The following is a 72,089-nucleotide window of genomic DNA, read 5'->3' on the forward strand; positions in this document are numbered from 1 at the left end:
ATGTAAACTGTCTCTCTGAGAGCTTCCTGATGACTAGACCAGAATTTCATAGATTTTTTTGTCATTGTGGCCCAGACAATTTCCTCTGGATTACTTTATAGATGTCATCACCACATGTGTTTTAAGGAAAAAATATCTTCCTTCCAATAATAAGCAAGTACTTGTAACTTAGTGTTTTCTTTTGTGATCACAAAAGGAGAGAGGCATTTAACTGGAGGTAAAACACCTAAACACAAAAGATTTTTTTTTGAGATTTTTCTATTATTGGTTTATTTCAGGGAGCAGCTTAAAGGAAGCAAGGAATGGCTGAGGTCAGGGAGGAAATGCATGGGAACATCTTAAACTGGCTTTACTGTCTGAAGACAAGACAATGAATCATGTAACTACACTCTAATACAGATGTTTGTATTCCTTTGAGGGAGGAGCTGGTGAAGTGCTTAAGTAGTTCTGCAGCACCTCTAAACTTTTTAGATGTGAAATAACAATTTATTGGCCTGTGGAGTGCTTCACAGTCCCTATCAGAATTATGTACTCTCAGCAGTACAAAAAAAAAAAAAAATTATTTAATACCTTTGCATGTAGTCCCAAATGTAAAGCTGCATATTTTCATAACCAGCAATCAATGTATTAAAATATAGGTAATATAGATAAAAACCCAAACAAACAAACAACCTCTACAAAACCCAAGTTTCATATAACCCAAGAGATAAGTATGTTGGATACAGTCTGTGGGTTACTTCTTTCTTTTTTTTCCCTCCAAGAACAGTTTTAAAACAAAAGCATAAATTTATCACCCTTGGCCAAAGAGTTCATATTCAGGGAAGACATTTTGTGGGGAATGAACTCTTCCCCTGCCACCATGCACTGGAATCTCAAATGCTTTTCTGACTTGGGACCTCTGTCAACACATAAATACAGAGGAAAACAAGCAAGATTAGCAAGAGAGTTGTAAATACTTGCTTAAATGAGATGGGAAAATGGGGAAAATTACTTAAGGAATATCATTTTATGATAGATACTTGCAGGTGGTGTGTATATTTGCTGTTCTTCTTGAGAAGTTTTTGCCAAGAGAGATTATATGCATCAACTACTTTCCCTGATTTAATTTAAATTTAAAGTGTTTTACTAATTTTGTCTCCATTCAGATGGCACAAACAATTAAAATGAAGTTGCCTTCATTTGCAAAGATCACACTTTATTCTGCTTTTCTCTGAACTGTTTCATGTTTTCTTTCTATTTTTCAACTTATTTTTTTTCAGTTGTCTTTTGAACACATGCTTACCTGCTTTAGAGGATCCAAAGCTGCTAATAAAAACACCCCATAATATATAACAGATGCAGAAGTGAATATAAGTGGAAACAGTTGAATAAGGGGAGCAGACCCAGAGCTGTCATCAAGCTCTTCATACTCACTAGATTTTTTTCACCTGCTCATGCAGTGCTTGCTCAAGACCTGTTGTCAGTGACTATATGTTTAATCTCTCACCATTTCCCCCCCTTCACCTCACAGGCTTTTTCTGAAAGTTTGGGAGTATATTAAATTCATCTTTAAATCCTGCTAAATGTGCTAAACAATGTAAAGTGGTTGCCATTAAAAAGACAAATATGTGTGCTGCCAATATTTTAAATAGGACCTCCTTCTAAAATCTGTCCTTGGAGACTTTCTGGAATCCTTCCAGCTTTAGAGAAACTGGTGTGGAAGGGTGTATGTCAGCTTGGTGAGGAGACCATTGGAGGGCTAGGAAATCTTTTGACTACTTTTCTTTATAAACAAAATGCATTTTGGGAAGAAATATGGAAATGCCATTTGACAACATTTTATGCGGTACTTTGAGTCTGTGGCTTAGTCATGGTAGACATACAAGACCTATTGAAAATGCCATGGTTCTGTGTGTAAAAGAAAATTTATCTTTCTTCAAAAATGTTTTTGAAAGCAATTGAAGTTTGCTGTTCTCTATTCACATGTGAAAGATGTGTTTACAGAATTTTTTTCTAGATGTGTGAAGAAGGTTTTGGGCTAGCTGTCTTTAAACAAGATACTGAGCAGCTTTGATTTGTATACAAAATTCAGCACTCCAGAAATTGTAATTTCATGTGCATTCATTTCCTTCCAGGAGTGTTTTCAGATTCCACACCAGGCTTTGTTGTCTTATGTTTGTGGATTAAAAAAAATAAAATATAAAGAGGCTATTAAAACAAGCTTAGAATCTAACAGCTGATATGTAATAATACAGTCAATCACATTTTTCATTGTGAACCTTATCTCCATTTGTTGGTTGTAGTAATGTGGTTGTACAGTAAACTTATGGAAGAAGGACCTTCTTGGTGGCACACCAGAATAATTCTCTTGTGTTAAACCAGAACACTTAAAAGATTGTCAATTTGATTTCATTTAAGTTTTGCTTACATTTCCTGTGGTACTTGGCAGTACAATGCTGGAGTGTGAAATAAGCTATAGAGACAAATATCTTTTTAGAGAACATGTGACCTGACTATCTCTTTTGGTAGCACAGAGAACACATCCCCAGTTCCCTACCAGCAAGTACAGAGAAAAATAGTTTTGGTCTCCTTCCCTTTCTCTCTCCTCTTTCCGTTATCCCACGTGAAATGAAATGCAGTGCGCCTAACAAAAAGTTATAGCTTTTTTTTTTTTTCACAGCTAAATTAAACAATGGCATTTCTGCAATTGATTGGTGCATGTTCAAAGGAGTTTTGTGTTTTGTGGTGTTTAGTGATTTGATCTATCTGTGTTCAATATGACTGTTTGATTTTCTTTCTAGAACTGAGCTACCAGGTCTTCTGCTGTCTGTTCCACAGACCTCTTGAAATTGCACATCTCTCTTTGTTTTGCAGTCTAGTGTCACTTGCCTGTTCAGAGGCAGAGCAGGACAGCTGTGAAAGTCAGTTTTTCATTTTGTGTTGTACTGTGTGCTTCATTTCCCCCTGCTCAGTATATGCCTTTAAATATAAAGTTCAAATGAACTCTGCTATAGAAAGACCTGTCGCTGTTTGTTCACAGATATTTGTACTGGGCATACAGACAAATTATAAGTGGAACTTTATTCTCTTTTGTTTGCAGCCTCTTTAGGTCTCTGTGGTTGATAGTTTTAAGTATGCATAGAAATAAGCACACACTAAAACATATGGATCCAAGTGCTGACCTCAGTTACATCACTGTAAATCTGGACAGGAACTGTTATCATTTGGTTTTATGCTGGTGCTATTAAGATAAAGAAAGGGAGTGATTTATTAGTGATGAAGGGAGTTTTTATAGCTGTCTCAGCCTTGCACAAGTTTATAGGGATGTTTAAGTACCAATACCCACAGATTTAACTCCTTCTTTTATTATGTGTAAAAAACTCTAAGACAGGTCATTCCTTGCATAGTAAGTGGATGGTATGTAAGGGTATATTAATTAAAAGTCCTGTTATTTGAGCAAATTACTTGGTGGATTTTCTTTAAAGTTTCAGAGCTCTTGTACAATCCTTAATTCAACTAGTTTATTTTTTATGCAATACTTTTGTCTGATATGTATCACTATTGCATGAGCCTATCCTTGGCTCAAAAGAGGACCATTAGCAAGACAGTGAATGTTTGTAATTTCTTTCAGGGATATGGACACATAAATGTGTTTTGACACATTTTCTGGACACCTCAAGAAATTTTACCCAACATTCAAAAGGGAGGGAGGATATTGATTGTGATTCAGAATTATCGCTGCTGCTTGGTCTTTTCCTGTCTTTTCATTCACAGCTCTCTGAATTTTTTCAGGCTGTACTGTAGAGAAGAGAGATAAATAGATAAATAAATTTGCATATGTAAAAAGAATAAAGAATAATATATTTGAAGAATAAACACTTCAGTCTAAAATCTTTTGTCCTGGTTATTTTAAATATTTAAGAGCACAAAATACTGTGATCATATGTCTTTTGAATGGTGTCTAAATAAATTAACATTGTGGAATATAGTTAATTATATTATTGATCAGTGTTATGAACATTTAAAGCATTTTTTTAATGTGCAAAAACGAAAGTTTTTGTGAGAAAACTGCCAATAAAATAATTTTAATTTAGAAGTCACAGAAAAGGCAGGAATGACTGCTGTTATAAGTCCTGGCACTGCAGCACTGGTGTCTGTGCTGATATTGTCTTGTTCACTAATCACTGACTCTGGATAAACTCTACAATTCCTCTTTAAAAGGGCACCACAGTCATTTAATATTTAAGAGATTTGGAAAGCTCAAGATTTATTTATCAACCTCATCAGAAAAAAAAGTAAACTTTTAGGAGGAATACTTAAAAAATAAATCTTTTAAAGAAGATTTCTGGTTTCTGCATTCTGAAAAACTGTTCAATGTCCAAGAGTATAGCATTGACAATATTGAATGTATAATTTTTCCATTAATATAAGCAACATGTAGGAATTTTCCTGAGATACATACATAAATAAATGCAAAACCAAGACCTTAAAACAGCCCAGAAATGCTTAGCTATCAATGTCTACAGCTTTTCAGAGCTGGCACTACTTTCACTTACCTGAAAGTGGTTTTTATCTTGACATGCATATATAAAAGTTTTATGAGTTCCCAAGAATCTGTGAGAAATTATGCAAGTATACTCTGGGGGAAAGGGGCACAAAATCCCCTAAAGGTGGATGTTTAAATAATACAGAGAAATTGTGAACTAACATCAAATCCTTATTGAACAGCTCATGGAGACGTGGTCCTTTCAAACACACTGAGTTGAGAGCTCTAAAATATTAAAGTGATTTCTGATGTTCAGCTTTAAGGCAATAAAAATAGATCTTCAAATATTTATGTATGAATACTGGGCTTATACAATAATAATGGCCATCAGGAGGATGCTGCAGATTTGCAGACCTACCATTTTCTGTGCTGGTATGCTACACATATGTTTCTTACTTACTTACATAGTGCCAAGTCCTGTGTTTGAAGTGGAAATTATTTGATGAAAATTTTTTTATGTACAATATTAAAGCATGCTATACATTGGTCAAGACAGAGAGCTGGCATGTTAAGGTACAGAAAGTATATTTGGTCTTAGACCAAATGTACAGATATACATTTATGGGTATGCATGGTTTCAAAAGATTGGATGTTTCTATTAATCAATTAATTATTTTCATGCTTTTTATCAATTATTGAAATTTAATAAACAGGTGGGTTCACAATTTCTCCAATTTCTACCTGGATTTATTCTATCTTCACTTGAAACTTACCCATAATCTAGTTCCACTTCACTTTACTCTCTTGTGCCAAAAATCCCAGGCTGTTTTGGGTATTGACCTATCCTGGAAAACAGTACATTCTCCAAAGTGTCTCTGAAAAAATATCTTCATGCTATACAATATTCACATATTATTAATTGAATAATATTTATTTAAACAAGTAAACCTATTGCATAAAACCTTCATATGATTTTGTTATAGTTTCTCACAACTGGATCTGCTGCAGGGGGGATGAAGATTTCTGACTTGGTGGATTTCAGAATGTGGTGCTGCAGCTGCCTTTGTAGAAGAGTCTGAGAACAGAGGAGGGAAGACGACCAGGATGTGTACAGACTAATTCACATCCTTAGATAAGTAACTATTTAGAGTTATTTCTTATAATAAAAAAATTTAAGCGGCTTTACAGTTTTAAAAAACTTCCATGTAGTACTTGTCCTTGGAAGCAGAAGTTTTACCTTTCCATTTGGTTTCAAAGCACATCAACTTCTCCATTTTAACAGGCATGCAAATTTAACAGGCAGGCCAACTTAATAGGCTATGCAGAAGATGATCTTATATTTGCAGGCTAAAACTAGCATATTTTTATAGAATTATGCTTATTGCTAATACAAGCTCCCGCTCAGCTTAGCAGCTGTAAAAGAAATTAATTCATTGAAGTTCCCTATTGAACCAGCCACTGTGGATAGATAACTACTTGGGTGTTTTTTGGGTTTTGTTTTTGGTTTTTAAATGTGTGTTTGAAATAAAAAAACAGCTGGATTTTTGTGATTGGGATTTTCATCTTTCTCCAGGCGTGTGGTCCTCCTATATGTCATAAGGATAATTCTAACTTTAATTTTACATTCAACTCTGACTGTAAAAGCCTTGACAGCTTTCAGTCAGAAAATTTATTGTTGTTTTTCTCATTCTGAAGTCTACCACACTGAGGTGGGCAGAATTTTATTAAGATTTTAACATCTCTTTATCACTGTTAATATAATAAAATACTATGTCATAGCAGCTAATTGTTATGCTACATACTTGAACTCTCTGTTTACTGACATAAATCTCTTTTCTCTTCCAGTAGTAAATATTATTTCTGATCTGGATAGGCCTATTAAATGACTCTCTTATGGTTCATCATAACTAAGGAGGGTTGTTGCATTGGTTATTGGTTATTGGTTGTTGCAGTTTTCCCTCAAGTAAAACCTCTTCCATGTCTCCCACTCTGCTTTGGGCAGTAATCTTCTCTGCCCTGTACATGATGGACGAAAGTTGGCTTGTTTGTGTTTTGGAGGCAAACAGGACCAATATTGTCTCTTTTGTGGCATTCAGGATCTTAGAGTTCTATAGTCTTCCTGCTGAGGACAATGGAGGAACATTCTCTTAATAAAATGCTATATAATCTTCATGAGCCCAAGAATGCCAATATATTTTTTATGGCTGTTTGGGGAATATAATGTACACCAAGACATATTCACAGTGGCCTGTGGAAGTGTGGTAGAGAGGGATAAGGGAGCATATTTAGGAAGATACTTGAAGATGGAGAAGGTCCAGACAAAAATGTGGAAGACTGGAATACATGTTTTTTAAATATATCAAACTCAAAGCTCAAAAAAAAGGCATCAGAGCACATTTGCAAAACCTCAGACTTGATCCCAGCTGTAGTTTGGCTGCAGTTAGTGTTCGAGCTGCACAGTTTTGTATCCTGTGTTACGGTATTTTGCTTTTTTTAAACTTTTATGGGTGATCCCTTCAAGATCATCAATCTCAATATAAAAAAAATCATGAAAATAAAAATTAAGCATGTTGTTCTTTGGTGAGAACATGGATATAACACCATTTGGAACTGATTAATGTTTATTTACCACCCCTGAGTGAAAAATACATGCCTTGTGGTTCTTACAGCCTACACTGAAATGGAAGTGGGTTTTAACCTGTAAAGGGTGATGAAGTGCTTCCTTCATGTTTGCAGGGGAGCTATTCCCACTCTGACCATGAATTCTGCTCAGTGACAGCTCCTCCAAGGGTGAGAAATGTTGTACAGGTGTTGTTGGGGGCATTATTTGAGATGCTGAGCAGGTGCTCTTTAAGTTGTAGGTGAGAGGATGTGTTTGAAAGGGGGATTTTAAAAATATGGTTCTGGAAAATGAGAACATTCAATTTGGTCACAGCTGCATTCACTGTACTATGATTTTTTTTCTCTCTGAGTTGCTGGTTTTATCTGAGTTGATCTTTGAAATACTAATTTGGTGCAGAATCTGTCTCATCATTTTTATGTTACATAGAAAAAAATGTTGAAGTTTGTTTTGATTACAGCCATGGGAAAGTGGAAAAAATGGAGGGGTTTTTCAGTAAGAAGATACTGTCCTATTTAAAAAATAAAAATGTTTAGCTGTCTGATAGGTAAGAGCAGTGTACTTAAAGAAGAGGAAATTTCCTTTTGAGGGGGTGTTTTGTCCAGGAAAGCTAATCAATGGAAAATGGATACTTTCCACAAGATGGCAGTGTAGGTGCATTTTTTAAACTTTCCTGAGTTAAGAGAAATAGTTCTGAAAAACCCAAGAGAGGATTAGTGGTAAGTTAGCCATTTATGACTACAAAATAATTACTAAATGTTGTATTAGTGTAGTTGTTAGTCACGTGTCAGATTCTGGGTGATCCAGAATTTCAGTAATTTCCACTACTGCTGGGTTTTAATATAATTTATTTAAAATACATTTAATTGTTTTCTTGCTGTTGGTTTTGTGGTTAGAAGTCATAACCACTCTAAGCAATGAGAATATTATATTTTGAAAACCTCTGATGAAGTTGAATCTTGTTAGCTGGAGAGTTAATGCTACTTTTCGGCTGAATTTCATTCACCAAATGTTTGAAAACAGACTTCTGTGTATTATTGTGTAGTCAGAATTTCTGCATAGAGACCTGTGGTCCTTTCCTTGGATACCCATTTATCCATGTGAGAATTTTTAAAGGCCTCATAATGCATTCAGTCCTCTACTTATTATGAACTGTGGTCTATGTTACAAGCTTAAAAGCAAGCTAGGATGCTCTTAAATAATAGAAATTGTGATTTGAAACTCTTCCCTGCATGTTACTTGGGTTTTTTTCTTTTTCTTTGTTTTTTTCTACATGCATGGAGTTAACTTGGTGATATCCTTCTCTATTCAGTATAATGAAATTTTTTCACTCCTAAGTGCTCCAGCTGGCTTTTGCACACAGTGCTTGAGCACTTGCTGTTAAGTGATCTGATTTGTAAAATGTAAGTTATTTAATTTTCTGGAATTTAATTAAAATAGGCTCCCTCCACCTGTTTTCCCAACTACTTGAAAAGGCTGGAAAAGAATAAAGGTCAAACCATGGTCAATGTTCCTTGTCCAAATAGGATATTAAGGGTGTATTGAATTTCTAGTGTACAATTTCTTTTGATTTAATTTTGTAAAATTATCATTGAAGTAGAAGCGATAGAAAGTTTCTTGGATTTTTGTTTTTTGAGGAATGTTTTGCATTCAAACCAGATTCATACCAGATGATTGCTACACAATGCAATCTGACAGTGTAAAAAACTCAATTGTGTTTTAAAATCCCGTTAATTTGCTGTTAAGCTGGTTTGCTCCAAGTTGAGAGTAGCAATAATGAAAACCCAGAATGTGAAGACTTAGGCTTGCTGCAAGTTGTTTTGATTACAGCCATGGGAAAGTGGAAAAAATGGAGGGGTTTTTCAGTAAGAAGGAGCCATCTTTCATCACCATGTAAAATGTAATGGTGTTTATCTCTGTTGAATACCTTGTCGTGTTGTAGCTGTGCACAAAATCTATTCTACAGTCTTGGAGGCCTAACAAGTTTATCTTTGTCCTTTTGGCCTATGTCTTATCTGGCTGGCACAATCAAATCTGTGTGGGTTTCAGGGAAGTGTTGAGGCTTTTAGTGCTTTACACAGGTATGTTACTGATTAGCAATACAGCTGGTTTGTGTATTATATGTCTCCACAACTGTAGTGAGGATGAAAAGATCAACTTGACAGCATAAGGAAAATAGAATAAACTTGATTAATCCCAACAACCAGTGATTTTGTGAAAAAATTTTTATTATTTAGTGGCCAGTAGGATTTGTGTTGTGTTACCTAGGTTATTGTACAGTTTCAACATGCTTCTTCCATTTATATCAGCTTCTGATGTTCAGGAATTTCACTAGTTGACTGACAATTATTGTACTGAAAAGTATTTGGTAATATGTTTGTCAGTGAAGTCATGGAAATTTACTGTACAGGTTAACTACTGGTGTTTGTTTAATAGATTTCAGTACCTTGTTGAGGTCTCAGTCACTGCCCTGAGGAATTTACAATCAAAGATACACAGAGATAAGAAACCCTCATTGAGTTTACTTGGTGAAAATTGTTAGCCAAACCAAACATGACACCTCAAGCATGAGAGATAGCATATACCTTGCATTCCAGCGTTAGTAAGCCAGTGAAAATAATTCAAATTTATAAACTAAATACAGGAAAAATTAAAATTGAATTAAGACTGGAGGAATACTGTGGAAAATGAGGTAGCTTTCATGCCCAGCGAAAGCTTTAAAAGGAGCAGATTTTTCTATTCAAAAAGGGTATAAAAGTTAGAGACAGGATTATTTATTATTCAGAGCAAACTGTTTACATAGAGAAATGGCCCAGAAAGGGTTGAGCTTCAGTATTGTGTATAAAAGTCGGAAGGAGAGAATTAATGTTTAATACTAGGAGATTTTAATTTGCTCCTCAGCATTTTGATGAAAGAGCTGATATGAGCTTTGTGTGGGAAATTACTTTTTTTGATTACCTTCAGAACAGGTTTTTTTTTCCTGAAAGCAATTTGTCTCATTTAGCTTATTGGGTCAATGAGGCCCAGTCCTGCAGCTGAGTCACAAAGTGTGCCAATTTCTTGGCAAGCTCAATGCCAGCCTGCTTGATTCTCACTTTTCTCTATTTCAGAACACACTACCTCATCACATCAGTGTCAGTACTTCACAGAGCATTCAAGTGCAAGTCCTGCATAGTTATGTGTGCTAAAATAGGCCACTGAATTTTAATCAGACTTAAAGCTGTCCTTTCATATCTCATCCAACACTGATAGTGATGTATTTTATCACTTACAGAGAATTACTGCACATAAATTGAATGTCTTGTCAGTAAAACCATTGTTATCTATGTAAAAAACATTGTTACAGGTGCATTGTCAAGGTCACCTCAATTCTTGCTCAGTTTGACTGAACAGATTTATATTGGCTTTGTGCAGTTAGATGGAAAAGATAAACGAAACACAAGAAATGTGTTTTATTTTGAAATTTAAAGATTAGTAAGGCAGATAAATTGAGTAAATCCAGATTTACCTCATTCATCTTCAAATGTTCTCATTTGTTCAGATGACAAAAGCTTCATCAGAAAGGGGGAAAAAAATGTGAAGGGGAAAGCTATGTGCTCTAAGGAAAGAATCTTTTCAGTCTCAAGATCTTGTAAAAGGAATTTTGGATTACAAAACCCAGACAAGTAGCTCCAGGAGCTTTGATGACATGAATTTCAAAGGGCAAAAGCAAACCACTTTCAAATACTGGTAAGTAGAAGGAAGAGCCATCAGAATAGTTTAAAAAAGTAGGCACTGGAACAAAATTATAAGAAGAAAGGCTTAGAGAGCCTTTTGAATAAGGGGACATGGTGTATGGGGTAGAGGAAAGCTACATCACTCTCTACAATTACCTGAAGGAAGGCTATAGCCAGGTGGGGGTCAGTCTGGGGGTCAGTCTCTTCTCCCAGGTAACAAGATATAGAACAAGAGGAAATGGGCTCAAGTCGTGCCAGGGGAGGTTTAGATTGGATATGAGGGAAAATTTCCTCACCAAAAAGCATTAGAACAGGCTGTCCAGGGAAATAGTTGAGTCACCATCCCCAGAAGTATTTAAAAGAGATGTAGATGTGGTGCTTGGGGGTCATGGTTTAGTGGTGGACTTGGAAGCACTGGGTTAAGGATTGGAATAGATGTTCTTAAAGGTCTTTTCCAGCTTAAATGATTCTATGACTATTGAGTCATCCAGAGCATGGGAGAATATGGTCCTTGCACAGGACATCAGACTTAATAAAGGTAATTACTTGGTATAAAGCAAAGTCTGCTTTTCACCATGAGAGGGCAGAGGGATAGTTACAAGAAATTAGGCTCATCCTCCCCAATAGCTGTGTTCGTGAATATTGAATGTATATAATGCAGGCAAACCATCATGTCTGGTAATCACACTTGATGTTAAATTCAGTAGCAAATTTTTGACTTTTCATCTATTAAAGGAGATATGAGAAGCAGTGAAAAGTACCTGACTTATTTTTTTTCAGAATTAGGAATAAGTTATTTCTTTACTTTTTCTTATCATTCCAGCTCCATGTCCAATAGAATAGAATTGTGTTATTTTATTAAATTATTTTTCATATCCAGGTCACTTCAATTAGAATAACGCTTCCAAGGGGTTTGTGCATTGCAGTCTAAGCAAGCTCAGGAGTATGTTTTAATTCAGATGGCTTCCCCAGCTTGTGGATTGATGGACCCATGTATTATTCTCTTTTCAGTTTCCTAGTGGCAAAATTTAGCATGAGGAACAGGAAATGTAAATGTCACTTGGATTATAAAAAAACCAAACCAAAACAAAGAAAAAATCCCAACACAAAAAATATCAGCAAACCCAAGAAACCATCTCTGCAGGAGTGGGAAGTTAGTTTAGAGCAGGGGCAGTAGTAATGTAATGTAATGTAATGTAATCATTAGAGCTGGGTAGGAGTTGTGGCTGTGTTATCTGTGCCATGGATATTTGGTACCTGTTGAGAATGCTGTACTTTGATGGGAGTCACAGTAGGAGATTTGTAACTTGAAGCTAAACAGTCCATTAATGCTGCTGCATTTTTTGCTTCTGTGGTTCCTGAAATCCTAAGCTAAGGGGTGTTTAACTAATAGGTGCAAGGAATAGTACCTTTTATTTAATTGTGTTTCTTGTAAGATAGTTCTGGAGTTGTAAAGACTACTGTGGAGCCCTGACAGTCTTGACTTGCTCTGGATCTTATTATAAGCACGTCTCATATATGGTAAGGTAGGGTCATAGCATCATTTTTTATTACCAGGTATGCACACAGTTACAATATGTCCTTCAAAATTCTGGAGAAAAAGGAATGATGGAAATGATCTCTAAAGGTCACAGTGCATTTCCTTGTGTTTCTCTTAAAGAAAGAGAACAAATGAGGAAGCTCCTGGCTGATGATATCCTGCCTGTAAGTGAATGATTTCCTTCTCTGTTTCCTTAGAACTTTGTAAGGCTCTTATTTTCTAATTCAATCTCAATCACTCAACAGCAATATATTATTGAGAGCTATCAAATGTCTTGTCCGGTTGTTAATCCTTTAACAAATATATTTCATATTTCAGATTTTTCATTTCCATTTTCCTGTACATCCTGGCATCATACTGTGTTCACTAGAAATTTGAGATGAATCACATGTGTTATGGCAATATAATATGGACTGGAGTATCTCACTGCACTCCCCACAATAATATTAACAATAATAATAATAATAATAATAATAATAATAATAATAATAATAATAATAATAGTAGTAGTAGTAGTGAGTATGAGTCAGTGCAGGAGTGGCTAAGATTAACTCAGAGTTTCAGGGAGCCAAGAGATGATTCATCCTTTGAAATAAAGAGAAGCTGCTAATAAACATTAATAGACATTTTCAGTTTTGTTTGCAGCATACCAGCACTCTCTGTAGATACTGAGGAAGCAACTTGAGGAACTGAGAATGTCATACTAGCAGCAGTTTTATAATCAATGACTTATGCATGTTGATTTGTCACTGCTGTGGATATTGGCACTGTCTACTGCCAAGATACAGCAAAAAACCTCACTGGTTTTGCTACTGCGGCAGATTTTTTTCACAGTCCTTACTGCTGATCTTTTTCACTTGAGATTTGCTGGGTATTTCCTCAAATTTCTGATGCTAACGGAATAACAACAGCTACGCTAGTTTATAGCATTTAAAGTGGCAAATGACTCAGATAACACGAAAGTCACTCTGATGTAGATTCACTGGACAGTAGAATGAATTTGTTCTCCACAGAGTGGATGTGCTTGCTCTTTCATCTCTGCCAAATCATTTTAATTGGGACCTCATGCTACTCTGCCTTCTGTGACAGTCACTCTGAACCCCCTACTTCTTTGTTGTGACAGTCACTCTTGATCCCCCTACTTCCCTGAAGCCATCTTCACAATAAAATTCTGAACTGTACTCAACTATTGATCATGTGCTCCCAGCTCATGGAGAGCTCTCTTCCTTCAGGTGAAAAACAGTGTGATGCTTTCTTTTCACAGCTGTCAGGCAATGTCTCTGACTTCCTTGCTGGTGTGGCCACTTGCAAGAGAGCATTTATGTTTTTTAGTCCCTGCATGTGTTTGGACTGGTTTTGTCTGGTCAAAGGAAAGGCACAGGTTGGAGTCAGACTCGAGAGTATCACTTGAGAGTGATAAACTCTCATTAGTGTCCAGTGTGATTGGGAGCTTTCTGCCCTTGGGAATTCTGTTCCTCCCAATGCATTGCTCAGAGTGTGAGCTAGCCTGATGTGTCACAAACTGTCATCTTTTCCTGTTATATTTAATGAATGTAATGTATATTTACTGTCATCTTTTCCTGTTATATTTAATGAATGTACAACTCCTGCTTTTGTTGCCTGTGCAGTGCCTCAGACTATGGTGGCCACTAATAACTTATCTTTATTTTAGAAACATAAACAGGAGAGAAAACACAGATGATACTTTTACTGGCCATGCTTGTTTATGTCCTAGATTTTTTGAAAATTATTTATTGATTTTTTTTAGTATCAAGCATTTAAGTTGGCCCACACCTACTGCACAAAAAAAGATATGACAGGCACTTTCCTTAACAAAAATTCGCTTCTGTCATTTGGGTGCCTGTAAAATTAATCTTCAATACATTCTCTTAAGCTATGGTTTTGGTGGTTTTTTTAATCAAGAGGGAAAAAACCCTATAATTTTCATTCCAGTTCCTCTTCTGCATTATTGGTTTCTCACTGATCTTGTACGTCCTTTGAGACTACCATTCACACACAAAAATGTCCAACATTTTTCTCAGTTTTCCTATTTGTCTTCTTGAGCAGAATTCTCCTGTACAAAGGTGAAAATACTCAGAAAAAATTTTGCAATTTGTCATCTCTTTCAGTGCTCAAATATCTCAAATTCAACATGTGCACTGTAAAATGCTCATTAGTTCTCTCAAAAGGAAAGATTGTTTTGAAACCTTGAGATAGCTGTTTGGGTTGTGTCTGTATGTGCCTGCTTTCATATGAAAAATTAAGTAAAAATTGCTATAAAGTACACGCCTGCCTTTAGAATTTGATGTTTTACTTTCCTTAAGTGAAAAATGTTGAATAGATAGTGATTTCAGAGACCACCTCTACCCCTCCTCTTAATTTTTGTTTTCCCTTTTCAAGGCTTATAGCAACCTTACTTATAAATGGGTTTGAGCTGACTCTTGCATATTTGACCCATATACCATTAAAAATTTTTGTATGTTGTGATTACTTCTTTGTTGATGTCTGTGAGTGTACTGGTTTTGGCTGGGATAAAATTAATGTTCTTCACAATAGCTTGCATAGTGCTATGCTTAGTATTTGTGACCAAAACTGTGCTGATAACACAGGACTATTTTTATTATTGCTGAGCAGTGCTCACACAGAGTCAAGGTCTTTTCTATTTCTGTCCTAATGAACTTGAGAGTATTGTACTGCACGTGAAGAGTTTATTGATCTGCCCTTCTTACCCATTCAAAAGTGGGTACTCCTTGGCTTCAATGAATAATCTGTTTGCATGGAAAATATTCAGTATTTGAATAGCTGCCACAAGATAACACAGTGGAATTATCTGTAAGACAGATGAATTAAGAACATATAAATTTTTCTTTTAAAAGAAATGTAAAACAATGCTTTTGTGATCAGTGGAATGATTGCTACCTTTTTTTTTTCTGCAGGTTTTATGAAATCAATAGTTTTTTCCAGTCTAACAACTTTCAGAAAATAGTTGTATTGTTGTAATAACATGCAATATTAGTGAATTTCTATCCACCACAGGCGCTAGGAATCCTTCTACCTTGGAAGATTAACTACTTTGAACAAGTACTTTATTTTTTATTTCTCACACTATCTAGTTATTACATGTTACTTCAGTGGCATTCAAGCAGATTAACTTTCTTTCCCTTTCAGTTTGGAATGTGCACACATCACACTTCTATTTTTCTCAGGTAGAACTGGCAAGTATTATATAAATCAGATACTTCCTAAAACTTTATGTTACTAAAGGAAGTTATGCAGTTTTCCCAGGTTGAGGCATCTTTCTCCATACCTTCTTACAAAAGAACTCAACTCTATTTAATTAGCATTGACGTGATATCCACTGACGATTGTACAGCGTGTTCAGAGACCTTTGTGTTGCAATGTGGTATTTCTTTTCATTGTGGGATGACTCTGCACTACTGGCCTCCATCATAACAAATTAAAGTTTAACCCATTCATGTTCTGGAAATAACGGGGTTTGTCAGGTACCACTACACTTCTGTGTAGGAGGAGAAACCTTCCTTGGTGGAAAAGTTGCATTTGAATAATTTCATGGGAAAAACTGTAACCATTTTAGGATTTCTGGATAAATAGTTCTCAGACAATAATTAACAACATCTATATACACACAACAAAGTTCACATTGTTGAACATGGAGTGAAAAATAAGGGAAAGAAGAACAGGTGAGAGAAATGAGAATCCATTTTTTTGTTCTGAAGATATATCAGATTCCTAGTAAGGTAGGAAAAGGATCAGAAAATTAGAAGACAATTTAATACTGAGCTCTCAGGCAGATGGAGTCTATTGTGTTTTTTTTTCTACTCTAAATGGTAGATTAATGCCTCCCAATTAAATGTGCATTTCAGAGTGGAACATTCCTGTGGCCTTGTGAAAGCCAGACTTGAGGTGATTCATAGTAAGACTCTCCCTTCAGGGAATCCTGAATTAATCAAAATACTTACAGAGAAAATAAGGTAGATATCCAGCACCCTGTAAGACTGAACAGTGCTGCTCAAATTCTTTTTATATGGTCTATTTTTATTCATCTAGTTCTGCATAAAATGGTACTGCAACATGAAAAGGATGTAAACGTGATACTCCCCCTCCTTCTGTTGTGAAATAAGTCTTCACAGTGCTGTTAGTTTGGAAATTTAAAGTACATTAGTCAGTTACTAATTATTTATTAAACAGAAGAGTTGGCAGTGTCAGTTATTTTGGAAGTTTGCATTGCTCTGCTGGTTCCCAGATTATCTCACTCTAACTGTGAGAAATTTTCTTTCACTTTTAGAGCACTTGGTGGCCTCTTTCTTTTCCATGTCTGTTTATTTGACACTCAGCTGTGACATGGCCTGCATCTCTGCCCTGATACTATTAGTTCAGATGCAACAATGAGGAATTATTTAGTATAATCCACTGAGCTGGGATCCAGTACAACAGAATGGAGTCTGTAAAATAAAATTCAGATTTGATTATACAAAATCTTCTTGAGAGTGAAATCTATGAAGAAAGGGACATTTGGTCGGAGCTGTGGAAATCCCAACATGGTAGATTTTTGTAGAGCAAACAATCTTGTCTGGAAAGTCCTGTCTGTGTGGAGATATGCTGGATGATCTAACCCAGCAGGGTCTGTCTAGGTTTTTTGTGGAATGCCATAGAAGGACTGGGTGCAAAAGATAAGGAGAAAATTTAATTTTGAAGTCCTATATTACTGTTCTAATCATCTGATATGAAAATAGCCAGCAACAAGAGGAACATAAACTGGTATTAAGGCGAACGGCTAAATTAAAACTCTCTCCAAAGTTTCGTCTAAATCCTTCTACTAGATTGCTTATTTCTCACTCAACACAAGAACACTTTTTCACTGTAACTTTTCCTAACATTTTTGAAAACTATGATTTTTTCACCAAAAATTTCATTCACGTGATATCAGATATTGATGAATAATATTTTTGAAGCTTTTGATGGAGAAAGTTACATGAAAAGAGATGGAGAATGGAGAAAGTTATCATGTTATTATAAAACTTATTTAAACTTATTTAATACTTAATTTTCTTTTCAGTTTTCCCAGTGGAAATACTCAGCATTCACATTGAAAAAGCTCCTTTTCCAATTTTCTTTTTCAAATCAAATTTGAGATTACTTTGAAGAAGTCATTACTTCTTTCAGGTAAGCAGAGTATTAGGGCTGTGGAAAAAAAAAATTGAAACTGTTTTTTGGTTGGTTTCACATAATGCCTTAAAAATTATATGCATTTTTGGAAGATCTCCATGACTTCCAAATTGTGTTGCCTGATGCTGGGAAGCAGCACCAGGTTCACTAAAAAAGTAGAGAGTGTGAGGGAATCTACTTTGATATTGCTAGTACATTTCCATAGAAAGTTGTGTAATAATCTCTAATAAATTCTGAATTTTTATGATGGCCAAATACATTGCATAATTTGAACATTACTGATATATCTTGACGGTGGTTGTAGAGTAGAAACCTGGTACAATTTGTTTCTGTATGCTGCCAATGGCAATCCTGCACTTGAAGTGTGTCTTCTGCCTGGGAAAAGAACAGTCTTCTAACGTTAGGCAATTGAGTAAGAGATGGGATCTTGTGATGTGATGGAGAAATGAGATGTTCTCTTGGAAATACACTAGGAGGTCAAGAATTTTCATGTAACATCAAAGCCAAGAGACTAAAGAACAGCTGCTGCTTTATAAAGGTAGCAAGACTATTTGTATTTTTTTTACAGTTGTTTTGATGTTAGTTATCTTCTAGACATGAACCAACTTCAGAGGGTGGGAACAGCTGTCCATGTTGATAGGGATATCTTGTTACTGTTGCCTGCTTTCTTCTGACTGTGATAGTGACTGCTGTGAGAAACAGGATATGGAAGTTTGACAATTCCTGTGTACTCTCATACATCCACTGTTTACATAAATCAGAGGCAAATACTTTCACTCTGCCTCGCTTGTAGTTTTAATGGAGAAAAGATCCAAAGAGACTAAATGAAAAGCCTGTGTGCCAGAAGAGTGCTTCATTAAACAGGCAGGAGAAGCTGCATGCATTTCAGATGTGTAACTTTTTTACTAATTTTTTCTTTCCTCACCCTGTAGGAGGATGGAACACAAAAACTTTGCTGTCTCAATTTCAGTGATTTCATAAGAATTTTGACCCCCGTTTTTCTGTTTAAAAAAATCCAAGCAATGTAAAATATCTGCTGAATATTCCCACTAATGTACTCTGTCCAACTGTAGTCAGTTTTGGTGCTTAGGATCTGCCCTGTTTACAGTAACTGAAATGGATAGATTTTCTGAGTTTATTGTATTTGTCTCAGTATAAACTTATTACCCTGTATTGCATTGCAATTTTTTTTTTTTTAATGTGGAAGTGTTTTAGGAAAAAGAACAAGATTAAAGTAACTACTATACAGAGTGTTCCCAAAAAGCCCAGCAAACAAAAGGAAGCCAAGATTGCGACAGATAAGGAATGTCATTATGAACATAGCCCAGGGCTATTCTGACTTGTGGCCATAAATGCAGGAAGTAATTTTCCTCCTGGATCCTTTTTAAATATAGGAACAAAATAAAAGTCTGATGACTGCAGGTATACTGCGTGGGAGATACTGAAAGGTCATATAAATATCTAGGCAATAAGATGAAGGTGCATCTATATGAACTTGTAACTTCTAACTGATAAATTTTTTAGGATGTTGCCACCAATCCACCAGTATCTGTGATGAAATTACATAACTTTTTAATAGTACTTCCCTTCTTAATAGTCAAATAATGTGGTAGGATGTTCCTGTTATGCTCTGAAGAGTATGTTCACAAAATTGCATAGAAAACTCCTCAATTCTGTTTCCATCATGTCAACTACAAGAACTACATGCAGAAGCTTTAGGCGTTTTAATAATTAACTGGAGAACCGTCAGGATTGATTAAAAATCCCAGACAAACACCATGTATATGAAACAAATTAACCCTGCTGAGATAATAAATTAAAGAAAAAAAAATTCCACAACACTACCTTCTTCTTTAGTACAGATCAAATAGTATATATGGTTCTCTCTACATGCACATTTTATATGTTTATGAGGTTTTTTTCCCTATGATTAATAAGTAATTGCCAGTTTTTATTTACAGCAAAACTGACAGTACTCTCACTGCTTTCTTAAGAGCACTTGTTAACATTTATGTTTGTATATTATACACATGCTCTTTAATCTCTCTATAAATATGTTCTTTAGAGGGACCTTTTTGGTGCTAAAATTTAGTTGCAAATTTTGCTATTGTGTTTTTGACTCAACTGCATTTTTCAATTTTATTTCACAGTTCATTCTTGCAAATTAAAATTGGCATAATGTTCAGCAAAAATATATAGTTTATTGCTTATCTGAACATCTCATTTTCCAGTTGCATATTTCCTGCAGTTCACTGATTTTCCCTGATTAAAAAAAATAAATTATCTGTAAACATTTTTCCCTTACTATTTATTCTGTATTTTAAATTAATTATTTCCCACATCTCTGTTTGCTGGAAATAATTAATAACTAAACCCTGAGGGCAAACCAATTGCCTTCTCTTTAGATCAGACAAGCATCTTCCAAAACAAACATGAGTGAAATTCTGGTGACATAAGCAGTTTTCACATTACAGGAATTCACCTGTAAAATTCAATCAGAAAATTGAAGCTCTTAGAGTATGAAATGACAACATGTATGAGTGAAATAACCTTCTCTCTAGCTGGGGAAGGGGTTGATGTTGGTGGTAATCTTGCAGGTTTTTTCGTTTCTCAGGATTTTCTAAAAAAAGTGCTATTTTGCTTTCCTCCACTAATTAAATGCTTGCTAGGTGCAAAGAGCAGCACTGGTTTCTATAAAAAGGACAGTTAAAGTGGTTAAAGAGCTACCCAGAAGTTTTTTAAAACATTCCATAGCCACCAAGTGCCCATATGAATCTGTCCATACAAAATACTATCTCCTTTCAAGAAAATTGTAAAAGCTCACAGACTTCTTGAAGGTGGGACTTCATCTTTGTTGTCTTCCTGTTACAAGTGCTCCACTGAAAATTGTCGTCATTCATTTCTGCAAAATCAAGCATAGAAACTAGAGAATGCTTCATTCATGTGAGAATAGGTACTGGTTGTAAAACATAACATAGCAATGCAGAATGTGATTACAAGACTGGGATTTCTCCAATGTATTTAATTTTGCTTAAATTTCTCTCTCTCTGGATCCCCAACAAAATTATGAATATTAAAAAGAAAAATTATGAAGTAATTAGCATTCCAGAAATCATACAGCAGACTCTGGGGGAAAGCATGCAAGCAAATTAAGTAATGCATATTTCATTTCATCAGGGACTAGAAATTGTGTTGATCAGTATATAAACAAAAGAAGGCAGGTAGTTTTTAACTCTAACTGAAGAAAAATATTTAAATTTAATCATTTGAATTTAAAAATAAAATTAATATGGTTCATTCACTTCAGAGTTTGACTTGGTCATCCTTCTGGGTCCCTTCCAACTCAGATGATTCTATGGTTTGATGCACATTAGAAGGACGCAAAGTTGGCTTCAGTGGCTCTAACTCTAGGCTGCTTTTCCTAGAAGAGGCTCACCTACATAACTCATATTCAGCAAAAAATTCTGTTTCTGAAAAAGGGGTTCTTGGTGTTTTCTTGTTAAGAGATAGAGTTTTGGTTTTGTTTTGATATTAGTCATGTAAAGGTTTAGGGGTTATGTCAAAACATGAGCTGAATAAGGGATGAAACCAGAAAACATTGTGTAATCTTTGTACTGTAACTTCTGGTGTTATTTGGAATGCCAGTGTTATTTATTTTGACCTCCATTTTTCACTCTGTTTTCTAGTTAGATTTTTAAGTCCTTTGCCAGTCCCAGACAGAAGCTGCTGGTATGAACTTCTGCAGGTTCTTCTTCTTCAGTAAGGGCATTTTGAGAAAGCAGTTTAGGATCAATCTCAGTGGTTTGATAGACCCGAGGACAGAGTAAAAGGCTCCAACAAGTTCCTGGATGAAAGAGGCACTTGGGTGTAGTGTAGCAAAAAAAAATAGGGGAAGGAAAGAGATTGTCTGCTCCTGTAAACACAAACCACTTTTCATGTTCTGGTTCTGTCTTTGGCTGAGAAGAACTTGTTGGTGGAAGACAATGAGAGGACAGTCTGCCACTGCCTAAAGACCACATAGTACTTCATCAGTTTTCCCTGGTTTTCCATACACGCTCTAAGAAGGTAACTTCTGCCAATCTTATAACAGGAAGTTAGGATTTACAATGAAGGCAATTTTTTTGAAGGAAAAATTTTTTACTCAAACTAGGGCTGCTGATTTTGCAATGTACTGTTTCTTCTGAGAATAAATTTCACATGGAAATATCCCAGAAAGGAATTCACAAGGCATTTTACTGGCAATGTTTCTCTCCGTATTTTCTTTTTAGTTGGTTCATAGATCTTTCATATTATTTTGTAGCATTGGCTGTGCAAGGTTTCTAGTGAGAGAGAGGGGACGTTCATATTTGTTAAAAAATGGTTTTGTAGTGTACCAGAAATTGTAAATTTTTTGGAAATTAGTGATACATAGAATCCTCTGATGCAGAACATTCAATTGCAGAGAAATGAAAGATTTTTTTTATAACAAACTAGCAACAGACAGGTAAAAGGCAGAGAAAAAGCCCTAAGCTAAAGGAGAAAAAATTTTAAATGTACAATTTAATCCCTCAAAATTTTGGCAGCCATAAATCAGCAAATGTCATCTACGTTTTGGAAATGAAATATTTAGTTAATCCAATAGCCTTTTCTCCTCAGGCTAACTGTATGAAAGAAAAGCAGAACATGCAAGCCTGGTCATGTACTTGGAAACATCTTTCTGCGAGATCAGGATGTGGGTTTGCTAGTCAGCCTTGTGCCTCCACCATCCACACCAGTGCTGATGTCAGTGTTCCCTAGTGGTATGAACTGGCTCAACCTTCTGAAAGTTGTCACACATGTTGTGAGGTGCAAGGACTCTTGGATTACTGTGGCACTTTGCCAGCAGCTGGCTTGTTTAGAGGAACAACTCCTTGAAGGAAGCCTGTAACAGGACCAAAATGGGATGAGCATCTGGCAGTGAAGGACAGGGGCAGCGTGGGTATGGGCAGGCTCTTGATTCCATTCTCTCTTCCCTTTTAACCTGTCAGCCTAAATTTCAATACTACCTGTGTATTTAAGCATGTCCTCCAAAGCTGTGGCTTTTCAATAAGCCACCTTTGGTGCAATTTTCTTTTTTTTACACAAGAAACAGAGGGTGGTATATTTTGTTGCATTTTTTCTCATGGAGCCTATGTAGTAAAAGTGATTATCTCTCAGCAGCAAAAAAAAAAAAGCCTCAAATGAACATGCACACATATTGCTCTATCTAATGTTTCTTTTTGAAAAAACTTAGGAATCACAGGTGCTACAGGTCACGTGTTTATTACTACATGTTGCCACAAATGATAACAGAAACATGGTAATTCAGCCTTTTTATGAAGCTTCATTCATAGTAATGCAATGTGACCTTCAAAACCTGTCTGGCTACTTCAAGTATTTACAAGAGAGTAGGGAAGGTATGGAGTGCTTTTACATAGATATTTTTAAATATAAATAGAAATAAAGTATCTTTCAACTCTTTACCCAATCAATTTCTTTCCTTATAAAATGTATTATACTTTGAAGCCTGATCTGTTTGCAATGCAGTATGATATCTGTATGAAAAGTAGTGTTCATGAAAAAAACAGGAATTGTATTTGAGTATCAGTTACCAGTTAAAAAATAAAATTGCTACCCCTGCACAATAGGGTAGTCACAGCACTTAGCTGTGCAGGGTCAAAGTGAGTTTCAGTTCCAAAGAGGTCATGGATTCTTGAGAAAAAACAATATGAGTTCAGGCCAATAATAATAGAAATGCTTTCTATGGTGAAACAGCACACATTACCATTGAAATAGAAATATTTTGGCCTGAGCTCCCTACCTGCAAAGGAAAATAATGTTAGTGATTGCATCTAATGCTCCTAGGCTGAAACAGCCTAAAAAAAATCAGGCCTGTGCCTATCACTGACAATAAAATTAGCATATGAAGTGGTTCTGGGTTTCCCCTTAATTCTAAAAAAAATGTTAAAAGCCTTTTCAACATGATGCTAGCACAGAAATCAATATTTTCTTAGAAATCACAGGGAAATCAGAGGTATGAAAATATTTAACTAATTTAGAATTTGGTGTTTTTGTGTGAGGAATCATGCCTTAATAAAGTAATCTCATTTAATTTCTTAATGGAAAGGATTGTTTAGGACTGGAACAGGCTGCCCAGGAATGTGGGGGAGTCACCATCTCTGGAAGTGTTCCAAATACATATGGACATGGCATCTGAGGACATGGTTTAATGGTGAATATGGTGGTGTAGCCGGATTGACAGTTCGACTTGGTGATCTGAATATACTTTTCCAACCTTAATGATTTTATGAGTCTATAATTTGCCTTCCATTTTGAAAATTGTCTGCTTTTGTAAAGAAAAAAGTGCTGTATCCCCATAAATCCTGCAGCAGTGTCCTCTGAGGATAAGTTCCTTCTTAGCCTTTCAGTCCATTTTGTCTGCTTGCTTTCCAAGCTTGGAAATATGGCATTTTGATATGATTTGCAAACTGTATAATTAGGACCACCTGGGGATGCATTTCTTTCAGAGTCCAGATCAGCTGAACAATTCCTGCTGGTACGTAGGCCAAGAAAGGGGATGAGGAAGGAAGGTACAGTAAAATCCCCAAACCTCCTTCTGGGCAGAATTGATGTTGAAGGGATGCACAAGCATTCAGATTATTCTATTCCATCCCTATCTGTCATGTCTAGAGTTTTCTTAATGTAGCAGCATATCATGGCCTAGGAAGCCCTTTGATACTGTGGATACCTCCTCTCCACAGCCATTTCCAGGCCAGTGTAGGACAAACCCCTCCTTTTCTCAGACTAGACTCAATGTGTTCTTTTGGTTGACCAAGAGTAACTCAGAAGAAATTAAAACATTGTGTGTGGTGCCCTCATGCTGCTAACAGCACCGGGTTTTTCTACCATAAACAGAAATTTCCCTTCTTCCATCAGGATGCGCACATGGAAGTAGAACCCCTGCTGTTTTAGGCAGAGGCTGACCTCACAAACGGTTTCAGGTTTCTGTGTATTTTTTTCCTTCCCATTACACTACAGTTAGCAGTATTATTTACTAATTTTATCAAGGCAAAGTCCTGCAGCCCATTATTCTGTGTATAAATTCTAAACCTCTGGATCTGGTCATGGAAAGTAGAACTAGGCAGCCACACTCAGTGATTACAAGAGAAATCAAAACAAGGGAAAAAAAAAAGGATAAAACTTGATTTCTCTTTAGGAAGGAAATTCCTAGCCATACACTGTCACTGTACAGTGGATATTTTTGCCATTGCTTGCCACCATTTGACATGAACTATTTGTCGACAGATTAGAGTTCAGACTGGTTGTGGAGTGTGGTGGTGGTCTGAAAATTAGCAGTCCCAGAAGCAACACAGTATAGCCCATGTAGAGGGTATTAAAAAAGCAATGTGCAGAACCACAGAACAGGCTACGCTGGAAAGGATAAAACCATCTGGTCTGACCTTTAATTAGAAATGGAGCATAGATGAGATTATCAAATACTCTAGAACATCAGAGAGCTCTTTGTCCCAGAGGATATGCCCCTAGGAAGGCTTTCTTGCAGCTTGTATGGATTTTTGCCTGTCCCCTTATGCTTTATTCCCTTGACTGATACTGGCTTTTTTCCCCTCATTAGAATTTTGACACTTCACCTCTCGGGCTGTGCACTAATCTACAGTCAGTGAGTGACAAATTTCTTTTCCTGTTCTTCTTTGTTTAGTCATCTGATGAATGTGTTTCACCAGAATTCAAGTGAAACTTACCCAATACCAGTCTGATTCTAAAGAGCAGGGGGAACTGTGTCCTCTAAGGTGATCTCAGGCTCTACAGACTCTCTTCCTTGATGGAATCCTTTACTTCACCTTCTCATCCTTGACTATCAGACACCCTACCTCAAAATGTAAAAAGGTGAAGTTTTAGGTGTGGAAAGGTCAAATATGAAAAATAGTGTAATTTCATTTCAGCCTGGCACTAACAGAACATGAAATTAAAAACAATGCTTTACTTGATAAGGAAGAACTTACTGCATGTAGAGAGGCCCCAGTCCTCAACTATCAAATGTTTTATCTGAAACCACATCATTTAGAACAGGAAACCCAGAAAAATATGTTTCCTCCAGATCATATTGACGTAATGGTGTATATAAGGTAATTAATATTCTGGATTTCAAACTGGCCTAATGGAATCCTCCAAGACAAAATGATATGAGAAAGCAAACAAAACACTTCCTTTCTTTTCCAGAGAAAGATAAATAGGAATATCTAAGCAAGTCCTGACAAGCTTTAAAATCTGATATGAAATTCAATTGTATAATACCACCTAAACAGGACGCCAGATTTGTTGAGAGTTGGTTGTTCCACTAAATAAACCTTATTTAGGAGCAAAAAACTAACAGTTGGTGACCAGGAACTTTTAAAATCCAGAGCCAAAATGTGGTGTATCAGACTAAGTTTAAAAAGCCTAACCATTTTCTAGATGTTAGAGCAAGCAAAACAAATAATCTCTCAAAATGTTTACTGTTTGAGCCATTTAGTTAGGAAACAACTCTCAGAGACATAAAAACTGCATGAAAATAGCAGAACAGATCTCTGAATGGTGGAGACCGATTATTTTGGTATTGCATCAAACTTAAGCTGAAAGAGCAAACAGATGTGCTTGAAGTTTATTACCCTTTGCACTGTCTTTTCCCTAATTTGATTAAGTAGATGGAGAGAAAGAGAAAGAGAGAACGTGATTTCTCTCTCCACGTAGGGCTGGTTATCAATCTGCATCAGGCTGAAGTCAATGGTTCTTGTGACAAACTGATGAAATTTGCTCTTCTGGTACATCTCCCAGCTTCTGCTACACTGTCCTCATAGATTTTAAATCTGTTCTTTTAATCAAAAGTCTGATGTAAGGCAAGAAGTTAGTGTTTTACCAACTTCAAATTCTTGCCTTTTCTTTGACTGCCAAGTTAGAGAGGGTGGTGCAGGATGTAAAAAAATACACTGATCTCCACTGGATTTAATGAGTACAGTTTTAAAACTAATTTTATACAAATTTAGCACTCTATTTATTTTTTTGATATGTGAGTGGAGTTATGTATCCAGTAACAGATATGCAAACCCCTCAAAAGCTGCCAAAGAATACAAGTTATACAAGCGGGCATGTCACAGGCTGACTTGGTGACTCACGTCTTGGCAGCTGCCCTATAAACAAAGCTACTGAATTGCTTGAATCTGTCAAATCATAAAACCTTCTATGCAGCTCACTTTCAAAGATATGCTGTAAAGAATTACTAGAGAGTGAAAATTTGATCAAAATTCATTAATTACTAATGATTTGAAAAATTAGACTAGGCTTTAGAAATTCAATTATTGTAGTTGCATTTCAGTCTCTGAGTTTTAATCAGATATGAATGCACATTAAATCTAAACCAAAGATTTGGAAATCAAAATGCATTCTCTTAGTAATTTCCATTTCTGCTTTGGGAGTCAGCCAAACAGCAATGCCAGAGCTTCTGATCATCTGAAAAATTTTTTGAGTATCAGGTAAATATTGGGGATCCTGTAGTTATAGTTGCTTTAAAGGTGATTAAAGTGCTGCTTGTATATTCTGGGCACCTTAAATATTCAAAAACTTCTGAAATGCAAGGAGAAAAAAAGTTAAGTAAAGAATTAGAAACCAGTAACTATGATTCTGCAGGCCAGATCTTTCCTCAAAGTTGTAGTATTAGAGAGATATCCAGGTTCCAAGACAGGGTAGCCATGCTGCTAATTAGAAGTTATTTGCCAGTTTCTAGAAGTGTAAAATGTATTTATACTCCACAGTTCAAGAGCAATGAGTGTTAAGCATTAACAGTTGTTGAGGATAACTTTGCTGGGTTGAAAGCCCCCTTTAGAAAATCCGAGGACTGAAAATTTAGAATGATTACTACACTATAATGCTGCAGTCTTTTTAGGTAGATCTGCCCTAATCTGTAGCTGTGACTGTAAAGCCTCATCTTTCTTTCTCTTTTCAATTCTTCTGGAATGCTGGTTTTTTGACTTTCAGAATTGAGGACTCAATCACCTCTGCCTGGAGGGGAGTGAAAAAAATTTGTGGTCAATTTGCCTAGACATTAACATTTTATTTAGAAATTGAGTGAGAAGTCAGTTTATGCATATTTTCAACTACTCTTAGCAAATCTTCACAGTTTGTCTCTGGAGCAGCATTTACTGTTAGATAGCTCCTAAGTCCGTGTTAATTAATTTCTTCTGCGTTTTCTCCAGAATTTTGCAGCTCAGAAGCTGTACCCCAATACATATGGAGATGAATTTTAGTTTTCTGGGATAGGCCAAAATGACTTTTAACTCAATTTTTTCTTGAATATCAAGAAATTAAGGGACACTGGAAGCAAAGAGCTAACAAACTAAGATAGCTAATGCAGTTCACTTTTATCCAGAAGGTGGAGAACAATGCCATGGAGGAGGGAGGTCTTGGAGAGAGGCAGAAAATTCCATCTTGTTTCTTTGGGGGATTCTCGCATAGTTTTCACCTTCCCTGACTACAAGGGCTGACCAAAATTCTCAGTCATCACAGAAAGACTTGGCAAAGAAGGAAGACTCCATCAGGATCAATTTGCAGTTAATGCAGTGAATGCCTCAGTGCTATATGCTATGCCATTATCTTTTGTCTAGAACAGACTTGAAGACAGATTCAGTGACTTGTAGCTGGTTCAGGCTCACTGAAGTTGATGACATCTTAGCATTTCCCTGAAGCTTAGCATGCAAATCCTGCTTTAAATACAGATGTTTCCGCAGCATGACAAATGTTTCACTGCTGAAGTGTCATTTAACTTGAGAACAAAAGTGCTTTGTTATAAATGCAGCACCAAGGCTTGAAATGTACAGAAATTAGGCACATTTAGTTTATTTAAAATGATTATGATTGCTTTTCAAGCTGTTGCTAATTGAAGAGGCCCCATCCAAGGTCTAATAAGGTTTTAGTCTTCATGTCTGTTACACAGACTCCACAGATCTTTGTTGGCACCCTGGAGAATATTAATTTATGCTACAAATGTGTTTTCAGGGCCAAATGTTTTAAGAAACTCTCATTGGAAATGGAGTTTGAATTTCATTCCAATGTGTAGAGTGAGTACTGAATAGTTTTTTTTCCTTAAGCTGTTTAAATATTTTTTTCCTAACAGCGTGGTACAATGCCAAATTGAGTGAAAAATAGTGGCCAATAGGAAACTTACTACCCATACTAATATTTATACAGGCTCTTTGTTGTTCATAGGAATGAACCTTACTCTTTCAGCAAAGTTTGCACCATGTACATGTCATAGACAAATATCTGTACTGCAAGATACAGCTATTTATCTCCAGTTCAGCTGAGTGGCATAAGCTATGTACTTTATAGAAACACTTTGTTCTACATTTGTGCTTTTTTCTTGGCTTTTTTTTTTTTTTAATGTTTGACATATTAGACATAATGGGGAATGACAAGGAACAATGAGACTACTCAGGTGATATATTTGATGATTTTTCAAGTAACAAAGTCCCAGAGGTTGGCCTAGTGACCGTATTTTTGATTTTGGCCACAGTGTAGCACAACTGTTCTTTTTAATCAGAGCCCACTGTTGTATTCAGTTCCCAGTTCTGTTCAATAAATGAAATGGCATTGTTTGTTCTTTTATGCCTTTTATGAGTTTTGGCATTATTTTTTCATTTTGTTTGCCCCTTCTGCACACAAAAATTAGCAATGCTAGCAGCATAAAAAAAGAAGGAAAACCCATATGAAAAAATGTAAATTTGCCCTGTCACAAGGGTGGTCTAAATGGTCTTAAATATCTTTTACAACCTAAGTGATTCTACAATTCTAAAGACTCTGTCATGAAATATTTGGGAAATGTCCCGTGTATAGCATCACAAACCTTCCAGTGACTGTGATTATCTATGATAGTATATGAAATAATATGTAAGAAATTATAATAGATAAGAACATATCCATGCCTCAGCAGGTGGCAGTTGAGGGATCCATAATATGTCAAAGATTATACATCAGCTAATGTATGATTGTTTAAATTAAAGAGCAAATCTAATTTTGATATATTTCGGAACTGAGAAGAAAAATGAAACTGAAAACTCAACTAGGTTAAACATTTTCAATAAAATGTAACTTCTACAGATTTAACCTTATTTCATGATCTTAAGACATGAATCTTATCTCCCAGATTTTATCTGGGAGATAAAATCACTGTGAAACAATGCTTCCCAACTTTTGTAGAAGTTGCTATAAAGGACATGCAGAGATGATGACTATTCCTCTAAAAAAAAAGATTTCTATTGTATGTGTAGATTGTGAGTGTGATTGTCTTATTGTGATATACGTGAAGATATATGTATATATATATACACATATATATTCATATGTATATATAGATATATATATAAATAGATATGTGAAAAAATGCTAGCTGCATTTTCCCTAGTCTTGCATTAATATGTACCAAGTACAGTAACTCTCTTAAATCAAAACAACAGCAATAGTTTTGATAAGTGTCAGCTAATTTGTAAGCATTGCTGAGGGCAGTGTATTTAAACAGATACAATTGCAGAGGAGGATAAAAACTCCATAAAGGAATGCTGTATCTGTTTGAAGTGAAATTGCCAGAAGGATTTTGTGCAAGGAAGCTCTTTCATTTTTGTAAGAACTGTTCCAGAGTAAGTAGTAGAGAATTCAATATTCTCTGCCCATCTCTGGGTCTTTCTTGAGAACTGCACTGTTTGTGCATGTATGACATTAACTGCTTGTAGTGTTAATTGCTGAAATAATGCTTCAAGGTCAAATGCTGTACAAGATTCTGAAGCATTAGTAATTTAAAATAAGTAAATTTAAATAGCTAGATGAGCTAAAATACAACTATTTTTTCTGAAGAGTTTTACATTCCTGTATTCCAAAAATGTCCTTATTTCCTCTTTGCTTCTGTGGGTTGTGCTTGCAGCTGTGGGAAAGTGCACTGAAATTTGTCTATGTGTGTTTTTTTTTTTTCTGCAAGCAAGCAGAAGTGGGCTTATTCTCATGTCCTATAGTGAGGAGTTTAAAGCTGTCTGACTGAGAGCTTGATTTCTTATTCTTCTTTTTGTCCTTTCTCAAGACTGTGGCTACTGGGGAAAGATTCCATTGCAAAGAGAAAAAAATCTGCTGAGATACCTTGAGCCATTTCTTTGATGTGGAGCATCATGTGAACTAATAATCTGGCTTTACAATTTCTCTGAAATCAGTGAAATGAGTGATATCTTAAGTGAATATGTTCTTGGAGGCTGCTGAAGAAGCACAGATGTTTTGGTGTAGCTGCAGTGTAGTTCACTTCTGAAATGCTCATGTTTAAGGTAGTCCAATGCAAAGATAAAGAGAAGGAACTGGCAGAATCAGGGTGACAAATAAGGGGTTAGGTAGATCTTTTGTGTTCTGCTTGGATGTCACTACCATAAATCTCTGTTTGATGAGGCTAAATCTAGAGCCTTCAACCATTCAGAATTCTGGGCAGAACCAATCACTGGATTATCGTCCTGTCCTGTGCAGCCTCTCTTCTGTGTGAAAGGAGGAGGAATAGAACCCTCTGATGAAAGTGAAAGCTAAAAAGGTGCAATTCTTGTAGCAAGAAATTAATTCCACCTCTGCAGTAGTAATAATCTCTGTAAAGTTTGCCCAGCAGTCACCAGCAGTGAATTAATACAGAGCTGGTGAAAAATAAAAGGACCTGAATACATAACTGTTTCAAATACTTCATTGCTGAATGATTGCTTGAAATAGATAATTTTTTTTCATTAAGATTTATTTTTACTGTGAAGAGCCTGATTTTATCCTCTAAATCCCTGAGAGAATGTGTGTTAGACTGTCTTTGTACAAATCAGAAAACATCCAAATTTAATATTGGGCCACAGTGCATGACCTTTCACTTAAAAAGTGGGGTTTAAGTTACTTATTTTAAAGATGTTCCAGGTTTAGCATCTTTACACCTTATTTTACCTCATCTGATCTCTTCCTATTCACTGTCCCTATCAGAGTAAGAGCATTATGCTTGTTTACTGCCCCTTTCTGTTTTAATTTTAAATTTGACCTGACATAAGCTGTTCCTTTATGTACTGGAGGGAAAAAAAAATCAAAGTCATATGGTATTATCTTTCACTTTCCTTGCACCATCTGGATTCCTGGAGCTGGAGCTGAAAACTGTCAACATCTCTTGATGCAAAGCAAATAGACTTAGCTAAAAGGGAAGTTCAAGTTGGAGAATCATCCTGTCAAAAGTTTAGAGCAGCTCAACACTGGAGGAAGGAAATCATCATCTGTCAGAAGGGGCCATAGCTTTAGGTACCTAATGCTTTCCTTTAAAGATTAGTCACATATTCAAGATTTCTGTGGAAATCAGGTTTTGGTTCTGTTGAAATTTATTTTTGGTCTACTGTTTGCAAAGTTTGTGTTCCAAGCAAGAGGAAAAGGTCTAGTCTTTCATATCTGGACTTCCTTAATTTCAGAAAACTACAAGTAGGGGTTTTTTACTCCATGGTTCACCCTGTCAATCAAATTGAAAGCCATATGATTTTATGGCACTCATAATACAGGTTAATTCTAGGTCATTCTGAACTCTACGGAATGCAATGAACAATCTACATAATTATGTAGATTATTTACCTCTTAAATGCCTTGAATTAAGGCATTAAATAATCAAAATAAACTAACACTGTCATGTAACAAAGCATTTGAAATGCCTTATGATTTTGGCTTTTCTGTAGGATCATAAGCACTGAAAAAAAATGGAGTTCAGTAGTAATATTTATTCTTTACCCCTAAGAAAAATCCTACTTGAAACTCTAAGGACACACTGAAAAGTAAACTTGTGTCACATGGAGTTGAGTGTTCATTCCAAATAATGATCATTATACCAGTCTAGAATATTGTTATTTTTATGTTCTTGGCAATTAGTATATCTCATTTAAAATATTTATTTTTCCTTTTGGCTGAGTTTCTCTACAACACTGGAACAGTTGTCTTAAAAATGACGGTCTCTTGGGCAAAATAAATTAAGTCTTGGAATTATGTCAAGACTTTTAACTGAAGATGAAGTTTCAAAACAGTCTTTGTGCAAAAAATAAAACTCACTTTCCCCCTTCAACTCATCTTTTTACCTACTGCTTCTCTGGTGTTTTTCTCTTTACATCAAACATATGCTCTCTTTCTTTCTGACTGGAAGTCTTCCAAAGTTTGGGGGGAAGTCTTACAGGAAACCCTTCCAAAACATATGTAGAACTTGTTCTTCCTGTGTAGATAAAACCCCCAGATGTTTTTAAATTCAAACTATCTGAAACTGGAAAGCTGTAATTGGTTTGGGGCACTTTTTAATTAAAACACAGAATTTTGATGGTTATTTTTCACATTATGATTTGCATCAAGGATTTTGCTTCACTGTACATATTTCTTCCAGCAGGTTCCAGATTTATCTTAGTTTAAATGTTTATTTGATCCTGAGGCTTCCTTATCAGATTATCAGATGGAAATCAGTGCAGTATATGCCTTTCAGGAAGTTTTCTGTATGGTTTTCATTTGAAAACATCTGTCTTTTGAGTTACAAAATTAATCCCGAAGAAAAGACCTATACATGTAAGATACAATTTAAATTCTTTCCCAGATATAGGCTTAGATTTTTCTGGTGTCCTGAAGTCTAATTGCATGCTTTATGAATCTAATTTTTTCTTGTGTGACTATTGATATATCACATAAATGGAATCTTAGAATTATGCCAATTAATAGATTAGAATTTTATAGAAGTGCAATATCACAAGTTAATTGAGCAATGACTAAAATCATTAGCTATAATTAACTTCACATTTCTTTCTGGTTTTCTTCCCTCAGGGAGCATACATCGGACTCCTGGCCTTTTGTTATTAACATTATTACATTATTTGTTCTTTCATTGATTTCCTGGGAAGTCAACCCACCCTGTTAAGCAGAGATTTCTTTTGGGGTAGCAAGGAGCAGAGAGGAGCAAAAGCAATCAAGCCAGCAACATATGGTCAATAATATTCCTATCATTATTTGAAGTGTGTTGCAAAGAGAAGCTGCTGAGTTACTGTCCTAGTGTGGAGTTTGGTGGTTTCATGTATTGCATGTACAATTGTTATTATTAAATAATGACAGTAATAATTTCCATAGTTTCTAGACTATGTTGAAATCCTGCTTAACAAGGAGACACGCAGGGGTAGATGATTATCAGCTTTAGGACCTAACTAACACATGCTGACTTCAAGTTTTCAGCACATCTTTTACGCTATTCTGCCATGTTTTGGGAAGTGCTCTGGTTTTAACGAGACAAACATAGAAATGAATACTATCAAATCAGAGGGTAGTTTTTAATCCAGAGGCATCTACAGATGCTGTCAGGGATGCTAAAGGTGTGGCTTGCATCCTGTGTGCATTCAAAAAGGGCTTTAAAAATAATGTTAACATACCCAAAAATGCAGGCACTGGGAGAAGGATGAGTAATTCAAAGTATGTGTTTCTGTTTCTTTTCTTCTCCCTGAACAGACTTTTTACTCCCTGACTTCCACAGAAGGTAAGTACTACTGTTTCCACTCTTTCAGTAACAAAAATTAGTGGAATTAAAGTCAGTACTCCTAAGAAGGGTAAATATTAACTTTCCATCTTTCCCAGGAGCTATTAAATCTTCTTATGCTATGAGCCTAATTAAATTACTGTGCAAAATATTATTTTTGTTAGGCATGTAAGCCATGAAGTATGAAGATTTTTTGCATAAATATATTTGAGGATTACCCTGGATTCAGAAGGTACAGTACTGCTCAAGAGGTAGGAAGCTCAATTTTTCTTTTCAATGCTACTATATGACATGCTATATATGAGAATATGTACTGTGAAACCAAAAGGAATATGTATAAAACATGATTAAAACCAGATTATTCAGGATTGAAATGAGATTTACTCAATGAAGGCAAGAAATTAAAGGTTTAGAAAATAAGATTTAATAGGCAAGCAAACATTTCAATCAATGTCAAAATATTCCTCTTTGTATATACAGAGTGAGAAAATTCACATATATATATATTTATAAAAGAAAATAAAAATATTTCTGAAATATTTTATAAATATCTAAAATCCAAGAAGTTAAAAATCTGTACTTCCTTTTATGACATACAACGAATTAAGTTGCACATATTTAACATTTCATAAGAGAAAAGTAATTCTTAACTCCCTATGGCTACATTTGTGATTTGGATTCCTGAACTGAATTCCTGGTCTGAAGAATTTAAGATGCAAATAGGTAGGCACAACAGTGAAAATAATAACAAACTAAGTCAGATTAACTAAACTATGCTTGGAGTATGTAGATCAGAACAACCAGAATGAAAAAAGTGGCCCCTACTACTAAAAAATAATTAAAAAAACCCTTCAGAGCAGTATATTTATTCTACTAAATAAAAACTGTTAATAGTGCTTATAGAATCAGAATAGTGTGGTAACATCTTCCCACAACAGATTTTCTCATATATCCCTTCGTTATTAAGCTGCAAATGTTTGAACACTGTCATTGACCTAGAAACAACACTAATCTTTTTTCCCCTGAAATTACTCTTTTCAAAAATTTTCTATTGAAGAAAAGCCAAAAGTAATTAGCCCAAAACAATTATTTATCTCTTTGATGATGTAAAAGGTGCTTGGCCAAATTGGTGAAAATGAATTCCTTGGGATGCTGTGATCTTCATAACTTCTCCATTTAGAGTATCATCTTCAATTATTGTTATCAATCCTTCAGCAATTATTGATGGGCTGAAAAAAAAAAGTTATTTCAGAGTTATGATATAATAGAACATGTAAAAAGGACAAGAAACTCAATGTAAATCTATATATCTGAAAATTTAAAAAATGGTATTTGAACAAATTTATTTTGAGGAATAGCAGAGGTGGTATGTGTTTCAGGAGAGATATGTGTTCTCCTCAATCAGGACATACATCTAAAGTGGCTGCTTTACAAATCATCATTTGTTTGCTCTAGTTTCTGATAAATGCCTGTGGACCTCCATCTGCCACTGGGCTTCCTATCAAACTTTTCTCTGTCAGGGAAATGGACAGAAGTAGTCCTTACACAATCCTCTGCAGCTCTTTGCTGTTGATTTATCCTTCTGTAGCAGAGCTGACATACAAATTAGCATAAAGGATAATTTCACATGCAGTTTGCTGTAGTCAATAGGTGCAAAATATTTTACATAAAGAAAATTATGGGTGAAACAACACAGTCATACAATTTCCTTTGTGCAGAAGCATCTCGCAAGCTAATTGTAGGAAGCTAAGCAAGTGTTAAAAAATATGACTATGCTTGCCATGTTCTCACAGTCTGTCCAAGCTGTCTGCTTTTGGCCTTTGTTGGCAAGACTGCAGTGGGCCAGGTAACTCTTTGATCTGATCCATCGTGGCTGCTGTTGTGCTCTTAATCAGTTTTGTCAGTTCATGGTCTATCTTGGTTCACTTGACAATTTTGTGAAAATTCTGTGCAAATTATATACCCTGTATCTCACAACAAGTTTGATTAAACAAATTCATGAGGGAACACCAAAGGCTATTAAAAACTAAAAGAACTATATTTAACTTGCTAATTTGATTTGGACTTTGCTGGGAAGTGGGAATGGACAAAGGGATATATCATGGTGCAGATGGTGCTCTTAAAATAGGCTTAGATCTCTGCCATTTTTTTTTCTTTCTATACAGATAACCCTTTTGATAGTCTTTTATCTGAGGCAGTATTTCCCTTTTGAAATAAAAGTGAAAAGTGTGTCTTTGCTGAAATAAAAGCTGAAAGTGTGTCTTTGTTCTTCATTAACAAAATGCAAAACCCCCATTGTATCTGACTTGACTTACTCCATCACGCCATAGAACCGCATCATATTTTTTATCTCATCCTTGTATGAATAGTATTGTCCCATATTCTCTTCTTTATCTATTGACTGAAGAATTGGTGTGTTGACAAATCCTGGACAAATTGTGTTCAGTCTCACACCGTAGTTTTCCATGTTAGCAGCTAACTAGAAAAGAGAAAGGGGTAGTAGGCATTTGTCATCAACATTTTCAGACAGTATTGTGTAAACAAGTTTTCAAAGAGTGAGATTTACCACAAAGTACTTTTCAGTCTTGCTAAGTAAGGAGATTGTGTTACTACTGATTGTTTTAACAACAAAGTTTGAAGCACTTTTTGTCAAGTAATCATACTAGATTACTGGGAAAAAAATGCATTTCTTTTGTCAGGAGAATAATTCTATGAGAAATCAGAACTCTTCCCATGAAGCTGTTTTTTTTCCTAATACTTTTTGTTCTTAGTGCTCTTTAGCATGTCATTGACAGTGTTTGAGGGTGATGATATAAATAACTCTTCTAAGCAAAAACAAGAAAGGTTTTCCCAAATGTATGCTCTGGATCTTATAGGAGCTTTTTTTATTAAAAGAAAACTCTGAAAGAAATAAAATAATCTTTAAGATAATATAGTAAGATACCTTCCTCACATCAACAAAAATACAGTATGTTCTCTATCCCTACAGCTGTAATGCTAAACCTTTCTACTTGCTCTGTTGTCCCTGCCAAGGCATGAATCTATCACTGAGCATCTCCACTGGAAAGTCCCTGTGAACTGATTTTTTTCATGAAGCATCTCGGGAACATGATGCAAGAAAGAAGCACAATTTGTTCTGGGAGAGGTAGGACCCCTTGTTTGTGGTTCTACCAAAGTGTGCATGTAGCAAGGAAGTCTGATCAACATCCAGGTATGAGTTGGATGAACTGGATGAGCTGGATAAACTTTCTTAGCAGTAGCACAGAACTGATAAATTATACATGATATATCCAAGAATAACCATTACTGTTAATCACTGTGTTCTATTTATTTTAACATTTAATGGACTCCTTTCAGGTATACTCTAAGTCACATGTCATTTTCATGGAAGGGTAGCCTGTCCTTTTGGTCTGGGGAGAAAAGAAACTGAAGCCCTAGGTGTAAGGTATCAGACCTGCCCAACATCAGGCTGTAGTGCCTTTCCTGGTAAAGATCATAGTTCACCATGTTTATTCTTTTTTTCCTCAGCATTCTCATGTTCCTTAAAGACAGCATTTCCTCTAATTTACGTTTGCGCTTAGATGTGACATTTATATTTCTAATGAGAAAACAAAAATGGGAAACTAGGTTTCATGCTCTTGATATGTTAATATGATATATGCAATACTTATCCACACTATTCTCTTTATGTTAATCTGAAAAAGGAGCTATTTATGTGGGGATTGGTGCATAAAATAGATGTATAGAGTGTAATTTCAGGTGTTTAATTCTGGAAATCAGACTGGAAATCTTATGTGAGCAGATTATCTTTAAAATTAATCTATTAAAGTGGAATTGTATTTTCTCCCTCCAAGTTGTTTTATTACACTGTTTATTCAATCTAACTAGAAAGTTTTGGAGTTAGAGGCTGAAACTTATAATATGGTCATCTTACATGCCCCATCCTGGATGTGTCATTTTTCATTTTTAGTGTATTAAGAGTCAGTAAGAATAAATAATGATCTGTCCAAGTAACTCTTTTACACTTCAGTGCCTATTTATCATTAAAAAAGTCATTGACCTGACTTAGGAACAAGGAAACCAAAATGACTGGGACAGGGTTCTGAAAAAAGAGTTTTAAAACTTGGATTAGGATTTTGCTTTTGGACTCCTCTCACTGTCCTTAAATTACTCTGCAACATCTTTCTTCTATGTTCTCCAAACCTCAAATTGGTCATAAACACACAGATGCCGTACTTATTCCATCTTTGGACTCCCTTTGTGAAAGCAGGGAACCTCCACTGCTTCACACACTTTGTTTTCTTTCATAAAATTAATTCCAGTTGTATGGCTATAGAGGAGGAACATGAAAAATGTAAGCATGTTCCCAAGGAGCTGCTGACACCCTGGGAAATGCATACTTACTGCTATGGACCGTGTGAATCCAATGACACCGTGCTTTGTAGCACAGTACACAGGCTGGAATGCAGCAGGCATGAGTCCTTTAAAATAAAAAGGTAGCTGAATGAAGATGTGGCATACTCCTATTTTATGATTACCTTAAACACACATATAGATCTACAGTGTAAAAAACATTTGTCAGAGATGCAATAAAATGGATTAGTAGGCATTTGTAAATTATATTCTGTAATCTGGGATAGGCTAAGAAAAAAAAAGATGAATAAAAATATGCAGGCAAAAGAAGAGTAAGAAAAAAACATAACTTTTAAAAGGAAAAGTATCTATGAAGTATGACTTAAAATAGAGGACACAATCTGGAAGAAAACACTCAAGAATGAGATTTTTGAGGCATCTATGAATCAGTAAAGTATTCAAAGTATACTGAGGAGCAAAGTCTTTTAGGTGGGCTTTGATATCTAATGTATGAACAGGATACCTGCAATCATTTCCAGTGTGTTCAGGGAGGAAGTGTGGGAATAGGAGAATCAAAATAAAAATTTTCTGCTAACACTGTAAACCTTTATGGTCTGAGTGGGAGAGCACAAAATTTTTATTTGTTTTAGAGAAAGAAGAGACAACAGAGGTTTTGGAAGAAAACTAAGAACTTAATTCTGGTAAGACTGAGTAGATGGCAAAAAGCTAGTCAAGAAGAAATGACAGACCATGAGCATATATTAATTTCTGCCAATTATGCCAACAATTTCTAATATACAATGAAAGCTGAACTGGACCAAATGGATACTGTAGTTCCACCTGAAAATTAGGCCCTTATGAATAGCAAACTTCAGCCTGTCTGAAAGCTAGAGGATAAAATGTTTTCCTGAATGTGCTACTCTAAAACAGGATAGTAATTTTAATGCCTTAATGTTTGATTCTAATGGAAATAATCCAAATTAATAACTCTTTTTTTTTTATCTTTCATACTTTAGATCTTAAGGTGATACTTTCAAGAAGGGGTGTGACTTACCTCAGTGGAGATGAAGAATTCGCTCTCTAGCTCTAAGTATGGATTTGCCAGAAAAATTACATATGCCAGACTTGCATGGGCTCTTTGTGCTGGGATCTATTTTGTCTGATGGAAAGAACTTTATAAGACAGCCCAAAGCTCTAATTACCTACCTGACAGCTTCAAGGTTTTATCTTGATTTAAATGCTACCTTGATGATCCTGTGAAAGCAGCACTGTTCAGTACTGGGAAAGGAAGAACTTAACCTGTTGTCTGGTTTTCCTTTTAAAATTTTATTTATTTGCTTAGCTTGGACTAATGTGCTATGCTTCTGCTTAAGAACTCACTTTATGAAAGGGCTTTTGTACTGTCTCCTGTGGATTGTGATCACAACAAATGCTTAATATTCTTCTGTTTGTTGACTTTTGATGATCACTGTTCTTCAGATTATTGGAAACATTGGAATATTGGCACATTAGAAATAATACAATACTATTTTTAAACTCTCAAGTACTTTTACATGCTTCAAATAAAGGAAATTCTAATCAGACTGCAGCTAACAGAAATGAAACAGACAAAGTCTACTGGGAAACACAGAGGAAGAATTTAGAAGTAATTTTACTTTTATTTTTTAACCACAGTAAGAAAAATTACCTTTTACTTGAGAGGGAGGAGAAACAAAGTAAAGAAATAAACAAAGGAAGGGAGCAGCTCACAATAATGAGGTGGAATAAGGCTCAAAGACTTACTTAAATGCCAAAGACAGCAGGAATAACTAGGCAGGAAGAATAACTAGGCAGGAAGAGAGGAACTAGTAGAATTTTTGGGGTTTTTTTTGAAAACCAGTTCTTTCCTAATTGAAATCAATATCTTTGCTGAAGTGGAGAACCAAGAAAAAAATCATCTCACTTTTGGATAAAGCATCTAAGACGAGTTTTAGCATTCCTCACATAAAACAATAACAGTCCTGTGTCACTTTTGTTCCTGAGTTCAGTACTCAGAACCCCATTGAGGGCTTTCCAGCTCAGAGCCACTTCTCCACCCTAGGAAGAGCTGGGCCTCTGTTGGCGGCATGTCCCAGGGACCCTCCTAAAGTATTTTATGTTGAGCCACTGTGTCACATTGAGTCTGCTCTGCCCACATATTTATTCAACCAGTGAGCAGAGATGAGTTCCTAACATATTAGTTAGGGCATTCATTTGTTAGAAAATCTGGATTCTATTTGCTGCTGCCATGAATATTTAATTATCTTATGCAAAGCAGAATGGCAGTGAAACAGACTAGAGACGATTATGCACAAAATAATGGGGAGGAGAAGAGGAGGTGTTGCAATGGATGGTGATAGGTCAGTGTACTTCTGGAAAGTGATACATTTGGGTTTTAATCTCTCTTAGACGGGGAGGAGGGGGCTGCTGCTATGGCTAGATTTTTCTCTCTCTAGATGTTGCTGCATGGTGAATTGAAAATGACTTTGTGATGACTCAAGATGCTCTTTGGTTTAGCAAAACAAGTTCAAGCAGACCAACAATAATCCTGTGCTCCAGTGTTAACTGCTCTGTTTTATTTTTCTCAGTTCCTGGCAGGCTGAGAGAGACAGTTCTTGCGCCCTTGCTTATATTCTACTCTCCTTGTTGGTGTCAAGAGCACTCTACCATTGAAGACATGGTGTCAGGTGTCTCAGTACAACTCCTTATTTGTCACGATCAAGTATCAAAAATCACATCCTGAGAAATTAATACTGGAGGTGGAGAATTCTATCAATACGTTTGAATTGTATCAGTAGGCTTTGCTGAAACCAGTATTTCCTTTCATTCCACTTTGATGAAATGAAAGAACTTTGATATAAACAGAATTAAGCATTTTTCCCCAGTTACGCTCTCCCATTGAACGTTGCCCTCAGAGATTTGAGTAAGTTCCTTTCTTTGAATAAGATTTATTAGCCTTTTTAGTTTTAAGCTGGACTTTGAGAAAACCTTTCTGGTTTTCTCTCTGCATGCCTCCATGATATCATTTTAGTCTTCCTGAGTGCCAAAACAAAGGTGAAACAGAAATCCTAGGAAAAATTCTAAGCTGTGATATTTCTATGATTTTTTTTTTTTTTTGATAGTGAAGTCTGAAGGGAATAGCTTCTAATTCTTGTTAACCTCATTCTGGCAGATTCTGCTGAGCATTTTGCTTTTCACAAAGGGGAGGGACCAGAAGCTCTGTCATGATGCTGAAGGCCTCAGTTGTACAGCCATTGACATTTCTGGTCCCCTGTATCCCTGTGACAGAGTCCTTGCTTGTAACCATTTCTTGTAATACATATAGGATCTGGTCCTAAAAAAGCTTTTTTGCTGTGACAGGCACTTTAAGTATCCCTCATAGCTGAAGCTTTCAATAAAGGGAAGGCAAATCAGTTGTTTGAGGAATCTGAATGTTTGAAGTTGAGTGCAATCAAACTGATGTGGCTGTGCAGCAGAAAGGCATCCAGATTCACTACACATTGAACAGCCTCTCAAAAAAGTAGCATGATGTTATACTAAAAAATTGCAACATTTTTTAAGCCCTCTGTAAATACTCTGACTTTTTTTTTGTCTGCTAAAATACAGACAGATACAAATTCATTTTCACAGAAAACCTTCTTCAAAATACAAAAGCCATCAAAACAAAAGTATGTGCCATACTTGAATTCCTTTTGCCCTTTTACCCTTTGCAAAAAGAGTACAGGTACCAGCCATCTAAAGGTAAAAGACCATGTTAATTTAAGTTTAATAATTTAAATAGCCTCTTGAGTTAAATTTAGTTTTTTATGCTTTCTCCGTTTCTTTTAACTATTCCATTAAAGGCAATTAAAGGTACCATGTGTGGATGTGTGGCTTACTAGAGAAGAAATTTTAGAATATTTTATTACTTGAATTTGAAAATTAGGTCTATTCCAATGAAAAAACCTGCAATCATTGAAATTGTTTTTTATGGAGCCAAATTTGAAATAAAACACATTTCTCATTATCTTAGTTTAGCAGAATTACTTCTTCTTGATATGAATGCACAAATAAATAAATAAATAAAATTAAATTTTGCAGCTTTGAGACATAGTTGAGTGCCTGCTGCATGGGATCACATATTTCTGTCCCTCTTTTAAGTCCTGTCTGGGGTCAAGACTAAAGAAAGGAAGACTCGTTACTGGATAGACAGGCTCTGCCTTTGATCCAGCTCAATTAAACACTTTTAAGCATCCATTTCACAGAAATAATTTTAGTAGTATTAATTAATGGGTTTTTGGAAATGTAATACTGTAAGGCTTGATTCTGTCTCTAGTCCAAATCACTGGCAAAATTCCCATGGTGATGTACTGATTAATATTAATGTAGCTAATTAATGTGCAAAGGAAATATTATTGAATTTTATATAAGCACTAGGTACAACTCTTCTTGTTGCTCAAAAAGACATGGGAAGGTTTCCTGTCTGTATCTTACAGAGTACTTGGGCAGTGGGGATCAAAACCACTCAGAAGTTTAATGATCAACAGAAGCTAGCTCTGAGAAAACACTTGAAGGGGATGTTAAGCAAGCCACTGGAAGTTTGTCTTTCATATATGCAATAAACTGCAGGACTTAGACAAAGCACGAATGGTAGTAAGTACAAAAGCAATAAAAATTAGTATATGTTAGCTTTTAAAGTGTGTTTTTCCTTATGACCCTGGAAACAATTGTTAAACACAAGCCATGTAAAACCAAGCAAAGCAGAGAAACTGTTGTTTGTCTTAACAAAGAGAACAGCCAAGTTTTTAGGTCTTAAAACCAAAATAATTTTGTGTTCATTTGAGACTAGTTAGAAAAGGAATCAAACCACTTGCTAGCCCTACCCTTTCTTAAGCACTGCCTTGGGCATTGGTGTCTCTGTGAACATGTTTAATATTTTACTTGTGGTGATGACCTCTTGCACTGCAACAGCAGTTTCCTTCAGGTTAATTTGGACCCAATACAATGTTCATTTCAGCCTATAGAGATAAACTTACTGGTGTCAGTAGGCAATGTGTCAGGCAGTATGGAAAATGCTGACTTAAAGGTACATGGAGTCTTTTAATAAGACTCCATGTCTTGGACATGTGTGCATGCATTAAGTCAGATCTTCAAGATCCATATGCATTATGTCAGTAGGGTGAACTGGACATTTAATCTTAAAAGCTAAGGTCTACAGGAGAACTTAAACTACTCACCCACGCACTCTTGCTTAAGCTTGGTAAAATATGAGTGTTAATTTTATGACTTCTCAAGTACAGGTAGATCACAGCTGAAAGGACTTGGAACACAGAGTGGGTGTGTGAAAAACTTTGTTAATAAACTAGGTACAGTCTAGCCTAGAGAGGTTCCTACATTTGTGTTCCTCTGGAATTGAATGGAGGAATTTATGTCAGGCTCAAGGTTTTAAATGCAAGACTGATAGCTTAGGAAAATTACATTTTTTATATTGAATTGTGTTTAAAAAAGCAAATTAAATTTGTGGTTGTTTGATATTCCTTCTATTGCTATGATGAAAACCAGTTCAAAATATTTCTAAATAGGAAAGGGCCATAAAAAGAAGAAAAAGTAAGACTGATCAGTATGATTAAGAAAAAAACACAGAAGAAGAAAACACAGCAGAAATTGTTTATGCAGAAAATTTTCTCACCTGCCAAGGATGAGATATTAATGATCACTCCTCCATCACCTCCATTTCCTTTTCTCATGTATTCTATGCCAAGGTAGGTTCCTCTGATCACAGATGTCTGGTATAGAGAGGAAGGAATTATTGAAGATACTCAAAGATTATTTGAAAGTATTCAAAATATTTTACTGAATTATTGATGTTATTCAAAAATATCTATTGTGCTTCTACAAACTGGAACTTGCTTTTATTGTAGTGCTTAGAACCTGCATTGCTTTACTAGAGATCTTATTTATATTTTGAAGTTTTTAAGCACAGAGACACTCCACAGTATTGCAACTCAATAACTTCAGAAGCACAATTGCAATAAATAGAAGTAATAGCAGTTTTCATATTTCTCTCAATGAGATATAAATAAAAAAACTAAAATATTGAAATATGAAATAAGAGCTGTGAAGGAAATGAAACAAAAAAGTAAATAATTTATAGGTGAAACACATACCTTATCCAAAAATATAAGTGGCAGATGAACTGATCTAAATCCCATTGTTTTTGTTGAGATAGCCTGTTCTATATTATAAAAAAATGTACTGACTGTATCTGAAGATAACATTAACACTTAAAACTACATTAGGCTCAAGTCAAAAGAAATTCACACTTTTTACGATTAAGTACCATGATATAGTTCTGGTCCCAAGATATGAAAAATGTGTATTATTTTCTGACTAAAGTTAAAGGAGTTTTACCATTCCTCTCAAATGAAGGTTAGCCCACACAGGCAAATACAGAGAAGGTAAAAATGGCATTCTAAGATGTTAGCATATTATGAGATGTTAGCATAATATTAACTGTGATTTTTACAAACATTTTTTTTTTAAAGACAGAACTTCAAGGAAAAAATTTTCTGAGACTTGTATTTTGATTCCTTAAAATCTGTTTTTGAACCCTACTGTAGTCAGAAATTCTGCTGAGATTCCTCTCACTGAGCTTCAGACTTTTAAACTGAGATGTCCAAAGACACACCAAGCCTTGGGTTACCAGCCTGCTGGGGGAATCAGGAGAGAGTTTCTCTCAGAAAATCACTTTACCTGAGAGTGAAACGAATAGTAAGAAAAAGGCAGCAGACATGGCTCCTGGTGGAAGATAACTTTAGAGAAACGTAAATTTCTCTAAATTTACTGCATTAGTGATGAGTTCCATAACTATTTACCATTTTTTTAATCTCTCTGTAAGAATTTCATATTTGCTTTACAATTTCTCCTTAAAACAGACAAATACATTGAGATACACTTTTAGTCTTTTGGAAATATTATTTCAGCTTTTAAATGAGAACTTCATTTGTAATTTGTGACTGTTTAGTGCTATTTATTGACTCAAATAAATTAAGATGTCCAAAAGGTGAAGTGTGCATGATTATTTCAATATTTTTGACCAGAGAAGGTCTGCAGAATAATGGAGACAGAAATTTCCCATAAGAAAACCAGAGTAAAGAATCTGTATTTGGCTAAAACCTAAGAGATAGTGACTAGAGAAACTGGGGGGAAGAAAGAGAAAAGCTTTTAAAATCAGAATGTTAACTATTTTTCTGTCACTAACTAAATTCCCAAAGCAAAATTGGAATAATCTGGAGATGGGTATTATATTTCGTTTTCATTAGCTGATATTTTAGACACGAATGTTACAAAATATAAAGTAGTACTACTAATTCATTTTCAGTTATTCTTCATGCTTTTCTGGTTTTAATAGGAATCAGATTTGGAAGAGTGCATGTCCTACTTTATTAATATCACTGGTTTATTTTTTAATTAACATGAGGCTGCCCATTGACAGAGTTACAACAACCAGAGACCTCATTACCAAGTTTGCTTTGGAATCTTGATAATTAATCATTTTTTCTCATTTTCTATATTTTCAACGCTTAATGAGATATTTTTACATAATAATATATTTTCAGAATATCTATTTCCTGTAATAGTGCAAAACTTCACAAAATATGAATATTTAAAAATTCTGAAATAATATTTTAAATCTTTCTTAAAGAAAAAATTCCTTTTTTTTCCTGGAAAGTCTTGTTTAAGCGATCATTTTTAAAGAATTATTTTGATTAATTTAAAATACTGTTTTAATACTGTTGATTAAATTCTTCAACAGAAACTTTCCAAAGAATTGTCTTCAATATCTTGTTGCCTACCAGACTAAATCAGATTTCTTTCATATGTCCTGGAAAGTAGCAGAGTCCTTATAAAGGTTGATCTAGTCCTGTTTAATTGTCACATATAAATTTGATTTATTTAAACCAAGACTGTTAATGTACAGTAGTGTTGCTATAAGATATACTTATTCTGAACATAAACTTATTGGCAACTCACCCAAAATTAGATTTGGACTTAAGAGTGGAGTGGTTTTTTTCTAATATATATATGTGTATGTGTGTGTGTGTGTGTGTATGAGAGGCTGTACAGAAGATATTTGAGGAAGAAAGGGGTTAATGACGTCTTTGGAGAGCAGGTGCACGTCCTGTCATGCCCTGGAGCAGTGGCTCAGCCTGCTGAGCAGAAAAGGAGAATTCCACTTAGGATGATTAGAGAAAATAAATCAGTTGAAGAAGGAAGTAGCTTGGGGCTCCTTGAAGGCTTTTCAGTTCCTTCTAATTCAGAGATAATAGAGCTAGATGAGTCCTTGGCCAAACCACAATTTTAAACCAAGAAAAAAGTGGGTAGCTTGGCTGTCCAATCAAAATTACTGTACTGTTCTTTTTCTCCCTCTGGAATCCATTAACTTAGTACTTCTTCATGAGGCTGGAGACATGTTCTCCTTTACATAAAGGCATTGTGAGAGGTGGTCTTCAAGTGAAATGCAGACTTCCATCTGGATATTGCCCCTTACACCAGCTATAGCCTTGTAATCCTTTCCTGTGATCCTTGCAAAACCCTCACTGAGTGTGGCTGATCTTGGGTCAAATGGCTATTTATGATGTTTGGACTGATAAAATACAGAATTATTTTGCAGGTAAACTCTGAAGCACATACCCAGGGTGAGAAGAATCTGCCTGCACTCTCAGCAGATGGCACTTTTCTTCTATTGTGTGTTGGATTTCTCATTCTCTTGAAAGAATCCATCTCTCTCCAATCCTCTCAAAATTTATGTTTTCTGAATGCAGCTTTTGGTTTTAGGTTATGATGAAAATATCTGTCATTTCCTTTCAATTAAATGAAAAAAACTAAAAGTATTTTCAGATTGTGCAGTTCCCCAATCATATGTTTAAGCTTAATAATTCAATCCCAGGTTCTAACCAACAATAATTTATAGATTATCTATTAAATAAAAATTCTGCGAAAGTTAAATTTAAAATTACCCAATAAAAAAAATTGTCTGACCCAGCTTAAGATGAAAATATGCTGGGAGACTTTGTACAGGAAGGCATTTTAGAGCTGAATTTTTTATGATTCCTTTGTTTACGACTGCATTTAGCTCAAGGGATATTTTCATAAATATGTCAAGAACAAAGAGTATCAAAGTAGTCAGCCTTATAACTAAATGTAGGTAAATCAAAAATTGATACAGCTGATTCTTAATTTTTTTTTTTTTTTTTTAATCCTGGCTATGGAAAACTAGTATCCTTGAAGTCAGAAAATAATCTAAATTACTGTTCTTCTAGATGTTGAAAAGCATGATGTCTCAGCAACACTGCTGTTTATTTTCTTCCCAAAATACAGTGTTTTACTACAGCACATCATGAGAACAGGCCATTAAGGTGCGCTGGAGATCTGAGTATGCTCTCAAGGGAGGCAATTTTACTCTTCAACTGCCAGCAGAAAATTTAGGATTCTTTAAATAAAGTTAAAGTGGTGAGTGTGGGAATATGTCATAGCATTACATTACATAAATTACAGATTTAAATTAGAGGAGATCAGATGTGCTGAAGTATCATACAGTAATAAACCTAATATGGTATCTGACATCATGGTAAACATTGCAAAATAATTGTGCAAATACTCAAAATATTTGCAGTTGCTTTTGAGAATAAGGTATCTGTAATCAGTAACTTATTTAATGATTTCTTAAATAGCAATTTAGTTGCCAGTGTCAAAATCAGAACTAAAACTTACAAAATTTTTGATTCTTCAAATTTCTATGTGTCCTTTGGCTGTATAGATTTTATTCTATCATTCTAAAAAAAAATCATATATTGAAATTCTGATTCTAATTAGGCTCAGCATCTTCAGTAGAGCGCTAAATAATTTTTTTCCACCTTTAGGAACCAATGTCAGCCAATGTGTACAATGTTCTTGTATTCTAACATTATATCTGTCAGTTTTTATACTTTGTGTTTCATTTTAGATTTATCTATTAAAAAAAAAAGGTGTTTTTTTGGTGATGGTGCCCAGGACATCATTAATCATCATCGTTTTCAAGTGACAATTGCTTTGAAACTAACTGAGTACACAGTGCTTTTTTTTCCTAGTGTTTCAGGGCAGCTGTTCCAACTGACATAGTTTCTCACACCTATTTAATAAGGTTTTGCTTGCCACCACTTGTCAGATACATCTGGTACTTCATGCTGAGAAAATACATCAGCATCTTCAGTGCTGAAGATGAGCACTATATTGATATCAAGATGATATGGTAATATGAATTCCTTTGAGAAAACAAAATAGTAATCAGTCCTAACATTTTATGTAGGCTCCTGAACTAAGATATTTCAGTGCTTGGGGTACTGAATAAAAATGAAAGAGCCACTAACTTGTGGTTTCATAACACAGGTTAGCACAGAGCTGGAATTTGACCCAAGATCATTTGCCTTTCATAGAGTGATGTTGTAAATCAACGACTATCTATAAGGAAACACTTAAAAGTACTTTGTGAACTGTGTAAGATGAGCTTCAAAATTCTGAAACTAAAAGTGCTGCTTGTGATATCCATGATAAATTTTAGCATTTTGCTGTTGGAAAGGAAGGTGGGACTAATTTTTTTTAATGTAGATTTTCTAGGATGTGGACAAGTTGGAGCAAGCAGGCAAGTTCCTTGGCATTCCTATGTATAGGTTAGTTTGATTGCTATATGAAACTAAATTTTATGCTCTTGAGTATGAATTTCCAACTCAAACTGTGGAAAACAAGAAGTCTAGAGAGGAAGAGGCAGAAAGGAGAAAGGAATACATAGCAGGATTAGATGATTTGTTACAAATCAATAGCTCTTTTACAAGGTGGGAATGAAACACTATGCTTTAGCTTTTCAGGGTGCAGATTCCTTTACTCCACTACCCCCGTTCAATACACCTCCACATTCCTGAAGGACATAGGAATAGTATTCCATTTTGATAGCTGGTCTTATGTTCTTAGTTTGAAATCTTTGCTTTTCATTATACTTCAACACTGGTTATTGTAAACATACATTAAAACCATAAGCTAAAAAGTTCATTGACTTACTGTGCTATTAAGGTAAGTAACTGTGTCCTTCCTAGAACAATATAAACAGCAAAAATAATTATAACTAGAGGCTTCTTTATGTACTTAGAGGATTGATTCTTGTGCTACTAATTTCAAGGTGTCACTTCTCATTTTTTGGTCGCATTTCCCCTTAGACACTTAGTCTTCTGACATCAAGTTATGCTGAAGAATATGCAAGTAAGCCATTGAGGTAGCCACTGCTTGTCAGTAAACCAGCCACCTATGCCATTTCATCTACTACAGATAGCACTGCTTGTTTTGGTCTGTTTCTCTATTGCTGGCACAGAGAAATGATGCTTGCCTTTGTCACTCTTGTGGGACCTAGTGGTTATTTCCAGCTGCTGAATCCAGCTATATGTCCAGGTTACATTACTTTGCGGTGAAAGTTCAGTTCTTAACATTTCTCCTGGTATGCTGAGAAAGGCCAGCAAGGTGTATGGAGCAGAAGAAGGTCACAGCATACTCCCATTTATAGCTGGCACAGTGGAACAGCCTTGTGATGATCATGATGCTGTTGTCACAAAAAATAAATTCAATGAAACACTTCTGATGTTTGCCTAGTTACCCTTCTGTCTTCAGTTGAAACATTAATTGGCATTCTGAGAAATAGGTCCTTACTGATATGCAAACAATGATTTTGCAAGGTTTGCTAGTTTCTGGAACATGTATTTCTCCATGAGCCATATTGAACGGAGTCACACATAAATATACAGTGGTGCATTATCTTCTCTGTAGTTCCAATCTAAGTATTTTCATGTTGGTAGACTTCATTTTAGTAAAGGACTTTCTAAATTCATGGAAATTTGTTACTTCTGTCATTTATGGAAATAAACTGTGCAAACTCATTAAAAATGTAAAAATTTGGAATTGTTGCATATTTCTACATTTTGCCAAGTAATGAAGAATAAGACTGTCATGCACCTGAAGAAACTTTATGTGTACCTTTGAATTCTACTTACTTCTGGACAATGCTTAAATAATTGAACCCCAAATGACTGGGGTGTTTTGATGTGCCCAGCTTCTGGCCTGAAATATAGTTTTGCCAGAATGTGTTAAAATTGCAACATTATCACATAAACAGGGGGTAGTTGTGATTTTGCTTTCAATTTTTTTCAGAATTTCATTTGGGTTATTGGTTTGAATATATAAATAAAATTAATTTTTTGTCATAATAAAACTGTAAGGTGGTCAAAATGCCACATAAAGTACTTCTAAACTTTTGATTCAGGTAATATTTAAAATGTAAGAATAGGTGATACCAGTACTGCTACATTTAACTGTATCCTGCAACCTATGTTAGTTTTCAGAAACCTCTGACATGAGCTTAACAAGAGACCCTGTGGGTAATTTGGGGGATTGTCTTTAGTATAAAATGTGCTAAGTGCATTTGTAATGACCAAAGACACTGTAATTATAATGGCCACTCTAATTAAAGTGGTTCCAGAAAGCCACATCAACACAAGATAAAATTATTGAAGCTTAGAACACCCAATTGTGTTTAAATAACATACATGTTCAAGGCTCGTAAAGATCTGGGCCCTTTTTTTGCTTTAGGGATATGAAGAATAAAAAAAGTCAGATTATAAACTTTCTGGGTCCCTTAGATAAAAATTTTTATGAATGCAATAAAAATTGTCATGATGGAGGAGTGTAGGTAGGACCCTTAATAAGAATTTATGTGTTATACACTATTGTATAACACATAAGCACATATTTTGTGCACAAATACGTGTGTGCGACAGACCGCTGAAACTACACTGGTAATATCTCTTTAAAATGGAATTCTTGTATGGTTGCCAAGTTCATTTTCTATGCGCCATAATAACAAGAGTGTATCCTTGTATGAGTTTCACTAGCTGAAGCTTCTGATGATCAAGCTGATATCAATCAAGTAAACACCCTGAGATTTGGAATTTTGAGGTGAGGAATAGATGGCATTGCTGGACTACTTAAGTGAAAAAAAAAATAGATGCATTAATAAAGTAATGAAAAGATGGATGTTTAGCACAAAATGTAGCAAAAAGGTGGAAAGCATTGCAATAGAAATATCATTTTAGTAGTCAATACTCCTTCCTACACCCCCTCCCTGGCTTTATCAAGTTGTCTTTTCTTGCTCTCAGGAAACTGTAACGAACACCAGTAGGAATTGTGTTTTACTCCATTTTCCTTCCAAATTAAGTCCCACTTTTTGAACCTTCTTCATGCTTTCTCAAGCAGTACTATCAGAGAACTTCCTTACACTCCGATAAAAACGTTTCTGAAGACCAACCGGTTCTGTGAACTGTTTTAGCCATAAAGAACACACCCCAGATGTGTTTGTTCTGATTTATCTTGGTCTGTACTGCTCTACTTTTGTACTTTGTACTTTAAACTGGGGCAGGGAATATTTGTTATATCAATATATAAATGAAATCACTAAGACAACGACTGGCATGTAGATTCTTTTTCCCCTTTAAAAATAAAAAAAAATGTGTGCATGATGCGTATCACACATATGTGTGGCTAGAGCATCTGTTTCTGTTCTTAGAAATAAAACAAAGAATACTTAAATTATCCTACAAGAGGGAAATGGAGACATTTTAAAAGAATGTATTTCATATATATTTTGCTCCTTTCTGCAAGAAACACAAAAATATTTCATAGAACCAACCCATAGAAGATATTACATGCATCAGCTTTTTTTTTTGGTTATAATTAAAAAACTAAAAAGTACAAAGCATTATATCTTGTTTTACATAAATTACAGTAACTAGATAGAAATGCTTATGGAGATAAGTTGACTCGGTGTTAGGGAAAGAATACTCAAATCAATAGGTGAGTGGAGATATTTGGATCTTAGAGTAGCTTTGATTTAACCCACATAACTGTAATTCTACTCTGTTCGATTATTTTAGATGTTCTTCCAGTCACCACCACGTATTTATGAAATTTTCCAACATTCAACTCTGTATTACATCATTAGGACATTTATGGTGAACTTGCATATATCATAATGTATAAACTTCATAATATTCCCTTAGGGAAAAAAAAATAGGGGACTAATTTGATAGTTAAGCATGCAGGTTGCTAAAACTTGGATTGCAGATTTTCTGCTACTTGAGACCACTTATGGTCTGCTTCTGCTCAATTACTTTTAAAAAGAAAAAAGAAAAATAGAATCATAGAATTGTTTAGATTGGAAAAGAACCTTAAAAATCATCAAATACAACTCAACCCAGCACTGCCAAATCCGCCACTAGATCATGACCCCAAGCACCACATCTATAGACCTTTTAAATACCTCCAGGGATGGTGAGTCAGCCGCTTTCCTGTGCAGGCTGTTCCAGTGCTTGAAAACCATTTTGGCGAAGAAATCTCTCCTCATATCCAATCTAAACCTCCCCCAGCCCTTCTGACCATTTTCTCTTGTCCTACCACTTCTAACTTGGAAGAGGAGGCTGTCCCCTACCTCCTTACAACCTCCATTCAGATGACTGTGTAGGGTGATAAGGCTCCTGTGAGCCTCCTTTTCTCCAGGTTAAACAACTTCATCTTCCTCAGCTGCTCCTCATAAGACCCTTCACTGCTTTGTTGCCCTTCTCTGGGCATGCTCCAGCACGTCAATGTCTTTCTTATAGTGAGGGGCCCAAACTGAACATGGGATTTGAGGTGCAGTCTCACCAGTGCTGACTACAGAGAGGCAATCCCTGTCCTGGTCCCACTGGCCACATTATTGCTGATCCAAGCCAGGGTGCCATTGGCCTTCCTGACCACAGCTGGCTCACATTCCGCTGCTGTTGACCTGCACCCCCAGGCCCTTTCCCAACAGGCACCTTCTCAGCAACTCTGCCCCAAGCCTGAGGTGATGCATGGGGTTGTTGTGACCAAAGTGCAGGGCTCAGCACTTCACCTTATTGCAGCTCAGACAATTTGCCTTGGCCCATCAATCCAGCCTGTTCACATCTACAGAGCCTTTACAGAGCCTTCTGATCCCTCAGCAGATCAACCCCCCACCTAGCTTGGTGTCTTCTGCAATGTAGTAGGAGGTTGTTAACGTCTTTTGTTTGAAGCACTTGGCATCAGAAAATTATTAAGATATCACTCTGAGTGAGGATATTTACCTTGACAGCAAGCATCACAGTCAAACATATTTCTCACATGGCCTTCAGTGATGACTAATTATCTCTGTTTGCAAATTTGACAGGTGAATGGCTGCCTACATTAACTTATATCTTGTGTTAAAACCAGGCACAAAAGTAAAAAGAAATAAGTCATCTAGAACACAGTCTTCTTTTACACTCAAGGGATCTGTACTAAGAGATACAGGTGCTCCCTATCACTGAGGATGACAAACTACTGTTACTTCAGAATATTAAGTTTCCTAATGTTTAATTTTTGGGAACATTTTAGAAATTAATAAAGAGAAAGAAATATATGTACTTAAATCTTGATGAATACGTAAGGAATAGATACAAAAAAAACCAAGAGAAAGGTGTTATGAAACTTAAATTTTTTTTCATGTACCAGTTTTCTCATTAATTTTTCTGTAACTTCTCGCATATGCAGCTTATGTTATTTGTCCTGGAGTCACTTTGTTAATTTGTTTTTTTGGAGGCATTAGGATTCAAAGATGGGTAGCTTTGTCCTTAAAATTATTGACAAAAACACACCTAATTTTCATATTCTGAGCTTTCTTTTCAAGAAAGCTCAGAACATGAAATGAGAAAAACAAAATTTCAAATGAGAAAACTCCACATTTTACTCCTCAAAGCTTCCTTTTGCTACTTTCTTTGCAGTAAGTATGATCATGGGGTGACTTGTTGAATCACCGTTGAATTAGGACTTCACAGATGGTAGACTACAAGCTGAATTTCATTAGCCTAGAAATTCTATTAATGCTGGAAAGGTCATTCCTTGGAGCTTAGATGTCCTAGAGGTGTACTTGAAATTAAAAACTTTTCAGCTAAGAAAAAACCCACAGATATTGTGTTTTCATCTGATGAGATACCATATAATATCAAAGAAGTAGTAACAGTTTGTTTGAAAATTAATTTTCCAGGCTTGTTGAATGTACTGGATTTTAGGGAGTATGTAGCGTGCTCCTTAAGTAGTGTGCTCCAACAAGTGATGATGATAAAATGGCCTGTGTTAAAACTCAGATTTTATGCTGGTATGGTTGGTGAGGAAAGTGTGGAGGTTTTGACTGAACAAATTTATTTGTAGTATCAACAATGGCAACTCCAACTCTAGTGCAGGCTAGCTGAGCCTCACAAGTAACTAAAATGTTCTAAAACATTCATATAAACAGACTGGCCTACTGTAGATGCAGCTCTACTGCCTCAGGCAGTCAATTCATACACCTATTTGGAAATTAATCGGATTTTCTAGAATGGGAATGTTGTCTGGTGATAAATAATCCAAGCACCTCTACACAGTGCTGTATATCTTGGATAGACAATTTTAGGGACCCACCACACAGTTATGTGGTGATTGTTTCAATAGCTGTACTTACCAATCCAATCATTAATGTTCTATCATCTGGCAAAAGCTGTACAAGCCACAGTCTGTTAACTGTATTCCAACATTAAATACTGAAATATAGACAGGAAAAAAGAGATAATGCTTACCAAGTTAACTTGTATAGTGCTTTCCCAGTCCTTCTCATTGTTCACTCCAGCATTATTAACCACAATGTCTAGCCTTCCAAAATGTTCAATTACTTTTTTGAAAGCACCTATAGTAAGATCCAAGAGTGACAATTCTTAGAACTTTGGAAAGTAATATATAAAAATATAATGCATGCATAAAAATGAATGGTTTATTAGTCTACCAAAATGTCTTCCTTATTTTCTTAAACATTAGTGTGCAACATGCAGTTAACTACTTTATCTAGCATGCACCAACATTAGATAAATTTAGGGAAAGTGGAAGGATTAAGATAACATCGTTGCCTTTTCACTCAGTTTGATAGTCTGATAACAGGATCTCTAAATTCTTAGCACTTATACATTTGTATTAGATAGGATGTTGGCACCCCAATTATATACATTAAGTATTTATAGTTTGATTTGTAGCAGTTTAGTATAGCTAGTAAGGTCAAGATTTGACACCATCTATTTTGAATGAAAAACAAAAGCTTCAAGTGTTCAGAAAAATTTTCTTAATTCAGTCCAAATTAAGACTAAGAACACAGTTTTTATTTAATAATAACTGACATGAATATTTCAACTACAAATAATTAATCTTGTTTAGATGTATCTATTTATGGATAAGTTGTTATATATCCTACTTGTCAGGTAACTTTAATAATGTGTTTCTCAAATTAAAGTCTTCCTTTTTTTCTGAGGATAAAAATAGTGACTTGTCTTCCAAAGAATTTTAAAATGAGAACTGGGAAACTTCCACAATGACATTGTGTTTTCCCAGGTGACAGTGTTAGAACTGAGATAAAAGATGTGTATAGAAAAACATGATGATGTCATAATGAGGAGCAAACTTCTCAAGCCTGGCTCTGCTTTGACAAGATGGATGAGATGACTTCCAGATGTTCATACCAGACTAAGATGTTCCAGGACTGAGGACATTTTCTGACATGTATGCATATAACTTGGTTGTTTTCCCCTCCAAATATTGTTCCTCGTTACTAAATGTTTACTATTATGTAAACCAAGACACCACCTCCCCAATATTATTTTAAAAAATATTGTCTGGTATTTGATTCAAAATCAACAGTATTTCAGGTATACAAAAATTGCGCTCGGTAGGCCTTGATGAAATTACTTCACTGAAAGGTGGTCCCAGGAGCATCTTCCTTCTCTGATCCTTAGTGCTTGGACCTTCTCGTCAATCAGGTGCATAGCATCAGCTTGAAGACATCTACCTTTTTCTGCAGCAGTTGCAGGGATTTACAAAGCTTTTCCTGCACCAGCCTTTTCTTTGCCTCAATGCTTCAGGTCCATCATAATCATCATCTTGTGATCAAAACAAGAGCTGGGCAGCTGATGGAACAGGTTTTATTTGTCCAGCTGCCTTTATTGTACAGATCTTTCTAATATTCTTATTCTGTACTAGAATATTGTAATATTAATAAATCTTCTGGTTTGGCCTGTCTCCCTTTTTTTCTTTCGTTTGTTGCCAATTCATTCTCTGATTTTTCAACTCTTCAGTCACTTATCTTTCCAATTCTGCATCATCAAGGGCTGAAATGAAAACCTTTGGCTTTATTAAAAGCAGAAGTGAGTTTTTAACTTATTTTGAATGAGTAAAATAAATACAATTTGGTTCCTTATTTATCTTTCAAATTTTGTAAACTGGCTAATTCCCTTTTAAACCCTCTCTAAATAACATCTTTCCTAAGAAAGATGTTTCTGTTAAGAATTAGAATCTTCAAAAACCACCATGGATAATTGTTATTTTGCCAATGATTTTTTAATTAAACTTACACAGACTTGACTAATTGTAGTTTTCTATTTTACATTTTGAGAAAAGACCAAATGTTTTTGCATATCTGTGTTTGCAATATTTCTGGTAAAAGTTTATCTGCCTACAGTAATCCCATCTATCACCTATCCACAAAAGGAAGAATTTTCTTGTAAATTCTTAGTGAAGATGTCACCTACAGTTTAAGCTGATTTATTCTCCCCTCTTCAAATGTAGAATAATTCTGTGTTTGCATTGCACAATAATTAGTGCTTATGGAATTATAAAAAATTAAAAGCAGATGTTTGTTTGAAATATTGAGTGGGGAAGGAAAAATTAAGAGAAGGATTCATTTTAAAGGAAAGGTAAGAAAAACAATGCAAAGACACAGTACAAAGACCAGTTATATATGAGCTTCTTAAATATCCCTGGAAGGCAGTAGTAAGTAGGGTGATGTTTCAAAAGTGGGATGAGATAGGAGATTTTTTGGCGGGGATTAGGTGCAAGAACCACCAGAGAAAAAAGTTCAGGCAAGACTTGAAAGTAGATTAAGCAGATGACTTCTTGCCCATAAGCCTCATGTACTTAGAAATATTTGTTCTAGTACTGGGACTTCCTACTGTCAGGGCTAGAGTTAAAAAAAAAAGGAACTTCATTCACACACATGACCTTTAACATAAAGTACAGGACTTGATTCCTCTGATGAAACCTTTAAACCCCAAATGTGAAATTAATCTAAATTTGTGAAGTAGTAGCTTACAATTGCAAGTGGAAAAATATGAAAATAAAACAACACCAAAACCAGGTCAGAATTCCCAAAGGATTGTGAGACACGATTGCAAATTTACAGTAAGAAACCTGCAGCAGGGATTAATGCAATGATCAGAGAGGCATTAGCAGCAGCAGCCTCCTTTTCTTGCTTTTTTCTTTGCAAGACCCACTTCCAATTTTATTCTGATTACTTTTTTCCTACTAACTTGGTTCCAAAAACTCCCTTGCTGACCTGTCCTACTCACTCCAGCTCCCGGTTCACACCCTGTTGGTCCTGCACTCGCCTGGCACCAAAGAAAGGAGGAGGTGTGGGAGACAAGGCACACTGAGTAACACCCACACAGCAGCACATGTTATTCCTACCCCTAGGATGCTTTTTCTTGCTCCTTACTCCTCCCACTTGGAGAAAAAGTCAATCATCAACCTAGCTGATAAAAACTTTGCTGATTACAGCAGATCCCAGATTTAAAGTACAGCATCTTTCTTACAAATAGGCAATGTAAAGCTATACAATTAGGAATAATCATGCTATCTTGGAACAGTGGACAGTATGGCTGAATTCTGGAATAGCAGCAATGTTTTCTGAGATGGCTATGCTCAATGGTCACTGTTGAGAAAGTGACCAGTGAAGTGTAATGAACGAAAACAGACCAAAAGTGTTCACATCGAGATGGCAGAAATGAATCTGGGGAAAGGGCGCTGTCAAAAGAGATGTCAAAATCTGAATCTGAGTCACTACCTATGAATGTACCATTTAATAATGAAACTTTGATGAAGTGATGTGCCTGTTATGAAATATTGTGAAGGTACATCAATGTTATATGATACTCAGTAGGGAACACTGTTTATCCACTAAGTGAAAACAGAAATGCAAATCATTCATGAGGGAAGCTGCTTCCATTCCATGTATCTGCAAAATGTGTGTGAAATGTTATCACCCTATAGTTAACCCCATGATGAAGTAGCATGCCAGTTTTTGCCAGTTCTTTCAGCTGTGGCAGCACACAATGAAAGTAAATGCACTGCATGTAAAGAGCACTGCAACCCAGCACAGAATTTATTACTCCTGTGACGAGGGAATGCAGCTTGGAATCTGTACCGAAACCTCATAAAAAGCAAGTCTGAGCTTTAAAGTTTATATATATTACTCATAAAATAGCAATTATCTTCTGCAGAGGCTTTCATGCAAAAATATCACCCACAATACTCAATGGAATTAACTTCTTTGGCTTTCTGTTGTGCCAAGGAACAAAGTGAAATTATGGTAGCAATGCTGGTAGCAATATTTCCCATCTGCAGGTTCAGGAACAAATCGTTTTTGGGTCAGTGCCAGCAGCGACCGGGAGCAGGCTGTCCCGCAGAGCTCCCTCTCCGCGGAGCGCTTACGGGGGCTGCAGCCCGGGCGCAGCGCTCAGCGCTCACCTCCTACCTTTCAGCTGCTCCTGGTCCGTCACGTCGCACTGGATGAACAGCGTCCTCTGCGCTTCAAACTGCTCGTCCAGGGCCGCCTTGCTCTCCTGTCCGGCCTCGGAGTTGCGGTCCAGCAGGGCTACCTAAGCGGGGCGGGAGGAAAATGAGTGGCCGGCGGGAGGGTGGATGGACGGACGGACGGACAGGTCGCCCGCCGAGCCGAGCTCCTGGGGCTGCCACCACCCCCCGCCCGCGGGTGCCGGCTGCAGGCAGAGGCGAGGGAAAGGGAGGAGGCGCTTCCCGGGGCTTACCTTGGCGCCCTTGCCCAGCAGCGCCTGGACGAACGCGCGGCCGATGCCCTGCGCCCCGCCGGTGACCAGAGCCACCTTCCCATTGACGTGCATGGCCGCCGCGCTCCTGCCGCCGCTCCGCGCCCGCCGAGTCCCAGCAACCCAGCGCGGTGTCACCTGCCCGGTTTCCTTTCTCCCTCCTTCGTGCCCTCCCTCCTGCCCTCCCTCCTGCCCTCCTCCTCGGGCCGCCGCCGCTGCAGCCCCACTCCCCACTCGTGCGACCGAGAGCCTCCCGGAGCTGCCTGGGCGGGGGGAAGCAGGGGCGGAGCGGGTCATTAAATCGTCCTCCCGAGTGTCTGCATGAACTCTGGAGAGCAAGAGCCAGAAAGAAGACCAGCTTCATCCCCTCTGCCCAACCCCAGGCTTTCCGGGGAGGATAGGCTCGCAGTGTCCCGCCGAGAAAGGGTCCCAGGGCAGCTACAGCTCCGCTCGGTGGAGAGGGGGATTTGTGTGTGCGTGTGTGTAAATCGCGTGAGAAGCTGCTCCAAGCTGCTGGGGCTGTGTAAGTTTTGGTTGGCCCAAGTCGCATGAGGAATAGGGTGAGGACAGAACAAAACAAAACAAAACAAAAACAAAAAAATGGGCCACTCTTTCTCACTTCAGAGCAACCCACCAGCTTTCTCACTCTCATTCCCCTAGTAGGCAGAATCTACTTGCCTGGAAAAGCAACCATTCAATGTTGCAGATATTAGACATATTAAGATAAGTGTTTTTGTGAAATTTTCAGGTCTGTGGTTAATATATCTTAGAACGGGTTTAACTGTTTTTATAGCTTATGAGCCAAATTCTATCTGCTATATTGACGTGAACTGTATGCAATTAAAATTCCTCAATACAAATGCATATGAGCGTACAGTAGAAATAAGAGCACACTTAATCATGTGAAAGCTGAAATAAATGCTCTTGTTCATCAGCTTGTTACAAGATTCACAAATGTTATCCCATAGCAAATGCAATGTTGTGGAGTGTTGGGTAGGCAGGAAAAATCCTTTGTTTCAGTCCTGAGCTATATAAACATGTACATCATGCAAGTGTGCCTGTATATTAACACACACACTTGTCTTTTATGTTCTCTGTTGTCTTTTGCCTGGTGTATCAGGTTTAAATGTCTTACTTTGCTTTCAAGGCCCTAAAGTACTCTGACTCAGACTGCATCTCTATCATTAATGTCCTGTAATTTCTCCTTGTTTCTCAGTAACAATGTTCCTATTTTGCCCTCTCTTTTATCCCTCTTCGGTTTTCTACTAGTCTGCCTTTATCTACAGAATTCCCTTCTTTTGTATTACCTAGAAGAAAGAAATTACATCACCCAGCAAACTGTTACAGAACCATTAAGGTAACTATGATACCTAATTGAATAAATCGAATAACACAAGATCTCGTTATTATAACCTTTGTCCTTAAAAATGTGAACTAATATAATCCAGCTGCTAGAATGGATCACAGCCATTAAGTTTTCCTAAAGATCATGATTCACCATACTTCAGAAGAGCAGTCAAAGGTGGCCTCTGGGATAAGTGATTTGTTCACATATGATACTTGTGTTTCTGGGGAGGACTCCAATTTGCTTTGGAGCTGTGAAAATTATGCCACCCAAAGTGCCATGCCTAATGAGTTCTGTCCCAACCAGCTGAGCCAGCTCCCCTAATTTGTTGGGACACAAGCACAGTGACAGGTTTAAGTCACATCATGAGAGCAGTATTACCACATAGGGATTTAACAATAGCATTGCAATGGAGTCTTTCACCTGCAATTTATACCCACCTGCCCCTCCTTCTCCTTCCTTCCCTCACCTATGGCAATGATCAACATCTGTCTTGGTCTTTATTTCCACAATGTAATTTTTTTTAAAGAGCCATGCAAAGGAAAAGATCAATAAACCCCTCTGTATTCCAAACAGCTGTAGTTGGAATGACCTTTGGCAACAGTTTTCTAAATTGTTGATAATTTGGCATGAATGCTAAGAACAATCTGGACTCTTTAGAAATGCTGGAATGCTTTAAGATCTGAGTGCACACACTGTTTCCATAAAAAAAAAAGCTTATAATTCTCTGTCCAGAGATCTGCTTGGTTGAATACAGTCCTGGGTATCATAGGTTGAAATTATTTAGAAGTATTCTGATAAACTAAGCCAGAGTTTCTAACCTGGTTTTGTTGGCTGAACAGACTCTTGCCATTATTCCATTCAAGAATCTAAATGATACATCTTCCAAGATGGCAAAAAAAGGATCCACACTGATACCCATAACCTTGGAGAAATATGTTTGATATAAGAGACAATGTTCTAACTAGAACAGGATGTGCCAATCCTCTGCAGGATGGAAGTAATAGAAGGATGGCTCTGTGATTTACCTCTGGAGCCAGTAGAGATCCCTTACTTGGCTGTAAGGGACATGTGTACTTTGGTCTTTTGAACTGCACTGGATTCGTTGCCAACTCACTACTAAGAAATTTGCTGCCACATGGTCCTTCACCATCACAAGTTTTTAATTTGACCAACTGCATAAAAGATAAAACACTGCCCATAGGAAGAAGCTTCTTGTAGACATCTGTTAGAAATCCTGAGTCCTCTTGGTGAAACTTGGGGGGTAGGGAGTAGTAATGAAATATTTTTCTCTTCTATTCATAAATTGAACCGTTTTTGAACCATTCCTTCAATTTTAAAGAAAAGCTTCATAGAAGCACGAGGACTTCCATTGTCAGTTTTTTAATGGCCCACCTTTTCAAATAACCCAACCTTAAGAAAAAAAAGTACTCAACCTCACACAAAAAGTTGAAAGAGCTGTCACATCAGGCAGTAGCATACCATAAATGATCTGTTTTCATAAGTGGCCAATTTATAGAAGACTGAGTATATGCCGTGGGTACCTTATTCTGTGTATACTGGTACGCTTATTTAAGCTAATATGCTGATTTAAGAAAATGTGAGACAGTTAATAATGGTGCATGAGCCAAGCAAGAGTCAAACCAAATTTTATCATATTTGTGATTTTTTTCACCAAACTGAAATTTACACTAATGCTTGCCCTAAGGAGTTTTTGTGTAATACATTAACTAGAATCAAAAGTATCACAAAAAACTATTATATAAAACCACAGACATGAAAAGGTACTAAATGAGTACACAAATATTTGATTTTAGTGCTTTGAGAGAAAGGTAATTCCATGCATTTTCTGTTCAAAGTTAAAAAATAATAATACTATTAAATGTTTTACATGCTGCTGAAGTCAAATCTTTCACACGAACTCCTGCACAAGGGTGCGATGTTGAATGTTTATTAACCTTTGCATATTGTTTGTGTACAGAATGTCATTTCATTTATTGCTTTCTAGTAAACTTCTTGGCTAGCAGTAAGTATTTTTTTGCTTTCCTTTTATCTCTGTGGCTCCTCTTCCATTTCTCTCCATTTACTAAGTCTGTGGCTTCTACTGCACTGTTCCTCATAGGCCACAGTGGAATCAAAGTGAAGGAGCTTCAAGTTGTTTAAATCTATTTTTGTAGAGAAGACAGAAATACGACCTCTCAGACATACGTCACCCGTTCATTCATTTCTTGTTACCATGTTCTCATTCTCTGCAAGGTGTTATCCAAGTTGCTATAAAGACCAAGTAAGTGGTGTCACACGGGGAATGAATTAGCAGGCAATGTGTGTAGCAGGGCATACAAACACAGCTAATCAGTGTGTGTGCTTTGGTATGCAGCTCAGTGCATTTCCCCAGCTTCTACTAAGAAGAACAGGTGAAATACAAAACTAGAGAAGTGCCGCAATTGTCCAGCTTTGCATGGGGTAATTAAAAGACAGATTTCAGGCCACATACTTAATGTGGTGTGTGCTTTTTCATTAACAAGAAACTTACAGCGAGTATGAAAGAGTTTTCCATGTCCAAGAGGTTTATTCATAATGCAATTTCCGTATTTTCTCCCTGCATGTATTGTGTTGAAAGGCTTAAATTGCTGCATAAGAAAAGGAGCTTATGCAGCTATGCTACATATCAGATATTACACCTAGCTGTGTATACAAAAGAGTTCAAGACATAGACTGACTGCCAGAAATATCTAACTAACTAACTCAGAGGGCAAGAAAATGAATGAATAACAGGCTCAGAGGCTTGCCAAAATGCATTTTTAGGGGACGACATCATATCATGGTAGTGAGTGGCTAGATTATTTTGTTCGCTTAGGACAACAGCAGAACATGCAAAAAATGTAATCTACTTGGGCAAAATCAGAGAAAACCAGGTACATCAAAGTAGAGTACAAGAAAATAGTTGTCAAAAATCTTTTTTTCATCGGGCTTGTACTATATGTTGAACATGTCATGACTTTCATGGTGAGATTTGGAGTAAGACACTAAAACAAATAGTTATGTTGTTGTCCGTCTTTTCAAAAATAGCAGGCAGGGTAGGAAAAGCAATAATGTGGTTTTTTTTGAAAATAAAAGCAATTGAGGTTAGTAGTATTGTCATAATAGAAATGGTAGTAGATGAAAATAAAAAGTTTTTGTTAGCTTAAAGAGGATCATACAGTGAAAGCTAAATCACTTTGCTTTATAAAGTAGAAAAGAGAAGTCACCGGAGATGATAAAAAAGAGACAGAGAAACTTGTACAGTGCAATTTCCTGATTCTTGAGAATGTCTAAAAAGTATAAATTTTTGTGGAAAGATGTGTCAGAATGTGTGGGAGGATGTGACAATAAATGAGATACAGAGAGATGATGACTGGTTTTTAGAATGCCTCTAATTGACTTTAGAGAAGGAAGGTTGAGATTCCGGTCATTTTAGAAATATCTACTACTACTGAGAGAAAAGTTTTGAAATTAAGAAAATAATGTAGCACCAAATATCTTGAGAAGAGGTGAAGAAAGTAGCTGCCTAGGAAGCTAAGGACAAAAGATTTAGAAATCCTCTCCTGAGTACCTATTCAGAGAGGCTTTCTAGCTCTCCAACATGCCTTTCCTTGATCAAATTACTTCTGCCATGCTCAACATTAATTCAGTCTGTATCTCAGGCATCATAGTGATAAATATTCCAATCCATTGTCCTGCATATAGGTCATATAACTGAGGAACACTTAGCTACTCGTGCTTCCCCTTAGATACTTAATTCTGTTAAAAAAAATAAAAAAGCTTAAAGTAATTAAAGTAACACAAGGTTCAAGGAGGATAGAAACATTCTTAATAAAATCACTTAAAAAAAGTTACTAGATAAGGGAATTTGGGGTTAATCCCATGCTTGAAAATAAATAACACATTTTAAAAAAATATAGTCTGCTGGAAGAATGAGAAGGTGAGCATGAGGCCTTGCTAGGAAGGCAGTTCTGCAAGGTGTTAAAACTTCTCAAGGCTTGAGACAAGCTCTAAGTGAATAAGGAAAGATTCAGTGTTAAAGCATGCCCTGCCCTTTCTCTATCTGATATAATTATAGGAGAACCTTTAAAACCCTGTATTTGGCACTGTCTTTAAACACCACAGCAGTACGGCAGCTGGCAGCAAAACCAAAACAAAAATATGTGAACTCCTCCCATGCCTCTTGCAAGTTTGGCAACACACTGTACGCAGGAGTGACTGTCTTCCCTATTAATTTGATTATCAACCCATCAAACACTGCAAACATCTATATGTTTGTAAAGAAAATATTGTAGGCTTATAATCAAATTGTAAAGGGCTTCCTAAAAAGCTAGGGTGAGCAATTAAAGTCATGCTAGCTACCCAGTACAGTAACTTGAGTTTCTTAAAACTGTGTAATTCTAGTGCAAGTGACTTGTTGTCTATTTCTTTAAAGGATTATAACCACAGAGTTAAATGGATTTTGATATTTGTTTAAATAATGGAGTCTTATTATTTATTTGATAGATACTACTAATGTTCTTTCTTAGAGTACTATCCAGTTGAGAAGAAACATTATTTTGATTGTGTTTTAACCTTTAAAAGTAAGAACAAAAAAAAAAAAAACAAAAACAAAAAACCCAAAACCCAAACAACAACAACAAAAAAACAGAAACAAACCCCCCCCCCCCAAAAATAGAGAAACCCCAAAAAATCTTCATTCCAAATCTGAGAAATAAGGAATTAGCAGGGAACCATGAAAAGAATTAATCCTCTTATTCTGCTCTCCAGTTTTATGTATGCTCTGATGGTGACAGATGGTCTGATTATCTTTCAAGCTTGTGTTTTGGCTCCCTCCATTTTTCTATACATATAGTCATTGTTGATGTGCATCACTTTTTAGATGCTGTGTTTTAAGAAAAAACTATCACATACAGAGGGTTTTTTTGAGTTAGGGCAGATTATTTTGTGCTGCAGAGTGATTGTGAGATGTATGTTTTAGGGAACATTTGCTACTACTGAAAGAAAAGGTTTGGAGTAAAGGAAATAATATGCAAAAACTTGGAAGTGCTAGATAAAACTTGTAGTATGCTATAGATTAACAACTGATCAGAATAATGATGTAATCACATCCAGAAATAACAAGAAGAAGTGAACGAAAAGTGAAAGAAAAGGTATGAAAGAGGAAGTAAATAACTGATGAGTGATGTAGTTTCTAGAAATTATCACATTAAATGAAATTAAGAAATGAATCAAAAATCTCAAATGTCAGAACCATGGCACTTTTTCTTATAGGAAGTTTATTCTTTTAAATTAAAGAATGCCATATTCAAAAGGAAGTTGTTATTGGATTAATTCCATCCTGAGGTAAACCAGGCAGAAGCTGGCAGCAAAGATAGTTTAACCTTATTTCATTTTATATATGCCCATAGAAAAATTGTTTGAAAGATTGTCCCATATGTCTTTGAACTGGAGAAAATTAAAAAAAAATATTTACAGGAAGTATTTCATTTTTCTCATGCACTTATCTATCTATCTATCTATCTATCTATCTATCTATCTATCTATCTATCTATCTATCTATCTATCTCTCATGTATTAGTCTACAGTTAATGACCATTGTTCAACCATCTCCAAGTGAAGCAATGCCAAGCTGTGAGGCACCTGGTCCCAGCTGGTTGACTCAGATAACTCAGCTGAGGCCTTCTATACATAAGTTTTTGGTACAGTTCATTGAGAGAATGAGGTGTGTGATCTAAATGGGAAACTTTTCTGCTAAGCTGCTAGGAGCTTGTGAGTACGAATTAAACATGACATTATGAATAAGCCTTGTACTTTGGTTATCTGTTCATTTGGCTCCTCAACATCAGTGTATAACTAAAAAATAATACTTCACTATTTAAAAGACATGCTAGTGGTGTCAGAATCACTACAGCATGCACAATGTGGTTGGACTGTCCATTGCCATAGGATGTCATATCATTTTAAACAAGTTAAAAAATTATCAATGAAATTTACAGAATCACTTAATGAGCAGACTTGGTAGGGACCCACAAGGATCATCAAATCTAACTCACAGCTCTGCACAGCACTATTTCCAAGAGTCACACTCTGTGCCCAAGAATATTGTCCAAACACTTATTGAACACTTCTGAACTCTGTCAGGCTTGGTGCTCTGTCCACTTCCCTGGGGAGCCTGTTCCAGTTGTGCCCAGCCACCCTCTGGGTGAAGAATCTTTTTCTAATATCCAACTCAACCCTCACCTGAAGCCCAGATTCATTCCCTTGGGTCCTGTCACTGGTCATCAAAAGAAGAGATCAGTACCTGCCCCTCATGAGGAAGTGTGAGGGGAAGAGAGACTCTCCCCTGAGTCTCTTTTTCTCAGGCTGAAGCAATAACTGCATTGTCTTTCAGGTGTTTTTCATTACCTCTCAGAATAATCCTCTCCATAACTTTACCAGGCACTGAAGTGAGACTGACAGACCTTTTGTTTCTGGGGTCCTCCTTCTAGACCTTCTTAAAAACTGCAACAGTGGTCACCAGCTGGGACCTCTCTGAATTCCCAAGAATGCTCAAAATCATCGAGATAGGTTTTGCAATGACATCAGCCAGCTCTTTGAATATTCTTGGCTGAATCCCATCAGACCCAATAGATATGTAGGGATCCAGCTGGAGCAGCAGATCCCACACAATTTCAGGGTTGACTGGTAGTTGATCACCCTTTCAGTCATGGTCCTCCAGCTCAGATCCTCTTGTTCCATCATCCATGTTGAAGGTAGAGGCAAAGAGGTAGAGGCCTTGTCTGTCTGGGTTTGTGAGGTGACCATCCTGTCCCTGTAACGGGCTGATGTTATTTCTACACTGCCTAATGCCTTCGAAAAAAATTCTTCTTATTGCCCACCACATTTTTGGCCAGCTTCAACTGTGCTTGAGTTTTGGCCAAATGAATTTTCTCCCTACAATGGCAAGCAGCATCTCTCTATTCTAGCTGTGTCACCTGACCTTGCTTCCACTGTGCATATGCCTTCATTTTTTGCCTTATTTCCTGAGCAGATTTCTGTTCAGTCAACTGGGTCTTCTGCCTTGACTTCCAGCATTTGGAAATTGTGTGCTCCTGTACTCTTAGACCCAAAATTACCATCACTGAAGGTGAGACAGCAAAATGTGGTAGATTATAACATAAATATATATATACACACACATGTATGTATTCATATGTTCTGGTGACTGTCAAAGACAGGATTTTAGAATATGTGGATCTATGTTCAGAATGAGTAGAATCCTGGTTTTGATATTGTGACAGTACTATAATGTTTATAAAGTTAACTAAATCTATTCCACACATTTTTTTTCAGAACACTTTTTACAGATAGAGCATTATTTTTGAAGAATGCTTGATTATTTTTAGAATCTAATTTAGGTGTATTTCATTCTGTCCTCTCTATATCAATATGCACCCAATAATCAATGTATATTTGTGTGTGTTTATACAAATATGCATAGCTTGCATATCTTTCCATATCTAGGAAATAGGCTGGTTTTCCATTCCATTTATTTCTGTTTGAAAGATAAATTAGCCCATTAGGAAATACCTAAACTGGTACAATCTGGTGTATTTATAGAGTGAGTTTATGTTTTCTTTTCTGGCTTAGGTGACATTACATGGGACTGACAGAGATCAGTGCGAAGAAAGGCATATGTATGTTCATCTCAAATAGCATTTTGATGAACTAATCTGATTCCATACCTTTAAAAATTGTGCTTGTTTAAACGAGAAAAAAGAAATTTCAATGTGTGATATTTTTACACTTGTACAGTAAGGGTTTTTTTTTTTTCTCCTCCTGGATTTCATGAGATTAAGGCCAAGTCCATAAGTCTGTTTTCTGTGTGATTCTAAATAAATTTCAGGCAAGCTGCAGGTATTTAGTGGTTCTTATGAGAATCTGATATGATCAAATTCCACAACCTAAAGACAATTTAACCATAGAGTTTATCATATGGCTTTAAACAACAGAAACCCAGTATTTTATAGGGAATGAAGGAAAAGAATGGCATTGGTTTTAACAGACTTTCATACATGTGTTATTTTGAGAAATTATAGAGGTACAAGACATTGAAAATATGCTTAAAAATATTCTGTGCCTCTGTAAAGCCAATTACCTTACTTAAATTCTGTAAAAAAAAGAGTATTTTTCTTCTTATTATTATTATTTCTTATCTTATTATCATGCTTGTTATTTTCAATAGATTCCTAAAGATATTTATTTATTTTATTTTGTACTTTTTGCTTTTACAAGCAAATATGGTTGTTTATTTAATTCAGGCATATCTTCTGTAAGGTAGAAATATGTTATCTTCACGTCAGTCATATAGGGGCTTCCAAGGAATAAGACACAATTAAACCCTATATATGTTGAATCAGAGGGCTCTAGTAAGTACAAAGTCTACTACTAGGCTGAAGCCTTCTGGTTTCCTTTTTGCAATTTTGCTAAGGTCATGTTTTCACAGCATTAAGTGTGTAGATGGAGCATTTGTTTACTCAAAGTTTTCAGTGTACCTTCTGTGCATGAAAAGTGAGGGTGGATCTTGGCACCACTGTAGGGTTTTTTTTCCATATCTGTTTTGGCCTTTTTTTTTTTCTTTTTTTTTTTTTTTAAGTGTCTGGGCTCTAGCTCAAAGTTACTAACCACATCTGGCATCTGGAGCAGATAAAGTTCAAGGCAGAATGTCTCAACAACCAGCAAAGATGTCCAAAAATTTAGAGTAACTATGTGCAAATTCAAAATCATATGCTAGGAATCTGAATCTAGGAACCAAGACTAATCAAATATTGCGTGACTAAATGTAATCCAATGAAGCTAAGACACACATGAATTATTTTATGCTGATTCACTTAGGTCTATGACTAATCAAGCAGAATTGACACAGGTTAATTAACACAGTAGCAAACTCAAAAGAGAATGACAGCTGAAGTAATCAGCAAACTTTGCAAAAATATCAGTAACTGAGAAAACACTTTGCTTAACGCTTAATTTATTGCACAAATTCATTGCATAGTTTCCTTCTATTGCTCTGAGAACAAATAATCAGCCTAAACAATCAGAGATGTGTCTATACTAGCCTTTTGCCCTACATCTCTCAACCAGTAGCATTAGTGAGGAGGCAGTCCTCATGGCAGCTGGTACAGCACTGCATGCAGATAGCTTGGAATCAAAAGCAGAGTCAAAGCTTACCCATAGCAGATTGCTACAGTTTTTCATAGTTCTAGTTCAAATCAAGACTCAGAGGGTTTCAGGCCAAGATCCACAAAACTATGCCAAAACTATAGTGCCAAAAGTGGATCTGTAGATGGTTCGAGCTTCTAAATCCAAGACTGTGATTCTCAAAATTGCTGCTGAACCATGGAGGGGACTGCATTTTTCATGGCAAAACTCCTCTAATGCAAAATATTCCATTATTTTCAGTGACTGCCATCTTGCTAGGATTAGGAGTAGTAGCTGTTTGAAACTCAAATGCAATTATTAGTCTGAAAAAGTGGGTTTTTCCTGCCCATGTATTTACCTGTGCAGCTTCACATTAACTTCAGTCAAAATATGGATGTTTTGACCACTTTTTAAAACTTAAAATAAGAGGTGGTAAAGTTGATCTGTCTTGTGTTTTGTGGAATGCCTAAACAATTAAAGCATTCACATAGAATATGGGGCTAAGGGGTTCAAGACTTTCCACAAAATGAATGAGCTGAAATCCATATCTCCCTAGAAAGTGTTTTACCATAAGGCTGTGAGGCCATATGGTGATACTGGTTTTGGTGTGAGGGAATGCCCTCCCTTTGAAACTAGGGCACTTTAAGTAGTCCTTCAGTGGTTCCTGGAGTATGCCTGTGCATTTAAAATTATATGTTATATGTAGATGCAGAACCATCCAGGCTTATGTGAGATATTTATGATATTTGTTTATATGAATACCAACATGATTAATTAAAATTCTAGACAATGTAATTTCTTGCAAAGAATTCTGTCTCACCTCGTGGGCTTAAAAAAATCCTGCAATTATTAACTCTAAATAGAAATAGAAAATTCCAAGAGAAAAGTAATTTTATTGTAACTGTGGATTAATTTTTTAATTTTTGCATCTAGATACTGTAAAATTAGTCTTCAAGAAAAAAAATAATAGAGAAGTAAAAGAGAAAGATTTCTGAGTCTGTAAAATTCTTACATGGGATAGTTTCTGGTCATTTAACCTAGAAGTTGTATCAGCAGGAGGTGTCATTTATCTTGACATTAACTAGTTGTGACTAGTATTTAAAAAGGAATATTTCTGCAGAAAATGAGGTAACTAAATACAGCTGAGTAACAACCCGCTTTGAGACAGCTGTTCTCTTTGTTTTTCTGGCATCAGGAAGCATTTTTTAGTCACCAAATCTAAATGAATTTTCAATTCTGTTATTATGAAAGGCATCTGTAGTGAGAATTAAAGTAAAATAAGAAAAACAGAACTAAAGAGAGAGAGACTGAAAATGAGAAGAGTAAATAAACACACAGTATGTGGTAACTGCAATTTAGTATACAATAAATGTGAAATACAGATGGAGTATCCTGTGACAGGGAAGTTGCAACTAAACAACTGTTTCTTCCAAATTTCCAAATAAAAATAGATTCACAAATTATGTTAAAATGTTTAAGAAACTAGACTATACAGACATGTTGAAAAACATCAAATTCATATTCATATTTTGGCAACTTTGTGTTTATAGACTGTCTTTAGTACAGTCACAGTCAAATAAACAGTAGTAAAAAAAAATGCAGATTTACACCATGATTTTTATTCTTTTAGATCCATCCCAAGAGAAGATATAGCACAGACTGTCTACGTGAACTAATAAAGAAAGAAAATATCCCAACTTTTGAGCAGTGGCTATTATGGTCATCTTCTGTTCCCTAAGAATTATTTACAGAAAGCCTCAAAATAGTTATAGGCTCAAAGCTAAAGTATTGAACTAAATCTTTGAGGTGTACTGTATTCTGTGAGACATCTTTTACCTCACTTTAGTGACAAAATTGGCAAGGATTCTGTTGCTTAAACATTGGCATCCACATAATTTTATATGCTTTAAGGAGTAGTAGATACCCACAGGTACATTTGACATAGAGCATTCAAGAAACCCAGATTTTCTGGAGCAACAGTGAATATGTAACCATGTACATAACCATGAAACCCAAGTCTGCCCATTGCAACAAGTGGAGTTTTCCTGTAAGTAAATTAGTTTCTCTGA

The 72,089-nt window shown here is 36.0% G+C and overlaps 1 protein-coding gene and 1 long non-coding RNA gene across 2 annotated transcripts; one reads left to right on the forward strand and one right to left on the reverse strand.

Annotated features, from left to right (window-relative positions):
* Nucleotides 1-11,030: 11,030 nt before the first annotated feature.
* LOC118686404 (uncharacterized) lies at nucleotides 11,031-43,080 on the forward strand. The gene is made up of 7 exons (XR_004980165.2): nucleotides 11,031-12,505; nucleotides 17,419-17,525; nucleotides 34,071-34,098; nucleotides 34,263-34,349; nucleotides 37,132-37,243; nucleotides 39,468-41,392; nucleotides 42,945-43,080. It is a non-coding gene; the product is annotated as an uncharacterized LOC118686404 (long non-coding RNA).
* HPGD (15-hydroxyprostaglandin dehydrogenase) lies at nucleotides 34,500-59,546 on the reverse strand. The gene is made up of 7 exons (XM_036382614.2): nucleotides 59,454-59,546; nucleotides 59,162-59,285; nucleotides 55,170-55,276; nucleotides 44,138-44,234; nucleotides 38,503-38,579; nucleotides 36,414-36,577; nucleotides 34,500-35,327 (listed from the first exon to the last, which is right to left on the reverse strand). Exons 1-7 carry the CDS (start codon nucleotides 59,544-59,546, stop codon nucleotides 35,189-35,191), a joined length of 801 nt encoding a protein of 266 aa, XP_036238507.1. The 3' UTR covers nucleotides 34,500-35,188.
* Between the last annotated feature and the right edge of the window lie 12,543 nt (nucleotides 59,547-72,089).

This window comes from Molothrus ater, chromosome 4 (assembly GCF_012460135.2).
Source record: "Molothrus ater isolate BHLD 08-10-18 breed brown headed cowbird chromosome 4, BPBGC_Mater_1.1, whole genome shotgun sequence".
NCBI lineage: Eukaryota > Metazoa > Chordata > Aves > Passeriformes > Icteridae > Molothrus > Molothrus ater.

Bases quoted from the DNA above. Each gene is read 5' to 3' on its own strand.
- HPGD (XM_036382614.2), bottom strand. From the start codon at position 59,546: ATGCACGTCAATGGGAAGGTGGCTCTGGTCACCGGCGGGGCGCAGGGC. The intron at 44,235-55,169 runs GTAAGCATTATC...TCTCTATACCAG, and splicing joins GCACTATACAAGTTAACTTG to ACATCTGTGATCAGAGGAAC. The intron at 36,578-38,502 runs GTAAGTATGCAT...TCTCTTTTCTAG, and splicing joins GATTCACACGGTCCATAGCA to TTAGCTGCTAACATGGAAAA.